Source organism: Salvia miltiorrhiza, chromosome 7 (genome assembly GCF_028751815.1).
Source record: "Salvia miltiorrhiza cultivar Shanhuang (shh) chromosome 7, IMPLAD_Smil_shh, whole genome shotgun sequence".
In the NCBI taxonomy this organism is placed as follows: Eukaryota; Viridiplantae; Streptophyta; class Magnoliopsida; order Lamiales; family Lamiaceae; genus Salvia; species Salvia miltiorrhiza.
In genome coordinates, this window is record NC_080393.1 from 43,131,603 (window position 1) to 43,203,691 (window position 72,089).

General features: G+C 37.4%; 4 protein-coding genes across 6 annotated transcripts; 1 reads left to right on the forward strand and 3 right to left on the reverse strand.

Moving 5' to 3' along the window:
• Positions 1-22,444: 22,444 nt before the first annotated feature.
• Positions 22,445-24,809, reverse strand: LOC130995674 (uncharacterized). Its single transcript, XM_057921047.1, has 3 exons — positions 24,659-24,809; positions 23,714-24,069; positions 22,445-23,129 (listed from the first exon to the last, which is right to left on the reverse strand). The coding sequence occupies exons 1-3, from the start codon at positions 24,675-24,677 to the stop codon at positions 22,554-22,556; spliced, it is 951 nt and encodes a 316-aa protein (XP_057777030.1). The 5' UTR covers positions 24,678-24,809; the 3' UTR covers positions 22,445-22,553.
• Positions 24,810-28,987: 4,178 nt separating this feature from the next.
• Positions 28,988-32,592, reverse strand: LOC130995672 (probable methyltransferase PMT17). Of its 3 annotated transcripts, XM_057921045.1 has the most exons (7): positions 32,439-32,592; positions 32,124-32,232; positions 31,120-31,848; positions 30,833-31,043; positions 30,235-30,511; positions 29,718-30,161; positions 28,988-29,396 (listed from the first exon to the last, which is right to left on the reverse strand). In XM_057921045.1, the coding sequence occupies exons 3-7, from the start codon at positions 31,801-31,803 to the stop codon at positions 29,168-29,170; spliced, it is 1,845 nt and encodes a 614-aa protein (XP_057777028.1). In that variant the 5' UTR covers positions 31,804-31,848; positions 32,124-32,232; positions 32,439-32,592; the 3' UTR covers positions 28,988-29,167. The 3 variants fall into 3 exon arrangements, with proteins under 3 accessions (XP_057777028.1, XP_057777029.1, XP_057777027.1); XM_057921046.1 differs by lacking the exon at positions 32,124-32,232 and having other exon boundaries at positions 32,439-32,585; XM_057921044.1 differs by lacking the exon at positions 32,439-32,592 and having other exon boundaries at positions 32,124-32,409.
• A 3,726-nt stretch (positions 32,593-36,318) lies between these two features.
• Positions 36,319-39,111, forward strand: LOC130993100 (uncharacterized). Its single transcript, XM_057917827.1, has 2 exons — positions 36,319-36,681; positions 38,657-39,111. Exons 1-2 carry the CDS (start codon positions 36,481-36,483, stop codon positions 38,888-38,890), a joined length of 435 nt encoding a protein of 144 aa, XP_057773810.1. The 5' UTR covers positions 36,319-36,480; the 3' UTR covers positions 38,891-39,111.
• A 15,273-nt stretch (positions 39,112-54,384) lies between these two features.
• LOC130993101 (uncharacterized) lies at positions 54,385-58,118 on the reverse strand. Its single transcript, XM_057917828.1, has 2 exons — positions 57,596-58,118; positions 54,385-55,127 (listed from the first exon to the last, which is right to left on the reverse strand). The coding sequence occupies exons 1-2, from the start codon at positions 57,724-57,726 to the stop codon at positions 54,689-54,691; spliced, it is 570 nt and encodes a 189-aa protein (XP_057773811.1). The 5' UTR covers positions 57,727-58,118; the 3' UTR covers positions 54,385-54,688.
• Positions 58,119-72,089: the final 13,971 nt, after the last annotated feature.

Below are 72,089 nucleotides of genomic sequence, written 5' to 3' on the forward strand. Positions count from 1 at the left end.
ATATTCTGATTTTTTAAATCGTGTATTTTTATATATTTTATATATTAAAACTTTGTTAATAGAACATTATGTAATTATGCTAAAACATTAAATTTTAAAGAGCAATTAGCACAAAAATAATTAATTATGTATTTTATATAAAGAAGCGAAACAAAATAAAAATTAGAATGTTATAAGGGCATGCAAGAATCATATACTCCATCCGTCCCACTCCAATAGGCCCACTTTCCTTTTGGAAGGTCCCACTCTAATAGGCTCATTTTATATTTTGAGTAAAAAAAGTGTACTTAATTGGTGTGGACCCCACCACTTTATTACCATTTTCCACTAAAAAGTAAATTTTCTTAATCTCCGTGCCCAAAATAAGTGAGCCTATTGAACTCCAATAATTGGAGTGGGACGGAGGGAGTAGTATTTTTTAAAATTATATATTTGTATTTATTTTGTATGTTGAAAAATTATTGATAGGACATTGTGTAATTATTATAAAATGATAGCATATTACATTTTATAATTTATTTTATGAAACATTAACACAGTATTTTCATCTAACTAATTAATTGATTAATAAAAGTTCTTAATATAAAAATGGTATTTGCATGTATTTCTCACTACTCTCATCCAAATAGCTAAATCTTACTATAAAAGAGAAAAGTGAATAATTCCTTTTTAAAATATAGATAATATAATAAAATTATAATCAAGTAACACATAATATCTTATAAAATCTAAAGTCAAATATTTTCTAATATCAGCAGATGTATTTTTACAAAAAACGTCTATAAAATTTTGATTATTATTTTTTATTCTTTATACAAAGTACATATTTACTATTTTTGAGCGAATGATTATGGAACATTTAGTGTTCCAAAAAAATTTACTTTTTCTACCATTTAATGTTTTAGCCTAATTAAAAAAATATTTATTTTTTACCTTCTTTGTGGTTGTAGGAGAATTATTCATTTACTATTTTGGTGGATAAATAAATCGAACAAAGAAATATACAAGGTTACGGCACAACCTGCGAATATGACTAAAAAGAGCATTGGAGAAAATTATTTATTTGCCTATGATTGTTGATCTTGGTCTTTTCGGTTTTTTTTTTCTTCTCCATTTTTTTCTTTCGAATTCTTTTTTGTTTATATATATATGGAATGGTTTCAATGAGATCCCTCATATATGGTGAGATCTTAGAATAATTTGTAGGTATTGATTTAATGTATCTTATGGCTAATATTTATCTGAAGTGAACGAAATTTTACTTGAGTTTGAATTCTAGAAAAAGCGAAAATTTTACCAATTTTTTGAATATTATTATTCAACACTATATATATTGGTTTATTCATTATTCTCACGTCTCCCTATATAAGTGATACAATATCTATATGTACATATGTTATATTCTTGTATAAATTATATTGATTATATGAAAATATTAGATTAATTTGCAAATAAAAAATTTGATATTAAATTTTAATTTTATTAATTTACATTAATAATTATAAAAATAGTATGTACAACCTACACGAATCATAATCGCCGCGCATCGCGCGGGAGATGCACTAGTATATATAAAAAGCAAAGTAAATGTCAATAAATTTAATTTGAAGGGTAATTTTGGAATTGCAAAAAAATAGATAACTGAAAATTAAATTCAATATGTTGACTAGATATCGAATTTTTTTGTGCAAGAAAGAAAAACTGCCGTTAACAATCCAAACCACGCACCAAATTTTGTGCAATACATTAATTAAATCTTTTATTTCTTTCTTTCTTTTTTTCAAAAGTAATCGAATTGTATATATATTTTTTTATATCAAAATATTATGAATAGGACATTATGTAATTATCATAAAATGGCACTTTAATTTATTTGTATAGTTATAGCAACTCCACATATAGATAATATTATATCTATATAGATATATCATATATGTTATAGTTTTGGATAAATTACATTGATCACTTTGCAAATAATAAATTTGGTATCACATTTTAATTTTATTAGTTTATACTATTACTTATTCTGTCCGAATTCAATAAACCATGGGGCTTGGGAACTAATTTATGAAACGAATAATTTGTAATAAAATAAGAAAGAGATTTTTATGGCATTTGTCAAAAAAGTAGAAGAAATCATTATTAGTTTTTAAGTCAAAAGATAGATAATTATTTATGGACCACAATGACATTTAATGTAAATAATAAGTTGAGTGATGATGTTTGTTTTGTATTAATTTTTCATTTTATAGGAAGTGACATATTGAATTGTAACGTATAAATAAGAAAATTATGTATATCAAATTGAAATAGAGGAGTATTAATTAAAAAGTATATACATAATTTACGTAAGTTTAAAATCACAATCACCGCGCGATGCGCGGGAGATACACTAGTGGTACTAAAAGATCCAATCTTTATTGATTATTTGATTTTAAAAATTATCCAATTTTAATTGGAAAAATAGAGATACAAGCATCACTTCTTTTTGAGAAAAAAGATGTCCAGAAGGCTTTTAAAATTTGGTTTTTCCAATAATAACTAAATACAACTAGTTGCCTTAGTTGTGAATTCAACTTTCAAAACTAGAATTCACAATCTCGAGTATAGATTGACTGTGAATTCGAATTCGAGTATAAATTGGTTGTGAACTTGAGTATAAATTGTGAAATTCGATTGTTCAAGCTCGAATTCATAATTAGTTGTTTTGGTTATGAATTTGAATTTTAAAATTACAATTCACAACTAAAATAATCCTGGTTGTAAATTCTTGAATTAATTCATTATTTATAGAAAAATTAAAATACATGGTTCGAGTCGACATTAAATTAAGGCCCAGTTTGGTAGGGTCTGTAAGCTTAGACTGTTAATTAGTCTTGCTCTATTTCGATGTTTGCTAGCGTTAGACATTTAGGCCCTGTTTGCTAAGTTTGCAAGATTACACTAGATTATTTTTTTCTGGAAGGCCCATTATTATGAATGCTTGATTATTAATCTGAAAATATGTTTGCTAGCTAGTTGATTAGGTTCACTCCAACGAAAAATAGGTTTGATATCCCCTGCAGCAATATAGAAATAAAACACAGAATTACTTTTGTTGGGAACCTTGTGGAATATCCTGATCCTTGTTTTGATGATACCAAAATTCATAGGTCTTAATTGTAATAGACTAGAACTTCTTTGAACTCAAGGGTTAGAGTTCGTTTCTAGTTTAGCTTGCGGTTTCGAAGACTGAAGACTGAAGACTGAAGAACGAAGGACTGAAGACTGAAGACTGAAGATACCAACTGAAGTATCAGTTGAAGAATCAGTTAGGAACTGATTACTTAATGCGTGCCACGTGGACTCAGCGGACTGATACTAAAGTCAAGTATCAGTTGAACATTCTTCCTCGGACTGATCTTCCAACGTTCAAAGGAAGCCACGTACTCACAAAAGTACAACCGCATTAAATGTAGAGATCTCAGGATCTTATCTCTGCAGAGGTCATTCCTATTTGGTGGCTACTTTATCAGAGACGTCACATCTCCTGTCCTTCAAGAGAGCCGTTTCCACCAGACAAGCAACCTCGAAGATTGAAGCCTCAGCCCAAATTCGAATTGCTCTCCAACGGAAGAAATCTTGAGGACGTTCTACACCAACAGATCTATTCAAGAGTTCTCCTACAAATAGCCCTCGAGGATCAACTACAATCTTCACCGATTCAACAACATAAGCTGAAGCTCAGCCAAAATCGCTACTCAGCCTAAAGCTTAACCTCTCCAAAGCTTGAATCGAAGAAGAGAATTCCAAAGCCAAAATCAGTCACTGCTGATTACATACATTCTCTTAGACCTTAGGCAAACCTCTGTTCACCCAGAAGCAAGGTCAAACTTGCTACAAAGAACTTGTTCTTTGCAGTATAGTTGGCACCCGTTCAAACCTCCCCCCAAAAGAGTGTTTGAGTGATTCGGAGTTCAGGAAGATACTCTGACTCTGAGAGTCTTAGCGCAGGTTGTGCTAAGCAAGAGAAATCCGACGCGAATGAAGCGTGGGTACTGAAGAAGGGTTTTCTTTAGTGGTACGGTTGTGTGCACCCGGCAAGCACACGGTTTGGTTTGCAGTGTACCTGTTAAGCACTTGCAGAGTGGATTGTTGGTCTGATCAACCGACCGTGGATGTAGGAAAGGATTTTTCCGAACCACGTAAAAGTCTTTGTGTTGTTTACAGCTTTCAATTTTACATTCATACTTGTGTTGTTTCTTTTGATAAACTGAACACTGAATAACTGCAAAGAGAAACCTAAGACTAACAACGTGCTCAACCGAGGCTATTGCGAAACTAAGTTTAATTTCCGCTGCGTATGATATCAGTCTGACTGATCTATCTTTTGATAGTCAGGAAGAATGTTATCATCTCTGTTTTAGCAAACTCGACTGAAGCCCATAAGTGCATCAGTTAAGTTCCAGTAACTTAACTGATAACTCTTTACTGAAGAGCTTTCAGTATCAGTCGTCAACCCTGTTTAGTCAAAACTGTTTTCAGTTAACAGGCGTCACTATTTGCGTTTAAAGTTTCGTTTAGATCTCTATCTGGAGATCCATCTGCTTTAGAGGAATTTGTGAAAATAGCCCATAGGTGTATTCTTCCCCCCCCCATACACCTATTCGAGACCCTCAGGACCTAACAATTGGTATCAGAGCAGGTTGTTCGCAAGAACACTCTGTATCTGATTTGGTTCTAACTGAACTAGATCCTAATGAGGGTATTCTGTTTTTGATCAAAATCTTTTCTCAAGATTCCTCTAGAGATTGCTTGCTCTGTGCTCTCTTCCTGCTTCCTGTGTGTTTCTCCTTGTTTTCCCTTCAATGAACAGGAGCAAGAAAGACTCCTCCAGCGACTATGTCCACACATACTTTCGAGGAGTCAACGGACTAGAGATTGGGACGTTGGATTCTGACCAAGACGAAAGACTCATCTTTCCAGAAGAAAATCAGAGTCCAACCCACTCACAATCAGAAGGAACGAGCAGATATGATCAAACTCGACTAGAGTATCAACACCTAAGAATGAGATTTAAAAATCTCCTTAGGGAGCACAGACAGATCATCAGAGAGATCGATCATGTGCAAGATGCTCGAAGGATCGTCATGCGCCACTTCATTTCAGATGAAGACGAAGCTGACAGAAGGAATGTTCAAGAGCGCAGACTGATCAACAGACTGAAACTGCTTCAGTCTCAGAAACAAGAACTTCTACTACGTCTCGAGGAAACAGAGACAGAATTCAAAAGGACGTCAGAAGTCTTTGAAGAAGTGATTCATGAAGAAACACTTCAGTTCAGAAGAATGATGAAACGAGAAAGAAACGTGCAACAACAATCGACAGATTAGAAATTGAAGGAGAACTAGTCATATATTCCAGGGGGAACTTGCACTTCAGTCAACGACTAATCTAGTGGTAATCACTGTGTTAGTATATCTCAACAAACTCACTTGTACTTATGACTGATTTTCTTTATCCTTCTCGACTGAAATATGTTTATTCTGACGTGTCATTGTATTTACATTCTCATTCATGTTTTTGACACGTGTAAACTTCGTTCAAAAATGGGTGACACACGATCACACGATCCCGCCCTTTTTACTAACAAGCGGATTGATCCACGTGCCACGTCTCCATTTGCACGGATTTCAAAAGTTTATTGAAACCGCCATGTGCACGATCTTTCACATACTCTTCTAAAAATGTTTCATCTTCGGAAAAAGATTTACTCAATCTCAGAGAAATCATTTGTACAAAATTCTTTAAGTGTGCTATCTCTACAAGGCTAACAGTGAAAATCCACAGTTCAATCTCTGTGAGAACCAATTTACAGATTTTTGCAGAAATCATCTTCACTTAAAATTCCACATGGGAAAATCAGCATCTCAACAGGTTGTATGTTACGAATCCCTTGTAACATTTGAGGCACTCCAGAATCTTGCTGAATTCAACAAGATTAATGAAATCTTGGAACACCATGGATGGATGAAATTCCTTCAATGTTCACCGGAGTTTCTTCTTGACAAGTCGACCATCAGAGAATTCTACGACAACATCAAGACTGATGAGTCAACCGGTGATCTCAGAACATAAATCTCTGTTTTCACAAATAGAAATTTCTCAGACTCCACAAAGATCTCCATCAACATCTCTCGAGTAGCAAGAGAAGTGTTCAATCTCCCAACAGAAGGACCAGCCCCATTCTTCGCCGATGACGAAGCCAAGAATCTCATGAGAGATACGCTGATGAGTGATGCACCTACCGACCACAACATCACAGATGTTTTGAGCATATCAAGACTACATCCTCATCTCAGACCAATCACCAAAATGATCAAGAAATGCCGGTTTGGCACTCTTGGATCTCTTTGTCATCTCTCGAGACCACATAAACTGGTGCTGATTGCCCTGATCCAGAAAGGCTCATTCAACTGGGAGAAGGCCTATCTTCAAATCCTTGCTGAAGAAAAGAAGGAATCTCATTCCACCAAGCATCTTCGTCAAGGAACCAGAGTTTCATCACTGATTCTCTACAGTGTGAAAGAAACTCAATGCTTCTGGAAGAACACCACTCAAGTGTCTTCCACCATTCGTATGTTCGAGGAACAGAAAAGCTTAACCAAAGGGAATGTCAATCTGTCAACTGAAACCCCTTTCTCCACTACAGAGCCACGCTACAAAACTCGAGGCTCAATCAAAAGAAGCCATGACTGCTTGTCATCTCCAGTCAAGATCTCACTTGACACTCCTCAAAAGACTCCCATAGAGGATCCTGAAGAAGCTGCACAGAAAGCTTCAGAAGAAGTGCTAATTCCAAGCATTGAAACATCTCGATAACGGTCTCCCACTGCTCCTCCACAAAATGAAGGAAATCAACAACCAAAGGAGACACAAGCTGCTGACAACAGAAGATCGGATACAGAAGAGCATGCATCTCTTCCTCTCAGAGGATTCTTCCACTTCTGTCTGGAAGGGTTTGACAAGAAGGCGAAGTTTGATGAGCCTGCTGACATTGATGCCGCATCCTCATCCTCATCCTCTGTCAATCAAACTGCCTCTCTCAAAAACTTTGTGACACAACTGGCCCAACACTGTGTCACAACCACCTTTCCCTCAATCATTGCAACCCTGAATCCTGAAGAGTTTCGGGATCTTGTCAACTACTTCTTCTTCATCTTTGTTAAAACCCTGCCCAAATCTCAATACAAGGAGATTGATGAAGTTCTCTCAGAAGAAGAATTGGAAGCCATAGAGAACAGTATCTTTGAAAAATTCAAAGTCACTAATCTCTGGGATGCTATCCATGACTGGGCACCAAACTTCAAACTGTACCTGATTTCCAGAGGTCTTCTCAAAGAAGATGATGCTGAGGACACTGAAGTCCACCGTGAGTCTCCACCGCGTCAAACTGCTCCTTCCGACACAAGAAATGAAGATTCAGCTGGTGAAGATCTGAAAGCAGCAAAGCCTCTCAACCATGAGGAAACTCAAATGCTTTACGAACGACTGATCATTCAAGAGGAATCAACCTATGAGCTGAAAGTCAAAATGGCTATTCTTGAATCAACAGTCATCCATCTTCAACAGCAACTGGAAATACAGAACAAGTACAGCGGTGTTCCTGAGTCCGATGACAAAGACAAACGAGAAGAAGACAAGAAGGGAAAAGGGAAAATGATTGAAGAACCAAAAGGAAGTCCTCCAAGGAAACCAAGCAAGCAGCTCCGCATCAACTGAGGACAAAGGAAGGTCAAGGAATGTCATCTGATCAGAAACTTCTCATCTTGTAAATGACGTTCTTAGATTGTCCTTGTTCATTCTTTCTTGCTTTGTTCTTCTGCGCTTTCATGCAACTTTGTCTTTAATTGAATTCCAAACTGATTTACTTTGTTACTTTTGCTCAATTGTTATTTCCTGTGCCTTATTGCATAAGTTGATAATGGATTATCCAATTTAGGGGGAACTCTGCTTGAGTATTATCAGTTTTTGACTGTTTTCTTAACTGATTGTTGGGAACTTGCTTTTATCAGCCTTAATATTTGACTGATAAAGAAAATAGGGTTTGTATGTCATGATGATTAACTGGAGACTTTGCGTTAAGTATTGAACTTTTAATTTCTGAACACCTCTTTTTGGGCATATCTTTTCAAATCATTGCATGCACTGTACGCCGCCTATTTTCAGCAAAGAGATCATGTCTAATATTCCATATCAGTTTAAATCTCTTATTTTAAGGTATTCCTCTGACGGGCATTAATTACGGACGTCAAAATTCATTAAACCTGACTTGGCGCGCAGATTGCAAACCGCCCACGTCAAGAAGAAGCCTGATCGAGAAAGAAGTCAGATACGAGCAGTCCGTGCACAAGGACACTTTCGAGAAGAAGCCTGAATACGCAAAAGTTTCGACAATTCTCAACCGGCACGGATGGACCAAATTCATCACCAGTGAAGCGAAATATCTACTCGATGATGCAGTCAGAGAATTCTATAAGAATCTCAATTTCAACGACTCCGAAGAGCTTATCTCCAAAATTAGTGTCTACACCTCGGCAGGTTGTGTTGAAGAGACTCTCAACGTCTCTAAGATTGTCAGAAAACTGTTCGAACTCCCGAACAGTGGAACTTCCTTCTCCAGTCTGGCTGATGACGAAGCTAACAAGACTCTTAAGTCTGCTTTGAAGGATGAATCTGAATCGACGGAAAGCCAAGTCACACTTTCCCACCTTCATCCTGAGTATGCCATGCTGGGCAAGATTATCCAGAAATGCTGGATAGGTGCAACCGGAACCCCCGACAAGGCTTCTCAACCCCAGAAAAATGTAATGGCAGCTCTTCTGAAGAATAAATCCTTCAACTGGGAAGAAGCTTATCTGAAGCTTCTCTACAACGAAGCATACAACACAAGGCCTGCGACAATGGTTCGACAAGGGAACAGGGTCTCCCAGATTATCATCCAAGGAACAAAGAAGCATAGCTTTGTGCAATGGCCAAAGATGATTGATTTCACAGACAGTCTTCGTCTCTTTAAACCTGCAAAAAGAGAACCCAAACCTTCTCCGAAGACGAAGGTAATCAATATCTCCTCCCCACAATCATCTGCATCTGACGCCCCTGAATCCCCTCCATCAAATCCTCCTGCTCACACAATTGTGCCCCGCCGATCTCGCTCCACCCTCCCCCAAAAATCATCCAAGAAAATCTCAAAACCAGAACCAACGATGGCCTCCAGAAAGCCCATCTCACCAAAATCCAAAGGCAAAGCTGTCTTGGAGATTACCCCTGAACCAGTCTCTACTGGTCTTTCAGAGAAACATCCAGAAATCGTTGAACTACTATCAGAAGCTCAACGAGATACTACCAATCACCTTCAACGTCTCCTTGGTGACTTCGATATGTCACTAGAAGTCTATCAGAATCTACACAGACTTCTTACGTATACCTTTCTGAAGACAGCACCCTGCCCTCAGATCAACAGTCTTCACAGCAATCAAGCCGAAGACACATTCGAAATGGAAGATGCATCCTTGATCAGCCTCTTTCAAATTGAGAAAGTCTGGGATGTAATTTATGGCCTTGACAGATTCGCCATGAATTATCTGAATTCCTTCAACCAGTCCAGACATCCCACTTCATTCAATGACGATGCTGGCACTTCGACGGCGTCTGAAGAGCCCTTCATCTCTGAACGAGTAGCAGAATTACCCAGCTCGTCGCCGCATCGCCAGGACCTCCAAGAAGCATCTGCTTGCGAGACTGCTCCTCCAGCAGAATCCACAGCCGACGTTGCTTCTGAACAGCTGATGACTGATCCAATTAGTCAGTTGAATTTGGTATCAACTTCTCCAACAATCTCTGCTGAAGATGACCAAGCCGGTGTCATTGAAACAGATGCACCATTACCCGCAGCAGAATTGAAATCAGCCGACAATGCTGATCCCTCATCTCCTGAAGGACGAGTCGAGGATATCACAGAGACTCCTCAACCTTCATCACCGTCCCTCTTTAACACTGATGAGCCTACTCCTCTTGAAGGCATCACCATCAGTCAAGAGCAGACGAGTTCTCAACATCCTGCTGTAGAAAAAGCTGAATGCCCTGCTCCACCGAGCCAAGCCGAGGCATCCACCTCCAAAGCTCCCTCTAACGATCAACAAGCGAAGGCCTCTTCTGTCGATCCAGAAATACCAATAGAACAAGTCGAGCTTCCACGCCCAACGGGACCTGTTCTATTTGATTCAGATGAAGAAACTGACGAGCCTCTTACAATTTGGAAACACAATCGACCGCACAAGAATTAGTTTCTGATTTCTGAAGGTGTAGAAGATCCGATCGTTGTCCTGCTTGAGCACATTTCCAATCAATAGCATGAAATCGAGTCACTCCATCATGAGCTCGAACGTCAAAATATCTATGGAGAAAAGTTTGTGAGGAAACTCCAAGAAGTCCAGAAATAGGCAACTGATGACATGATCCATCATTCCGTGTTGATCAATAAGCTCCAACTTGATTTGACGACTGAGGAAGTTGCTCTTATCAAATACAAGAAAGAAATGCTTGATCCAGACAACGGTCTCCCCAAAATCAAGAAGGATCACAATGACCTGTGTAACCTTTTTCTTGAAACAGAGATCCAGACAAAGACGAAACTTTATGAGCTCAAAGATCGGATCAACCAAATGGAACTTGATTTCTTGAAGACGTTCATGCCTTCAACTGAAGTCAGACTCCTCGTTGCAGAAACAGTGCGCCATGTCCTGATTCGTCTTGCAGCGGTTGAACAGCAACTTCAGCGTCCCCGAGAGTCCCTGGATTATGCTCTTTTTCAGAAAATGCTTGACGATATTCAAGAGCTGAAAAGCAGACTTCCTCCCGATGATGCCAAAAAGGGGGAAGAGGATATGAAGAAGCGCCAGCGAAGGGAAGGGGATTGGATCCCTTCATACTTTACCAGGGCTGAAGATATTATCTCAAAGGTTACTCCTACTACTGCCTCAGTCGATTTCAACAGAAAAAGAGCCAGAGAAAGCTCTTCAAAAGAGCCAGAGCCAAAGGTCAAGAAGACGAAACCTAATTTCGTATCAAGTCTTCTGGAAGGTCAAAGACTCCAGCACTACTTTAGAGAAGGTCTAATGGTATCATACTTGGACAAGGTTGAGTATCAAGACAAATGGATACCATCTGATTTGAATGACTGGTGGGAGAAGACAAATGAATGCTACACCAACTGGATGGTCTTTGCCAACATCCAAGGTGACAGAGATTACAGGAATGATGCCTGGAAATATTTCCTGTTGGAGCAGCCAGAACGAGATTTGGTCTTAAAAATGCAAGATGCTCAAAGACAACTCGGAACGAGCATTCCTGATCCAATGAAAAAGGTAGTGACTCCACCAAGGATCAAGAATGGAGTCAACAGAGACAAAATCAAGGCAGAGTTCAGAGACATCTACAAGATCTGGAATTTGAATCCAGACTCCAGTGCAGCCAGAGACATCAGGGAAGCAGTCTTCAAGTTGTACAATCAGAAACCTTAAGTCTTTTGGTTGTCTTCTACTTTTCAGTGTTGTTCTTTTTTGCTCATAATTGTAATTTAGACTGAAGACTCATCAGTCTTTCTTTAATGAAAAGAACTTCTTTGATCTCAACCTGAAGACAATGACTCTTTGTCCAGGCTCTGATTATGTTTTTCTGTCTTCTCCTTGTTCTGTTTTAGAACTGTTTCGTTCTTAACTCTAAGTACAAGTTTTTAGGTTCTATTGTTAAGCGGGAACTGTTTTCACCCCTGTTTTAGAACTTGTGCTGTGAGTTCAGTCTTTTTGTTGTCTAGAACTGCTGTGTGGTTTTGGCATCATCAAAAAGGGGGAAATTGTTGGGAACCTTGTGGAATATCCTGATCCTTGTTTTGATGATACCAAAATTCATAGGTCTTAATTGTAATAGATTAGAACTGTTTTGAACTCAAGTGTTAAAGTTCGTTTCTAGTTTAGCTTGCAGTTTCGAAGACTAAAGACTGAAGAACGAAGGACTGAAGACTAAAGACTGAAGATACCAACTGAAGTATCAGTTGAAGAATCAGTTAGGAACTGATTACTTAATGCGTGCCACGTGGACTCAGCGGACTGATACTAAAGTCAAGTATCAGTTGAACATTCTTTCTAGGACTGATCTTCCAACGTTCAAAGGAAGCCACGTACTCACAAAAGTACAGCCGCATTAAATGCAGAGTGACTCATCCAAAAACACCTAGCGGATGGACTCGAATTTATACGAGGTCGTCCTAGGGCGGTAAGGTGACTCAAGTCGTCTCTCAAGGAAGGCTTAGCAGGGCTTCGATCGTGCTACTCACAGGAAACAGGAAAGGAAATCTAAACACTCTAATCGGGTAGCTGGGTCTGACACTCTCTCTTTAAATCTAGGCGTAATTAAATAAAGCTTGTAAAATTATCTAATGCAGAATCAATGGAAAGCATACAAATCTATCTAGGCGAAAGATAGGAAGCAGATTAAGAACGCAGGAAAGCCAATATCCTAGGGTTCTAAACTAGCAATCAAGAAAGCAATAATAAATCAACAATCATAAACACTAATTATCTAGGCGAGATAAACGAACAAGCAAATCATCAAATGAAATTGAAGCAACATTAATATATGCAAAGGAAGTAAACTAGGATTCAATCAAGATAGAAAACATAATAGTATTCTTACAGCGAGTATGATCCAAATCTTCAATCTAATGTAATGAAACTATCATCATCTTCAATCCACAAGCCAAGAGGTGTTTGATGATGCTTTAACTACTCTAAAACTAAGGAAAAGCAAGGGAAAATTGCCTGGAGGCTGCTAGGGTCGAGTCTGGTGCAAGAAACCCTAAAAATCAGCTTTTAAAGCCCAAAAACGTAACTGCCGGATTACACAGCGACGGCGGCCGCCGTGGGACAGCGCCGCCGTGAGGGGCCTTCGCAGAAACTCCAAGAAAAAGCACTGCGCGTGGTGTGGAGGCGGCGGCCGGTGTCAGGACGGCGGCCGCTGTGAGACGGCGGCGCCGTGGACGGCGGCCGCTATGACACGGCGGCGCCGTAGGCGGCCTTCGCTGATTTCGCCAGAACTTGCTCCCAACGATGCCAAAACGCTCGGTATCTCCCGATTCCTGCACACGACAGTAGCACACCAAAATAACATCGAGCAAGTGAAGGATAGATCAAAAAGACACGAAGCATGCTCGAATGCACAACAAAAAGACCCGTAAAATCATCACAAAATAGGGCTAAACACAGAGATCTCAAGATCTTATCTCTGCAGAGGTCATTCCTATTTGGTGGCTACTTTATCAGAGACGTCACATCTCATGTCCTTCAAGAGAGCCGTTTCCACCAGACAAGGAACCTCGAAGATTGAAGCCTCAGCCCAAATTCGAATTGCTCTCCAACGGAAGAAATCTTGAGGACGTTCTACGCCAACGGATCTATTCAAGAGTACTCCTACAAATAGCGCTCGAGGATCAACTTCAATCTTCACCGATTCAACAACATAAGCTGAAGCTCTGCCAAAATCGCTACTCAGCCAAAAGCTTAACCTCTCCAAAGCTTAAATCGAAGAAGAGAATTCCAAAGCCAAAATCAGTCACTACTGATTACATACATTCTCTTAGGCCTTAGGCAAACCTCTGTTCACCCAGAAGCCAAGGTCAAACTTGCTACAAAGAACTTGTTCTTTGCAGTATAGTTGGCACCCGTTCAAACCTCCCCCCCAAAAGAGTGTTTGAGTGATTCGGAGTTTAGGAAGGTACTCTGACTCTGAGAGTCTTAGCGCGGGTTGTGCTAAGCAAGAGAAATCCGACGCGAGTGAAGCGTGGGTACTGTAGAAGGATTTTCTTCAGTGGTACGGTTGTGTGCACCCGGGAAGCACACGGTTTGGTTTGCAGTGCACCTGTTAAGCACTTGCGGAGTGGATTGTTGGTCTGATCAACCGACCGTGGATGTAGGAAATAGTTTTTCCAAACCACGTAAAAGTCTTTGTGTTGTTTACAGCTTTCAGTTTTACATTCATACTTGTGTTGTTTCTTTTGATAAACTGAACATTGAATAACTGCAAAGAGAAACCAAAGACTAACAACGTGCTCAACCGAGGCTATTGCGAAACTAAGTTTAATTTCCGCTGCGTATGATATCAGTCTGACTGATCTATCTTTTGATAGTCAGGAAGAGTGTTATCATCTCTGTTTTAGCAAACTCGACTGAAGCCCATAAGTGCATCAGTTAAGTTCCAGTAACCTAACTGATAACTCTTTACTGAAGAGCTTTCAGTATCAGTCGTCAACCCTGTTTAGTCAAAACTGTTTTCAGTTAACAGGCGTCACTGTTTGCGTGTAAAGTTTTGTTTAGATCTCTATCTGGAGATCCCTCTGCTTTAGAGGAATTTGTGAAAATAGCCTATAGGTGTATTCCCCCCCACATACACCTATTCGAGACCCTCAGGACCTAACAACTTTCATACCCCCTATTAAATTCAGAAAACCCACTCCCTACCCTTCTAATAAACCCTGCTTGAAGTCCACGAAATCAGATTTTGAAAACCCACCATCTCTGATTTTTTGGGAGCCATTTTTTCACACTAAAAACTCGAAACATTTGGCGACTTTGAAAGAGAAACGTCTCTGCCATCTGCGTCATCCGTTGTCGATCACCGGCAGCTACCGATCGGAGTTTGTGATTCACCGTGGTTGCTTTCCAAATGGCTCCGAATATCCAAGGTAAAATACTTGGCGATTGCTTCAAAATTTCATCTATCTGAACTTGCTCATACACTTTCGATTTTGTTGTGAGATTATGTAGAAAAGGAATAACATTCGTTCGTTCTTGCTGGTATAACAATAGTTGTTGTTTTTCTTGTTGCAATTTCACAAATGCGATGCAAAAACCACATAAAAAACAAAAGATACGAACTTGATTCGGACATTCAAAATTGAAAATTGGAAGAATATTATGCTGTTGTTAAACTGTTCGATAAAATTCCTAAGAGAAATGACTAAATTACGCATTCATTTCTTAAGCTCAATAAGTCCAATATGGGTTTACAATTTTAATTCAAAAACCCACTGCCCTGCGTGCTTTTGCTTTTGCTTTTGGTTGGACGATTACTTGAAGAATTGTGAGTAGGGTTTATAAAAATCCTGATATAATTTCAATTTTACTGTGATATTGTGTAAGGTGTATTCTTCAATTTTGCTGGACGATTTTGCTGTGATATTGTGATGTAAATTCTATGAACTTGAAGGTTATATTTGATTGGTTGTGGACGATTTTGCATTTATAGGCACCATTTTGAACAAGAATTTTGTTGTATTTGGTTAGGACTTGAGTCAGGTACCAGCGATACGAGTCGGCAAATAAAACCCAACAGACTCGCCGATCATGGTCTACGAAGGAAGAGCTTGTGTTGTTGTCTGCTTTGAAGGAATTAGTAGCACAAGGATGGAAGTCGGACAATGGGTTCCGGGCTGGGTTTCTCGGTAAACTTGAGGATGCCTTAAAGAAGGAGTTTCCGGGCACCGATCTTAAAGCTACACCACATATCAATTCAAAGATTGGATCTTGGAAAAAATTCTACAATTCGTTGGTTTCCATGTTGGACAAAAGTGGGATAGGCAATTTAAATGGGGATTATATGATCGATTGTAGCAACGATCAGTGGGATCATATCGTTAATGTAAGTGCTGCGATTAAACTCATTTGAAATATCTAAGCTTGTTGGGGTGATTATGTAATTCGCAGGTTTTCTTATGGGTCTCAAAGAGAAGCATTTAGTTGTTGAGCTGATTGTTACCATTGGTATTAGGCTGATCTAAGCCGTTGAATGAGTCTTTTAGCTCAAGTCAGTTTTGGTTAGCAAAAACAACATTAACAAAATAGAGAGCAGTTACATTGATTCATCACTAGCGATTTCTTCCAATTTTGTGAAGCAATTTTGTTTTCAAGTGGAAAGAGAATGAGAGACTAGAAAGTGTTCTTGATTGAGGGGTGTTCTTGATCTTGTAGAGTGTTGTAATCTTACTTGATTCATAGTAATAATATCTTCGACTCACTTCCCGTGGATGTAGGATAAGCAATTATCGAACCATGTAACCTTGCTGTGTGTTGTACTTTGAGTTCTTACTCTTCATTCTTGCTGCTGCGTTTTCATATTCTGATCTTCATTGTGTTGGTGGATTGAAATCGGTTGTGTAAATCGATTTTGGATCTTCAAAGTTGTTGTGTGTATGTAAATAACCACTGTTTGAATTGTTTTGTAGTGCGATCCGAGGGCGCGCGGGATGCATAAGAAGAGCTGGCCTCTCTTTGAGGATTGGAAAGAGACATTTGGCAAAGATCGCACGAATGGAAAAACGGCACAGGACTTGATGGACGCCATCAACGACATGACATCTCGTGACAATCTTGCACGAGATGCAATTTCTAAAGAGAACGGACAAAATGTACAAGTCGAAGATGAGATTGACATTGATGTTGCCGAGAATAGTGTATGTCAAAGTGAAAATGTTAGTGAAAGGCCACGGTCATCGCGTAAGAAGCGCAAACAAGATGAATCTATAGACAGATTGTTAGATGTGCTCGTTCAGCTTGGGCGAAATACGGACAAGCGGCTTGAACACATCGGTACTAGGACTGGATACGAGTTTGATCTTAGCAAGGCCCGTACCGAAGTCTATGAAACATTAAGCGCGATCCCTGGACTTTCAAAGAGGGATAAATTCGAAGTATGCGAGACATTGACTGAGAAAGTGGAGAGACTCGAGCTGTTTATGGGTCTCCCAAAAGAAGCTAGAATGAACTATTTGCTTTATGTTCTCGACACTCGCGGGCACTAGAATCTGACTGCCGAAAGATTATTTCATCGTTTTTTTCTTATTTAGGATTTGGAATGCATCTAGGTATTATGTCAATTATCTAGTTTTTTTAGACACTCATGAGCTTTTAATTATTTGTTGAACTGTTGCATATTTCCATTTTTCTTTGTTGGCTATTTTGCTAAGTACTATTCCACATGGAAGACAATTTATTTGAAAGGATTGGCTCCCATAAGTTCTAGTTTTATTTGAAAGGTTTGGCTCTCATTTTTTACCCATGATGAATTGTGTTATTCTAAGTATGGTCGTTGGATGTTAATCACTGATATTGTTGCCACTGAAATATATAAAAATATGTTTGAAGTCAGTTAAGTAGTTTTCTGGTTGTTGCATTTGCATGTTGAAGAGTTTGGGATTTCTTTTTATTGCAATTTTGGATCTTGATCCCAACTATCATTTTTTGCTTTTGTAAATTCTCTTTGCCCTTAAAATTGAGATTATGGACTGATTTGATGCATAAGTTTTTTGTTGTGTGTTGATTGACATGCATATAGTTGATCATCTTAATCATGCTAGAGTTGATCTCAATCCTGTTTCGTGAAAAATCATGCAGTACATATATCTTTTTAATTTATTTATTTTTATTTGTTGGAGCAGATGGAATAGCTGGAACTTTTTTGCCTGTTAATGAAATTGTTATCAAGGAAACAGGTACTGCTTTCTCTTGCTGCAGTTTTGTGTGATGCTCTGTTGAGAATATTGGTGGTAAGTGTAATGTTTGTTCTATGACAATTTATCTGAAGCTAGTTTCTGTGAGAAGAAAAAGTATCACAACTCGTTTTAAAGTTCAGTAGCCAAAAGATATCTTTTATTCGAGGGAACATAGGGTTTTTTCATACTGCGAGTTCAGATCTCATTTGGATATAGTTTGGCCAATTTATCAAGTATAACTTGTCAGAACCGTGAATATAGCTATAGATGGAAAAGAATAGAGCTGTTGGAAAATATTTTCACGCCACTACCCAGTTATAATATTATCCAACATTGGAAAAAAAATGAGTGAAAAGGAGCTGCCCGAGAAAATATGAAAATTTTCTATCATAGTAAACATGTGAAAATGGTGGAAAATGGTGAAAAAATATCTTTTCTCTTCTTTCCCATCAAAGTAAATTTTCTATCATAGTAAAATGGTGGAAAATGGAAAATGGTGAAAAAATATTTTCTCAGATTAGAACAGTGTCCGTAGTGAAGAAGCTTTTAAAAAAAATATTAAGTACATCTCCTTATGCTATTAATTAGTTTCTTGAGGAGGTTTAAGGTGTCACGAAAAAGTTGTAAGGTTTAAGATGTGTTTAGTTTCTATTATTCTACCATTAGAACATTAATGAGGTCATTAATGTTTTAATGCTCATATGTTGATTTCAACTCACATGTTGCAGAACTCCTATGTGAAATAAATTATTTTAATTATCACAATTATTATTACTATGTGAAATAAATTATTTTAATGTATTTCATAATGGAGCACATGTGAGAGCCTTAATTCATTTATAACAAATGACTTTAGTGTTTGCTTAAAAATAAGGGTTTAGTTACAAATTTTTTATACATAAACATAAATTCGTTGTATAGTTAATTCATTTATTGAAGTTGTTTTTTTATTTTATTTTATTAAAATGTAAGTTTTTATTTTTTAATATTTTGCTCTATGTAAACACAAAAGACAAGTTGGTGGAGTGTATATTTTTTTTTTTAGAAATTAGAATAAATTTGCATGACATCAAATATGTTAGTCAAACAAAAACAAATCCATTTTCTCTCTTTAAATGTTCCGTTGAAACAACCTTGCAAAGTTTATCATGAAGTTTATTAAAACAAACATAGAGATTTATGGGAACTACACCATAAATCTCTTCCGTCCAGATTTATAGCTACTTTAGATTCTATTTGTAGCTATAAATATAGTGGTACAAAGGCATCATGTTATGCATTTCACACAACTATTCCATTATCATTTCTTTTCTTCTATACTACTCCAAATGACATTCAACATTCCACCACAATCCGATTTTTTTTATAAAGAAAAATGGAATGCGACAATGGATACCTTATTTTTAAGTTTCATCATAAAGCAATTCAACACGGGCAACACATCTGCAACGACGATTCCAGCACATGCAATTAATTTGGCGAGAGAGTCAATCAATGATGCTTTCTCGTGCAACCTAAGTTGGAATGAAGTTTACGAGCGATTTATTCATATGGAGAATCATTTTCGTACCTTCAACGAGGTTGTTGCCACTCCGGGGACCCAGTGGGATACTCGTGAGAACTGCATCATTGCAGTTGATGCAGTATGGGAGCGAATATTTGAGGTAATTTGAACAACTATATATTGCTATAATTTTATTTGTCTTTTGATCATTTAATTATGAGAGTATGTTTTGTTTTTTATCATCATTATGTAACAAATGCAGAAAAATGAACTAGCAAAAGCATATTTTTATGTTACGGAGCCGGAATTTAACAATCTGGCGCAGTTGTTTGGTCCGAAGGATATAAAAGTTGAGCACTCGAATACACTTATTATTATTTCTGATTCAGATGAAGAGGACAACACATCTCGGCTTCCAAATACAAGAGGAACGACACATCGTACATGTTATCACGATGATGAGCATGCTATAGATATGGAGTCAACAAATAACAAAGGGCCATTACGAAATGCATCCGTAAAAAAGAATAAGTATCCTCATAAAGCTGCTGACGCCTTCGAAAGGTGGCTATTCTTGTGCATCATCAAGCCCAATTAAATGGTTGAAGAACTCATTCTCTTAAAGCAACACAATGCACGTAGCACCTTTTCAAATCAAAACTAAGAGAATGAGTTCTTCAACCATTTAATTGGGCTTGATTATGCACAAGAAGAACCACCTTTCGAAGGCGTCATGAGGATACTTATTCTTTTTTACGGATGCATTTCGTAATGGCCCTTTGTTATTTGTTGACTCCATATCTATAGCATGCTCATCATCGTGATAACATGTACGATGTGTCGTTCCTCTTGTATTTGGAAGCCGAGATGTGTTGTCCTCTTCATCTGAATCAGAAATAATAATAAGTGTATTCGAGTGCTCAACTTTTATATCCTCCGGACCAAACAATTGCGCCAGATTGTTAAATTCCGGCTCCGTAACATAAAAATATGCTTTTGCTAGTTCATTTTTCTGCATTTGTTACATAATGATGATAAAAAACAAAACATACTCTCATAATTAAATGATCAAAAGACAAATAAAATTATAGCAATATATAGTTGTTCAAATTACCTCAAATATTCGCTCCCATACTGCATCAACTGCAATGATGCAGTTCTCACGAGTATCCCACTGGGTCCCCGGAGTGGCAACAACCTCGTTGAAGGTACGAAAACGATTCTCCATATGAATAAATCGCTCGTAAACTTCATTCCAACTTAGGTTGCACGAGAAAGCATCATTGATTGACTCTCTCACCAAATTAATTGCATGTGCTGGAATCGTCGTTGCAGATGTGTTGCCCGTGTTGAATTGCTTTATGATGAAACTTAAAAAAAAGGTATCCATTGTCGCATTCCATTTTTCTTTATAAAAAAAATCGGATTGTGGTGGAATGTTGAATGTCATTTGGAGTAGTATAGAAGAAAAGAAATGATAATGGAATAGTTGTGTGAAATGCATAACATGATGCCTTTGTACCACTATATTTATAGCTACAAATAGAATCTAAAGTAGCTATAAATCTGGACGGAAGAGATTTATGGTGTAGTTCCCATAAATCTCTATGTTTGTTTTAACAAACTTCATGATAAACTTTGCAAGGTTGTTTCAACGGAACATTTAAAGAGAGAAAATGGATTTGTTTTTGTTTGACTAACATATTTGATGTCATGCAAATTCATTCTAATTTCTAAAAAAAAAAAATATACACTCCACCAACTTGTCTTTTGTGTTTACATAGAGCAAAATATTAAAAAATAAAAACTTACATTTTAATAAAATAAAATAAAAAAACAACTTCAATAAATGAATTAACTATACAACGAATTTATGTTTATGTATAAAAAATTTGTAACTAAACCCTTATTTTTAAGCAAACACTAAAGTCATTTGTTATAAATGAATTAAGGCTCTCACATGTGCTCCATTATGAAATACATTAAAATAATTTATTTCACATAGTAATAATAATTGTGATAATTAAAATAATTTATTTCACATAGGAGTTATGCAACATGTGAGTTGAAATCAACATATGAGCATTAAAACATTAATGACCTCATTAATGTTCTAATGGTAGAATAATAGAAACTAAACACATCTTAAACCTTACAACTTTTTCGTGACACCTTAAACCTCCTCAAGAAACTAATTAATAGCATAAGGAGATGTACTTAATATTTTTTTTAAAAGCTTCTTCACTTCGGACACTGTTCTAATCTGAGAAAATATTTTTTCACCATTTTCCATTTTCCACCATTTTACTATGATAGAAAATTTACTTTGATGGGAAAGAAGAGAAAAGATATTTTTTCACCATTTTCCACCATTTTCACATGTTTACTATGATAGAAAATTTTCATATTTTCTCGGGCAGCTTATTTTCACTCATTTTTTCTCCAATGTTGGATAATATTATAATTGGGTAGTGGTGTGAAAATATTTTCCAACAGCTCTATTTTTTTTCATCTACTCATTTCTTTTTCATCTATAGCTATATTCACGGTTCTGACAAGTTATACTTGATAAATTTGCCAAACTATATCCAAATGAGATCTGAACTCGCAGTATGAAAAAACCCTATGTTCCCTCGAATAAAAGATATCTTTTGGCTACTGAACTTTAAAACGAGTTGTGATACTTATTCTTCTCACAGAAACTAGCTTCAGATAAATTGTCATAGAACAAACATTACACTACCACCAATATTCTCAACATAGCATTACACAAAACTGCAGCAAGAGAAAGTAGTACCTGTTTCCTTGATAACAATTTCATTAACAGGCAAAAAAGTTCCAGCTATTCCATCTGCTCCAACAAATAAAAATAAATAAATTAAAAAGATATATGTACTGCATGATTTTTCACGAAACGGGATTGAGATCAACTCTAGCATGATTAAGATGATCAACTATATGCATGTCAATCAACACGCAACAAAAAAACTTATGCATCAAATCAGTCCATAATCTCAATTTTAAGGGCAAAGAGAATTTACAAAAGCAAAAAATGATAGTTGGGATCAAGATCCAAAATTGCAATAAAAAGAAATCCCAAACTCTTCAACATGCAAATGCAACAACCAGAAAACTACTTAACTGACTTCAAACATATTTTTATATATTTCAGTGGCAACAATATCAGTGATTAACATCCAACGACCATACTTAGAATAACACAATTCATCATGGGTAAAAAATGAGAGCCAAACCTTTCAAATAAAACTAGAACTTATGGGAGCCAATCCTTTCAAATAAATTGTCTTCCATGTGGAATAGTACTTAGCAAAATAGCCAACAAAGAAAATTGGAAATATGCAACAGTTCAACAAATAATTAAAAGCTCATGAATTGGCATAATGCCTAGATGCATTCCAAATCCTAAATAAGAAAAAAGCGATGAAATAATCTTCCGGCAGTCAGATTCTAGTGCCCGCGAGTGTCGAGAACATAAAGCAAATAGTCCATTCTAGCTTCTTTTGGGAGACCCATAAACAGCTCGAGTCTCTCCACTTTCTCAGTCAATGTCTCGCATACTTCGAATTTATCCCTCTTTGAAAGTCCAGGGATCGCGCTTAATGTTTCATAGACTTCGGTACGGGCCTTGCTAAGATCAAACTCGTATCCAGTCCTAGTACCGATGTGTTCAAGCCGCTTGTCCGTGTTTCGCCCAAGCTGAACGAGCGCATCTAACAATCTTTCTATAGATTCATCTTGTTTGCGCTTCTTACGCGATGATCGTGGCCTTTCACTAACATTTTCACTTTGACATACACTATTCTCGGCAACATCAATGTCAATCTCATCTTCGACTTGTACATTTTGTCCGTTCTCTTTAGAAATTACATCTCGTGCAAGATTGTCACGAGATGTCATGTCGTTGATGGCGTCCATCAAGTCCTGTGCCGTTTTTCCATTCGCGCGATGTTTGCCAAATATCTCTTTCCAATCCTCAAAGAGAGGCCAACTCTTCTTACGCATCCCGCGCGCCCCCGGATCGCACTACAAAACAATTCAAACAGTGGTTATTTACATACACACAACAACTTTGAAGATCCAAAATCGATTTACACAACCGATTTCAATCCACCAACACAATGAAGATCAGAATATGAAAACGCAGCAGCAAGAATGAAGAGTAAGAACTCAAAGTACAACACACAGCAAGGTTACATGGTTCGATAATTGCTTATCGTACATCCACGGGAAGTGAGTCGAAGATATTATTACTATGAATCAAGGAAGATTACAACACTCTACAAGATCAAGAACACCCCTCAATCAAGAACACTTTCTAGCCTCTCCTTCTTTTTCCACTTGAAAACAAAATTGCTTCACAAAATTGGAAGAAATCGCTAGTGATGAATCAATGTAACTGCTCTCTATTTTGTTACTGTTGTTTTTGCTAACCAAAACTGACTTGAGCTAAAAGACTCATTCAATGGCTTAGATCAGCCCTAATACCAACGGTAACAATCAGCTCAACAACCAAATGCTTCTCTTTGAGACCCATAAGAAAACTTGCGAATTACATAATCACCCCAACAAGCTTAGATATTTCAAATGAGTTTAATCGCAGCACTTACATTAACGATATGCTCCCACTGATCGTTGCTACAATCGATCATATAATCCCCATTTAAATTGCCTATCCCACTTTTGTCCAACATGGAAACCAACGAATTGTAGAATTTTTTCCAAGATCCAATCTTGATATGTGGTGTAGCTTTCAGATCGGTGCCCGGAAACTCCTTCTTCAAGGCATCCTCAAGTTTACCGAGAAACCCAGCCCGGAACCCATTGTCCGACTTCCATCCTTGTGCTACTAATTCCTTCAAAGCAAACAACAACACAAGCTCTTCCTTCGTAGACCATGATCGGCGAGTCTGTTGGGTTTTATTTGCCTGGGAGCGACTCGTATCGCTGGTACCTGACTCAAGTCCTAACCAAATACAACAAAATGCTTGTTCAAAATGGTGCCTATAAATGCAAAATCGTCCACAGCCAATCAAATATAACCTTCAAGTTCATAGAATTTACATCACAATATCACAGCAAAATCGTCCAGCAAAATTGAAGAATACACCTTACACAATATCACAGCAAAATTAAAATTATATCAGGATTTTTATAAACCCTACTCACAATTCTTCAAGTAATCGTCTAGCCAAAAGCATGCAGGGCAGTGGGTTTTTGAATTAAAATTGTAAACCCATATTGGACTTATTGAGCTTAAGAAATGAATGCGTAATTTAGTCATTTCTCTTAGGAATTTTATCGAACAGTTTAACAACAGCATAATATTCTTCCAATTTTCAATTTTGAATGTCCGAATCAAGTTCGTATCTTTTGTTTTTTACGTGGTTTTTGCATCGCATTTGTGAAATTGCAACAAGAAAAACAACAACTATTGTTATACCAGCAAGAACGAACGAATGTTATTCCTTTTCTACATAATCTCACAACAAAATCGAAAGTGTATGAGCAAGTTCCGATAGACGAAATTTTGAAGCAATCGCCAAGTATTTTACCTTGGATATTCGAAGACATTTGGAAAGCAACCACGGTGAATCACAAACTCCGATCGGTAGCTGCCGGTGATCGACAACGGACGACGTAGATGGCAGAGACGTTTTTCTTTCAAAGTCGCCAAATGTTTCCAGTTTTTAGTGCGAAAAAATGGCTCCCAAAAAATCAGAGATGGTGGTTTTTTAAAATCTGATTTCGTGGACTTCAAGCAGGGTTTATTAGAAGGGTAGGGAGTGTGTTTTCTGAATTTAATAGAGGGTATGAAAGTAATTCTGTGTTTTATTTCTATATTGTTGCAGGGGATATCAAACCTATTTTTCGTTGGAGTGAACCTAATCAACTAGCTAGCAAACATATTTTCAGATTAATAATCAAGCATTAATAATAATGGGCCTTCCAGAAAAAAATAATCTCGTGTAATCTTGCAAACTTAGCAAACAGTGCCTAAATTGGCTACCGCGTAGTATATGTAACCAGCCGAAAAAGTAGGTAGTTGGCTATGACTACCCATGGGCTTTGGTTCTTTTAGTTTTTTTTTTTTTTTTTTTTTTTTTTTCAGCTTCTTTTGGTGTTTACCGGGTGCTCAACTATTGAGTTAATCGCATATGTTCCTTGGTGTTGTTGTTTACTCCCACCTGTTAGCTTAAGGTGGAGTCGTTATTGAAGCTAGCGTTTTCAGTTTAAGGGGGAACACTGTCTATTGAAATGCCTTAGCATATTTCTTCGCAAACCTTGGTTAATGACGATATGCGATTGTTTTGTCTACATAAGTGACAAAGGGAAAGATTGTAAGTGCATGTGTTTTTACATTTGAATTGTCATTTAGGTTGCGTTCTCTTTGTGAGAAAATGATGGAAAACAAATAATTTCCCTCATTTTCCATCATTTTCATGTGTTCTCTTTGTTAGCAAATTTTCTCCGGGCAGGAGGGAAAATTTTCCCGGGCAGCCCCTTTTCTCATATTTTCATCCCAAATTATGATAATATTATCATGACCTGCAGGTGTGATAAAATTTTCCCATGATATATATTTTTTTTGATCTTTCAATTTTGCCCTTAACACTAAAAATGTCAGTAAGTGAGTCTTATTCGGATCGAAACCATTAATTTTTTTTTTTAATTTTAATCCCCACCCCATCCAACCCCCCACCCCACGCCCCTACCCACCCCCCCCAACCCAAAAAAAAATTAAATTTTTCTCGCCACCTCCACCCACCCTCCCCTACCCCAACGCCCCCCACCCATCCCCTCCCCAAGCCCCCCCCCCCCCCCCCCAATTTTTTTTTTAAGTTTTTCTCGCCACCTCCACTCACCCTCCCCTACCCCACGCCCCCACCCACCCCCTCCACACCACCCCCCACCCCCCAATTTTTTTTTTTTAATTTTTCTCGCCAACTCCACCCACCCCCTACCCCACCCACCACCCCCCCAACCCCAAAAAAAAATTATCGCCACCTCCACCCACCCTGCCCTACCCCATGCCCCACCCACCCCCCTACCATACCCCCCCCCCAACCCCCAAAAATTTTTTTTTTTTAATTTTTCTCGCCACCTCCACCCACCCTCCCGTACCCCACGCCCCCACCCACCCCCTCCCCACCATCCCCCCCACCCCCCAAAAATAAAATTTAATTTTTCTCACCACCTCCACCCCACCCGGCCACCCCACTACCCCACGCCCCCACCCACCCCCTCCCCACCACCCCCAACTCCCCAAATTTTTTTTTTTAAAAAATTTCTCATCATCTCCACCCACCCTCGCCCCCCTACCTCACGCCCCCACCCACCCTCCCCCCCGACCAGCCAAATTTTTTTTTTTAAATTTTTTTCGCCACCTCCACTCACCCCTCCCTACCCCACGCCCCCCCCCCCCCCCCCCCCCCCCCCCCCCCCCAAAAAAAAATTAAAATTTTCTCGCCACCTCCACCCATCCTCCCTACCCCACGCCCCCCACCCCTTCCCCTTTTTTCCATTTTTTTTTTAATTTTTCTCGCCACCTGCACCCCGCCCTTACTCACCCTCCCCCCCACCCCCCAAAAAAAGTTGGATTGGAGTAGGAGTGGCGAGAAAAATTAAAAAAAAATTGGGGTTAGGAGGGTGGGCGGGGGGTGGGGGCGTCAGGGTAGGGGGTGGCGAGAAAAAAAAAATTGGTGAGGGTGGGGGGTGGGGGGAGGGTGGGTGGGGGCGTGGGGTAAAGGGGTGGGGTGGAGGTGGCGAGAAAAATTAAACAAACATTTTTTTTAGGGGAGAGGGTGTGGGTGGGGGTGTCGGGTAGGGGGGGAGGGTGGGTGGGTGGAGGTGGCGAGAAAAATTAAAAAACAAAAAAAATTGGGGGTGGGGGGTGGGGGGAGGGGGTGGGTGGGGGCATGGGGTAGGGGGGATCGGTGGAGGTGGCGAGAAAAATTAAATTTTTTTTTGGGGGTGTGGGTGGGGGCGTGGGGTAGGAAGGGGTGGGTGGAAGTGGCGAGAAAATTTTTTTTAAAAAAAAATGGTTGGTGGGTGGGTGGGGAGGGGCGTGGGGTAGGGGAAGGTGGGTGGAGATGGCGAGAAAAATAAAAAAAAAAAATTGGGGGTTGGGGGAGGGGGGTGGTAGGGAGGGGGTGGGTGGAGGTGGCGAGAAAAAATAAAAAAAAAATTGGGGGATGGGGGGTGGTGGGGAGGGGGTGGGTGGGGGCGTGGGGTAGTGGGGTGGGGTGGAGGTGGCGAGAAAAAAAAATATTGGGGGGGGGGTGGGGGTGGAGGTGGCGAGAAAAAAAAAATGAAGTATGGCATAAAATAAAATTGAAAATATGGCACAAAATAAGTAAGTCAATAATAAGGGTATTATTGTCATTTAACAATTTATCCATCATTTTCCCACAAAGAAAACATGTGTATAGGATAAATGAAGTATATGATAAAAAAAATTTCCATCAAAGAGAACGTGAGATAACAAGAGTGGAAATGATAAAATTTTCCGACCTTTTCATTTCCATCATTTTCTCATGATAATTTTACAACCAAAGAGAACGCACCCTTAGTGGACAACTCTCGGTAGGTTATCTCAGTATCTAGAGTGACAATACGAGTATTTCGGTGTTTCATGTTTCTTCAGTTGAAAACTTTTCTTGTGTGTAGTCGCGTTTATGGTAAAGATCTAGGTCTAAGATCCATGCAAGATCTTTGGCATGTGGGTGCTTGTTTATCAGATACTTTTTCCTTTATTTAAAATGTTCGTTTGGAATATTTCCAACCTTGAAAATATTCCGCCTGTGCTTTACAGAAATATATCTAGGGTTTGTCCAAACAACCGTAAGTATATATTGTGTTGAAGACTCAAGATGTTGTTGCGGGTTTTTGAGTATTGTTTTCGTGGTTGTGTCATTTGCATTCTTCGTGCTTGTGGAAGATAGGTTTTCTATTATGTTCCTAGTTGAATTGTATTTTGTTTTAGTTTGAAACTTTTAAGAGTTTCTATGTTTTATTTTTGGGGTTGGGTGATGAGTATCGGTCTTCACATTTAAGCAAGTGCATGGTGCATGCATTGCTAGCTTTCACTGTTGGTAGAGATTTAGGAAGTTTCTTTGGCATAAGAGTTGGTTTTTGTGTAAGTCATTTGTAGCTTATTTTGAGGTAGTGAAAAGTTTCACTTGGGTGTGGCCCCCAAATGTAGGTTTTTTTACACCGAACTAGGTAGCCAAGTTGTTTGTGTATTTACCGCTTTTTTTATTACTCCATCAGTCCACGAAAAGATGTCCTAAGAGAGTTTTAAAAAAATTTGTGTTATGTATTTAGTAAGTGGATAAAGAGGCCAACAAATTAAGAAAAGTGGAAAAAGTTAATTAAGTTAGTGAGTGAAGAAAGAGTCCCACAAGTTATTGCTAAAAATAGATTAGGACATGCCAAAATGACAAATTAGGATATTTTTTCGTGGACGGAGGAAGTACTATCTACATATATTCGTGCTTGTGCAAGGAGTATCATTACAAGTGCTTGGTCATTGATTACTCATATTTTACCTAGATGTGAATTAAGTGTATTATGAGTGGATAAAAGGTCCCACAAGTGTAGCATCAATAGATTGAATACTATTAGATCTAAGACTATCTTGGGTTTGCCTATGAATCGAAGCAACGAGTTCTGTCCAAAGAGTCCCAACCCCAGGGAAAGTTTTTTGTCAGGGGCGAAAACCGGAGCTTTGCTGTCTTGACTAAACACCGGAAATCGGTAAAACTCAGCAAGAACAGCAAGTACAGAAAATGGCTCGTTATGTGATAGCTTTTTTAAAACAAATACGTTACTTCTTTTCTAAAGACTGCTTCGTATATGATTGGTAAGTTGCAAACGAGAAGTAAAACAGCAAGAAAATCTTTAGTCCAAAAATATAGCTAACTGCCAAAACTTCTCACTACAGGAATTATTGAATTCAAGAAATCAAGCACAACTTCATAACCACCGCCTCAACTTCTATGGCATTTCCACTACAGAAAAAGAAAAAAGAAAAAAAGATTTTCTTTTTTCCTTCTCTCAAATCATAGCCCCTTTTGTTTGGAATCAGCAGTCCAATAAGTCTTTGTGGCAACAAGAATTTTCTCTGTATTAAAGGGTCCGGTTTCATGATCCACAATCTTGCTGTGCCATCTCATTCCATCGGCGATGCTCTTCACCTTCACCAACACCTCCACCACGTCTCTGAAGATCACCGTGCCTTCTGGCCGCAGGATCCGATCCATCTCCAGCAGAATGTTGCTTATATCGCACCTTCAATATTTCAAGTAGAATTAGTGCTCGTTTGGTTCAAGTTGAGGAATGAAAATGAAATAGAATTAAATAAAGTAGTGGAATTGTAACATTAATTATTACTATTATGAGCGTTTGGTTTAACCATGGAAATGAAAATGAATCAGTAGTAAGAGATTCTCTTTCTTTTGTTTCGCCTCCATTTTGAGGAGTAATGGTTAACTCATTTGCCAAATCAAACAATAAGTAATTGATTCAATTAATTGAATCCCTTTCCAACCATAAAAAACATCCAACCAAACATGGACTTAAAATAAAAAAAAGAAAGAGAGAGGAAGTTACCTGTCCTGATAGGCGCTAAAGACGCCCCCGGCATGGATGAGATCATAAGTCCTGGGATAAGTGGAGAACGCCTCGCACCAGTCCTGGTACGTGCCGATGAACCCCCGCTCGTAGATAACGCCCAGCGTGTCGGGCTCTGAGATGGTGGGGACCACGTTCATGACCCACACCGGGTACTTCATCACGGCCGCCGCGAACCCACCGAGGTTGGCATTCATGTCCATCACGTTCCGGTACAATCCCTGCGACAGCTGGCTCACGAGGCGCTTGTAGTAGGCCACGCGCTCCTTCCACAGCTTGTTGTCCTCCTCCAACGCCTTGGCTGTCACGCCCGCCACCGACCCGCTGCTGATCCTCGGCGGCACGGAGAATGCGCGCTCGGGCCACTTCTTCAGCGGGACTTCCTCCGGCAGCGGCGTCACGCAAGCTTCCATGTCCTTGTACCTTATTCATACACCATCAAATCATTTTACAAATATGTAGCAAAATTGTGATCAGGCATAGATTGAGCATTTACCAAGCTGCGTCGGGGCTGGCGGAGCTGCAAATGTTGCGATCACGACACTTATTGTGGTTGAACGGTTTCTGCCAAATAGCAAGATCGCCCTTCTCCACTACTTTCTTCCAGCAGAGCTGCGTGGCCACGTCTTCAATGGAGTCTTGCTCTTGCTTCAAATCTTCTTGAGTTCTCTCCCAACCTCTCCAGTATTTCTTCCAGTTGATGGGAGGCCCGGAGAGGATCCAGTAGCCGCCGGGCCTCAGGACCCTATCGACTTCCATCAGATATAATCCATCTACACCCCAACAGGGCACGATGAGATCAAATGAGAATGGACAAATATGGTGAGAATGGAGAATGATTGCATAAGCCAGTACATATGTTGTATAAAATGCTTATAATTTGCATAAGCTGCTTATAATGATTGCATAACGAAATTTAATTAATTAAATAAAATTTTCGCTTCCTCCAAGATTCGAATTCATGTAAAAAATTTATGCAGTATTATACTGCAGCTTACACAACACTATATACTGGTTTATGCAATTATTCAAACACAGCATTCTCAGTATAACTCATCTATATATATACTTGAAAGTTTCATACTCATTTTTACCATATTTGAACCACGGGATCAAGCAGCGGGAACAGTGAGCCATGTCGAAAGCTCTGGCCGGATACGGAAGCCTCTGCGAGCCAAGAACGCCAATCATTGCCGGGACGCCTCGTTCCAGTGCAAACCACACCTGCGCCTCGTGCGTGTCTCTGGGAGCAAAAGACATGGCGATTATATCCCTCTTGAGCAGGTAGGCACCCCAACTAGCAACCTGAAACGCGAATCCTAAAATCAAAGAAAATGAGATATCGATGATGATGTTGTTGGAATAAGGCGAGTTTGGTTACCCCGCAGCCCGTATCAAGGGCGGTTCTGATGGACCCGTCCTTGAGGGGGATGAGGGCGGCAATGTCGTCAATGTAGGCATCAGCTCCCCGGGGGAACATGGTGCCTCCCCCGGGGAACCTGAAGCGATCCCCCTCCACTTGGATCCAGTTCTGGTTCGCCTTCTCGATGCTCAGCTCCTTGTGAGGGATGTTGGCGATCCAAGCGTAGTCCCTGCTCTGAGGCCACTTGAAAGGCACCTTGTAGTGGGGCGGGGCCGGGATGAGGCAGCGGAGGAGCTCCTCCTTAGTGGGGCAATGCCTCTCCCTGTACTTGAGCATGTCCCGGTCGAACTGCCGCCCCCTCTGCCGGTCATTGCAGGGGGTGTACTCCATGTACTTGGCCTCGCAGGCGGGGAAGGCCTCCGCCTGCGAGGACGAGATGTTCATCACCAGCTGGTGGTGGCTCTCGAAATCAAGACTGTCCGAGACCATCGGGGATTCTGACGACGGGCCCTTGTCGCTCGGGCTGTCGTCGCACCCGACCCTCGACGACATCTGCCCCGATGGGGCTACGCTTCGGCCTTGCCAAGCTCCTAGAGCATAAGAGATCACACACAGACAACTCACACCAATGATGTAAGTCACACGTTTCCTCCTCATGTTGAGCTGATGAGGCTTTGGGGATCCATTATACTCCTTCCCCATCTCTAACCAATGCTTCAATGTTTATGTTTTACTGCACCTATCCAACTGCAAACACAAATTAACCTTTTTAATTTTACTTTAGGGAACGGAAATCAACTCATGAGACCATAATATTCATGCATATAAACATTTGTAAAATTGAGGAGTGTCGAAAATACTATCCTCGCCTCACATCATCTGCATCTAAGGAAAAGAGACATATTCTTCTTGTTCAACAAAGAGGCTCTAATATATATAGTTTAAATAACATTCTAATAAATGAAACACATAAGACATGGTTTTCTTTCCTCCAACCTTAAATGGATCTGAAATAGACATACCGTTTCCTCACTTTCAGAAAAGATTCTGGAACACGAGCAAAAAAAGATATACTAACAGCTTAAATTCACAGCATTTTCCTCTGCTAAAAAAACATAACCTCCCATGCCTCTGTATCAGAATAATAAAGAAAGAAAAACAAAAAAAAATAAGGAAAAGGAGATTTCCCAGAAAGAGAAAGAAAAAGAGAAAGTAGAAGCAAGAAGTGACAGTGTGTGTGTGTGTGCCTGGCCTGTGAGGAGATATTAATATCCATCGCTCTCACAGTGTGCGTGTGTGTGTGTTTTCCAACTACTAAGAAAATAAATAAGACATACCCAGTAAGCAAAAGGGGGTCTCCCAGCCGCAAACCAACATCATCCATCAACAAAACAAGCAGAAAAATTAAAAAAGAAAAGAAAACAAGTAATGAATGAGAGGATTAATGGTTAAGTTTAGAGGTAATGTGGGACATTGTTTCCCGACACAAATTCCTAAATCATCTCCCTACCCTATGTTGTTTTCTAGTCAAACTGTTTAACCCCTTTGATTCCGGGTCTCCCACTTCCATCTCAAAAACATTTTTCAATGTTTCTCTTTTTTTCTTTTTAACACGATTTTTTTTTAGATTGGATCTTATTTATTCTGTTAGGAGATGCATGGACTAACCTATGGGTTTAATTAAATTTTCCAACGCATTACTCCCTTTCCTACTAAATATGTAGCCTACTATCTAATATTATTGATTTACATTTCATAGTCAATTTATAAATAAATGTGTCTTTAGACTAAATTAATAAAATAGCCACTTTAAGATATGACAGATAAAAAGTAGCCACTAACATAAGAAAACAAAAGGCTAATTTCCATAAATATACGAAATATATTTAAATTTTGATTTTTAACGAACACTATTTTTATGATAAAAAAAATATACATAAACTTATTTATTTTTTGGAATGCGGCCCGTATTAGAGTTTCGGCCAGACTTAATCCTACATGAAAATCGAAAACTAATTATGTGTGACTAAAAATTTAATTGGGATTGAATTTTAAAATTTTAAAAATTCATGTGTCTTTTTACCCAATAAATTTTGTTGATTAAAAATTGAAATTGGGTATGCTTCGTGTATTTATATGCAATTAACACTATTTTAAAAAATATCTTCTTCAATTTAATTTGGCTAAATAAAATATTTTTAAATAAATAGTGAGGTTTGAATTTTTATTGAGACATGTAACAAATATTGTAATAATCTATATCTATTAATTCTATATTTTAGTACACATTGGAAGCACCGTATTGAACTTTGTGTTAGGATTTGTATACTACAATGCATCTTTTAGAGCTGCTTGTATACTGAAATACCTTATTTTTCTGTGTTTGAAAAACTATTAATTTGTCACATGGTTTGCTATTTAATATTTGTTACTACAAATAGTCAAGTAATCTATGTTATAGACCATGTGGTGGTTGGCGACCACAGAATATCATATGGATAATCTTGAGTAGAATAAAACAAGGTTCATACTCTTAATATATTTGGGATTTGAGCAATATGTTTGTAAGGATCAGAGTATCTAAGTTGTGAATTTAGTTTGTCTTATCTAATTCTAGATACTTGTGATTGAATTTAGAATGAGATCTAAAAAATTATTACTCCCTCCATCCGCCAAAAGTGGGGCACTTTAGTTGGGCACGAGATTTAATAAAATTGGTAATGATTTTGAATTTTTGATGTAGTGGAGAAAGAGTCCCACCACTTTATGAGATGTGTGGTTGAGATTGAATTTGGGGTGGATTTTTTTGTAAATAAAAAGTGTTTGTAAGGTTAAAAGATTAAAGTGGATGGTGGGACCATTTCATTAAAAGAAAAGTGGTACACTCTTTGCGGACACCCGATATCGTAATTGTGCCTCACTTTTGGCGGATGGAGGGAGTATTTTTTAACTTATTTTAATAATATTATGCATGCAAGATTTTATTATGCAATGCTTTGATTTATCATGGGTGAAGATTTTTCGTAATTCAATATTTTCGATATTTTGGACAGTGGTAATTTAATCTCGAAAAGTGTTGATATATTATTATATAAAATTGTATCTTGATGCATCTGAGTTCATGATGTTCCCTTGAGGTGCTAATAAGATTTATTGTACTAAAAACTTTCACTTGAAATTTATTCCAAGTGCAATAATTATGCTAGAGCAATTACACTTTTAGATAATAAGTTAATTAATTAAGTTTTTAGCAAACTTAAATTAATTCATGGACATGCGATATTTTAAACACGGAAAATATTTAAATGAAAAGGAGTCATGTTCGTAATATGGATCAAGACGAGTAATTCAATAATAATTATTTAATGGAATGAATTACTCCTTCCGTCCCTCGAATCTTGAGTCAATTCTTTTTGACACGAGAATTAAGAAAATACTAGTATTTAGTGTTTTAAGTGTGGTAGGTGAAAAAGTGAAAAGGTGAATAAAAGAGAATTTTTTTGTCATATAAAGAAATGACTCAAGATTCGTGAGACAAAGAAAGTAATATTAATGGACTTAATTAAGTTGTGCATGACCAGGCCAAACATGTCATAAGTACGTCCCTGCAGAGATTATGATAAGCAATACTTGGAAATATTAAGGACATGACATTGCTGTTTCCCTAAAAGTCAAGACACTTTTCTATTTGACCCGGAACTCCATTAAACCCTTCCCCCTCTAGTGATATATGGACTATTGACACAAATATATCATTTGAGAGACCCAATAAATATATTATAGTGTTGAAAACTTGTAAAAGTATCAAATAAGAAAGTTTAATTCGTATTTTCAATCCCAGCACATATACAGAAGTTGTGCAGCTTCCAAGATAACATTATAATTTCATAATGTAAATAAAGATCACGTGAATCATAATTTTTCCAAATGACGAGATATAACTTTTCCCGATCATGCTATTTCCTATTGATAAAGTTCAGCGAAGTATCTGAATCATCCTTGATTAATGGTTACCCTTTTTACATTACGTTGTGTACCATATTGGTTCAAATCTTTTCCAAATCTACTTACCCTGTGCTACAAGAACTCTTAAGCACAAATATTAGAAAAAATATAAGAGCCATTTGAGACAGGGCTGAACCCATTAGTAAGAAAGGTATATCCCTTATTGCACTAGTAGGGAACAATTAGGTTATATTTTAGGTTTATATAGCAGGGTTAATTACATTTTTAATTGCTCCCTAATTATACATAAAAAAAAAGAAACAAACCAAGTTACATGTGACATCTCAAAATGAAAAAAGAGCTAAGAATAATGGAACGAATGAAATATATCGTGCATCGCAAGGATACGATACCAAGGACAACTTAAAAATAAAGATCAAACAAATAAAAATTTAAGAGCCCGAGTGGAGGCTCTCCCACCGTAAAGAAGGTGCTCTTAAATAGCGAGGACCTACTTATAATAATGATGGCAAAAACTCGTATAGTATGAAAAAACGGGAAAAATGGGCCCACATAATTGAAATGCCGAATGGGTAGAGATGTCAATCGGGTCAACCCATCGGGTTTCGGGCCAGCCCTATCGGGTTTCGGGTTAATCGGGTGCGAGCTAATCGGGTTGAGAATTTTTTCGGGTTATAAATCTTCAACCCTAACCCTAAACGTTCGGGTTTCGGGCTTGCCCATCGGGCTAATCGGCTTAAAGGCGTAAAAATAAAATAATCATTTGTATTTTGTTATTTTTACTGATCTAATGTATAATGTATAAAATATACATAGAAATCAAAGATATAAATTATATAGCAAGCATTAAATGCAAAAATATGAGATATTGTAAAAAATATCAAGATTACATAACGTATAAAATAAGTTGGTAACAATAAAATGTTCAATTTTATTAAAGAAAGAATAATAAAATATCTAACAATAGTTTGAACTCATAGAACCAAAACATCTCAAAAATACAGAAAAGTGAAATGATGAGACTTTATAATATTTTATTATTTTTTATTTTTATATCTAAATATTTTATGTTAAGTACTCGGGTTTTGGGTTAGTCCATCGGATTAATCGGGTCGACTCTATCAGGTGTTGGGCTATTCGGTTACGGGCTAATCAGGTTGTAACTTTTCTCGGGTTAAAAATATTCAACCCTAACTCTCTTTGATGGCGGGTTAATCGAGTCAGCCAACGAGTTTCGGGCTAGATTGACATCCCTACAAATGGCTTAAACTTGAACATTGTTGCAAATTAAATACTCCCACACAACGTTTCCACTCAAGATTTAAGCAGGGTTTTTAATTTCATTGTAGAGGGAGAGAGAGATAGAGTAGCATCAGCAATTCAGCAGTTGTTGATTTGGAAGACTGATTAAGGATGTGGAACGGCAACGGAAATTCGGTGATGAAGACTGCGATGAGGTATTTCTCCACGAGCTCGCGGAAGCGCGCCCCCAATTTGAGGAAGATAAACCCTAGAGTTCCATTTCCGGAGGCCGCCTACATTGCCGAAGGTCTCTACGACGTCATCAAGGCCAATGGCCCTCTCACCATCGGAAACGCGTGGAATCACGTCAAGGTCTGCTGTTTTTTTCCTGCTTTTCAATTTGATTGCATCCTGATTAATGGAAATTTTTTATAAATCGTTAATTTGTTGATCGCTGTAGCATTATAGAGTATGGAGCTAGGATGAAGATCGAAATCTAGCTTCTATTTGCCGCCCAAAATAAAAATGGTTCTGGATCGATATCCTAATAATTGTGGATTTTTGCAGATTGAAATAATTGAATATAGACCCAATGTCCTATTATTTCCTCAAACCAGTGATGCAACTCCGGAGTCTTAACCACATTTGCCGCTGATCTTGCTTTTGGGTAATGAATGAAACATTTCACAAGGATTCTCTATTTTCCATAGAAACTTTAGGGTTCTGCATATCAGATGATTTTACGTCCCCACCCTGCAGGCTTTTAGTTTGACCTTCTGCTTCAACTATCACTGAATGAAGTAAAAGATTCAGCTGAATTGGAATAAGTTTTTTTCGTTAAGTTGCATTTCTGGAAGAAAGCCTAAGTTCTAGTTTCTCTTGAGCCTGTTTAATCCATTTTGTGTTGTTAAACGAAATTTCTAGATTCTAAAGCTTAAATCAGTCAAGAAATTTCTACTCTTCCATTATTTTGCCCTCTCTCATGGTGAGTCCTGTATCGTAGGTAATGATGGGATGCTATAAAATAAGGGTGCTGATAACTTGTTGCGTAGAATTCTCCTCAATTACTAATTGAGGCTATTTTCATTATTTCTTCCGTTAACGCATACATTTTTTAGACTTTTAGTATGATGTTTGACTTAGCTGTTTACAGTATGAGCTCCTTCCCATATGAAAAATTGTTTTTACAGCATTTGGCAGTCCTGGTTTTCTAATTAAGAGTTGACCATGTTATAGCAAAATCTCTCATCTAAAGTTTTTTCTCCCATCTTTTGAAATTTTCTAGAACTATGATGAAGTCAATCTAAATATGCCTTAACCAGAGGCTCTTTGTCATCAAGTACATGAGATTGCAGTAAAGACGTTATTTTCATAATTTTGTCAACCTAAAGTAACTGGATGGTTTAAATTAATGCGCTCCAGATCATTGTCATCATCATCAAAGATCACTTTCTATGGTCACTCACTTAAATATTCTCCTAGTAAATCGCCATGATTATCATTGAAGACCACTGGCAGCCCAATTCTTACAGTGATGTATATGCGCTAAATTGAATTAGTAGCCATTAGGTGTAGCTTGTCGAGCAATAGTCTTGTGCTGCTTTCCTTTCAAATAACATAGTACACTCTTAACAAATAAAATACTTTTCCTCTTTACATCTCAGTAATTATTGGTAAAGAAAGTAATTTCGAAAGGTCATACCTAAAGATGTCTCGAGGTACCTGTCTTGACATTGATATTGGTTAAGTTGCTGTTCTCAACTTCATTATTGTTCCATGCACAAGTAATTATGCTACTGTTTCCTATCATCTATATTTGCAACTTTTAAATGAGTTGGAATCGTTGAAAGTCAGTGCTTGTACTAAAATAACCAATGGCTCACTCTTACATAAGCTGTTGATCTGTAACTGGAGTACCATCCTTTTTTGGCTTTGCTAGCATGTAAAGTATATATTTTTGCAGTTGTATATCTCTATTGGTAGATGTGTTTTTTCTCAACTCATTAACTGATTTTGAGATAATCAATTGATTACTAATGTTTAAATTAAAATGTCTGTGTACATTTGGCTATTGATCTATCCTCTCTTTCCCTGACCCACCTCCCAGAAATCGTAGGAAAAAGGTGTTGTCCACATAACAAAACTAGAGCAAATTATGCCAGGTCGACATGAAATACTTTGATGTCTTTTGCCTGATATAGATACAACATTGCATACTTTGGCTGCTATGAATCATGCATGAAATGCCTTCTGCTTTGAATCATGCCTTATTTATTAATAACATTTACTTATATAAAAATAAAGTGGCATATAATTTGCATATAAGTCATCTTAATGGATTATGCAGGAAGCTGGTATCAGTGGACTAAACAGCAAAACACACATGAAGATTATGCTAAAGTGGATGAGGGGTAGGAGTATGCTCAAACAAATCTGTAACCAAGTTGGATCTAACAAGAAATTTCTGGTCACCACATATCTAGATGCATCTCAGACGGACCAGGTGATCGACTCCCCAGAACCAGAAGTGAAGCCAAAAACTCAGAAACCTGCAAAGTCTGATAGAAAACGAGCACGATAATGGGTGCGTGTGCCGCGCGATTTTTGTTATTTTCCTCTCCTCTTTTTGGGCCTTTAGTGAAAATGTCAGTGTAGTTGAGCTCAAACAATTTCCCATTCAAGGTATGGATGTGTTGTAGTTCCATGTGACATGCTCTTTGATTTGTTTGGAACATAAATTTGCTACTATTTTGTTCTATAAGCAAAGACAATATACTACCGCCCTTCTCCCCCAAAAGAAAAGAAGAATGTTTTGTAAGGAGGTTTTTGTTTTGATCGATAGTATATAGGATTGAGTTTGAAAACTTACATGATAGAACAAGTTCAAAAATTTTAAGTCTATGAAAGCTTCTGTTGATTAGCTTATACTAATATTTTGGGGCAAAATGATATCTATTTAAGAGTAACTTCTCTTTAAATGTATAAAGAATTAAAGATCACCTCTACAATGGTAAGTGATAATTTTAGTGCTTGTGATATCAAGACTTACGATAACAATAACTAATCATTGGTTTTTTTAAAAAAACAATAACTAATCATTGATATGACTTCTAGATATTTTTGTCATTTTAAATCTTTCTTTCTTCGCGACTGCAATTATTTACATTAAGCTGTTCAAGTGCAATAAATGATTTAGATCTTCAACTTGAGTTTGAAATAGTTTGTCGCGTTCGACAAAATATTTAACATGCAATACCTAGGCAAGATTTTGAGGCGCACTTCGTACATTCGGATACATCCCTCCTAAAGTCCTAATTAAATAGGACTCGAAAAATAAACTAATTAAATTATTCGAATATTGACTTAAAAAAGCTTATTCGAAAGTCCATTGTTGAAAACGACCCGAGCTCGACAAATTTTTCAATTCGAATTGGAGCCTGACAGTGCTCGACTCAAGAGGCTCATGAACATTTTCAAGCTCGCGCCTAAACGAGCGTGTTCGCGAGAGTCGAAAAACTAAATTTCAAATTTGTATTCCAATACTTAAATTATTGTAGTTTACCAACATTGATTATCTTAAATCACTTTCAAATGTGAATATACATATAAATACACACATTCATAGTAGGTTATTGACGTATAAATACACTAACTTGGGATTAATTTTAGTTTTTAACACGAACTTTAAAAATTGTAAAAATAAATACATCAATTTATTTAACATGAATTCAATTTTCATCCAAATTGAAACTGATGTGGACAAATCGTACGTTTACAAAAACAACATAGTGGACACATCATCTTAACGTCATCGTTTTTTCAAAGATAAATATTTACCAGTTCAAATTGGGCAGAATCATGAGACATGACCGTTGATTAAAAAATTAGGGTTCATAGATATTAAATATCTTTTTCTACAAACACATCAAATTGAAAGAGAGTCGTGAACAGGGGCAGGGGCAGATCGAGGGGGGGGGGGGGGGGGCTGAAGCCCCCTAAATTTTGAGTTTTTTTTATTTATTTATAATTTTAATATATATATATATATATATATATATATATATGTATCTATTCCTAATTATAAAAGAGTCTTGTTTTACAAAAAATTGATTTTCTTGTTATATTCTCTCATATAGATTTAATTTAAGGTTAATTGCGTTATTTAAAATAATACTTCATAATTTATGAAAATGTTGTTCATTATTATTATTATTGTGCTTGTCTTTTAATAAAAAATGTCTAAAATGTACGGAAATGTCCCCCCCCCCCCCAAATTTGTAATGTATTGAAACTAGTTTGGAATGTATTGAAATTATATAATCCATGAAAATGTTGTTCGTTATTATTATTATTATTATTATTATTATTATTATTATTATTATTATTATTATTATTATTATTATTATGCTTGTCTTTTAATAAAAAAATGACTAAAATGTACAAAATGCCCCCAAAAAATTTGTAATGTATTGAAATTATATAATCTATAAAAATATTGTTCTTTATTATTACTCTTATACTTGTATTTTGATATAAAAAAATGTCTAAAATATACAAAATGCCTAAAAGAAAATCCGGGGGCGGTCGAAAAAAAAAAAAAACAGAGGCTACCGCTCCGAACCCGGTAAAAGTTCAGCCCCAAACAAAATTCTTGGCTCCACCACTGAACGTGAAGAACAACTAAAAGTGCAAAATATGATGGAGGATGTGTGCTAGATGTAAAATTTAGTTGAAAATTGATGAATGTGAATCACCCAAAACGAGATATTTTCTTGGTCTTCGAGAGGTGTTTCTCTCTTTTATCCATGTAGATTCCACGTGAATTCATTTATGTCACTGAATCGCTAATTCGGTTTTAATTTGACGGAAAATAAAATTCATTTTAAAATACTCCGATCAATAAATTAATGTATTTTTTTTGATATTTTTTTAAGTTTGTGCTAAAAATAAAATTGGTTCAAAATTGATGTAGCTATACGTCAATAATACTTCATAACAAAATAAATTAATAATATAGGTTGCAATTTAAATGAACTCGATAATTCGAATAATTGTTTTAAGAGCGTGAGTAACATCTTATCAATTTTTTACAAAGCACACCTTTAAAGAAGTCAAACGCAATGTAGTCAATTAATTGACGAGTCCAGACTGGTTGAGTATATTCTACACTGAGTTTAATCATAGGTTAAGATGAGGACATGTAGACACTCTCAATCCCCATATTCATGAAATATCAAATTGACCCCTTATAATATTGATAAACACAAAAAACCCCACACAAATTTCAATTTAGACAGAAAAATCCTTTTCCATTTTCTATAATTATAAAATCATGCAATTAATATAATATGGCCCAACATGCTTCCGTAACAATTCAAAATTAATCTAAACATAAACCAACATTATACCTTTCGTCAAATGGTCTTTTTCAGGATTTAGTACTCGTTGCTTTTTACGGACCGTCTGCCCCCAAGGCTCCGTCCAACCACGCGCTCGCAAGGGATGGTTGCAACCCTCCTCCTTCACTAAGTTTCGACGTATAATATTTTGTTGGAGAATAAAAAAAAATTCTACTAAACCGGAAAGTTTGAGCAAAACAAAGCGTTTAAAGATGAATTATAAAATATTTAATTTATTTCATAATATCTCCCTAAGGGAGGAGACAAACTTGTCTAGCTACTCATTGGTAGCTGATACTGTATACATAAAATAAAAAGAAACTTAAAACTAGAACTAAAAAACTTTGAAAATAGAAATTTAAAATTACAAAGATAAATTTTAGAGAGTGGATGTGGTGTGTGAAAGTGTTGTGTATTTTCCCAATGATCTCTTCCTCCCCCCAAGCTTGGTTTATATAGAGGTTTGATCCCCTCTATAATGGCTTAGTAGTTGGCCTCAGATTCTTTTCCTTGTGGCCAGCTAACTTGGATGGTGACTGCCACCTTCTTTTGTCGGTAATAATTGCCAACACCAGCTGTGCTTTCACTTGTATCCGTGGTCCCTTACTCCATTATTTAACTGATAATGCGGTGAAAGGGGCCTTGCTTCTTCTATCCTCCACTCACCTCTGTCGTCTACTTTGGTGAGTTGTCCTCCTGTATGATGACCTACTCACTTTTGTCGTTTTCTTTTTGGTGAGTGGGATTCTTGTTGTGAGTCACATGACTCCCTTTTCTCTGTCGGGCATCTTACTTTTTTTGTGCCCGAGGTGCTCATCCACGTGGAGTTTTGTGCTCCTTATGTTCATCAGACTGGAATCTCCTTCGGTCAGGTTTCGGGAGGAAACCCTTTCCGAACTCCGGTTCCTTCTGCGTTGGACATTCCGCGCCGATATGCTCGCTCCAATGACTCAAGTGAGCCATATTACAGAACTTGCGACGAGTCTCCTTGCTCCCCGCGATCTTATTTTGCCAAAGTGTTAGCCTTTTTTCTTCAAAGGCCTTTTCGGCAAATTCGGTGGTGGTTCATGTCATGGTATTCAACAAGAACGATCCAAGTCCTGAATTATGAGAGAACTTGAACCTATACTTGACTTTGTCCATCTCCGTGAGACAGACCCATAATCCCCATGCACGCCTTGTGGAGATTTGATCCTCCGGGAAAGTGGCGACAATAGAGACTTGATGATCTGGTACCTTAATCCGGTTTAAGGCCACTGTATCGGGTCTCCGAAGCTTAATGAAATAAAAAGCTTCATGGTTACCCTTTCCTGCTGGTTCTGGTGCTGCACTGAGAAAATACAGTTCCAAAACGTCTTCCCTATTAAGGGACAGGTTGTTCGACCAAGCATCATAAACGGTCTCTTGGATCCACCTTGGTAGACCCTTGATTTCGCCGAAGGCTGGCGATATAGTATAAACTGAGGCTAGTGCCCCAAATTCATACCACTCCTTGACCTCCTGAGGATTGGCTCCGGTGGTCATCCAGACACGAGGATATTTTCCTCCAACATCAACCCGGCTATGTCCTGGATTAATGTTCTGATATTGAGTTTCTCCCATCTAGACTGGTACATATGCCAAGTAGGAGATATTTCAATAGTGTTAGTATCAATCTTAGATTTGCCCGTCAGTGGCTTAAGATCAATCTCTCCCTCTTTTACCCCAGAGGTGGAGGGTTGACATATTGGTTCGGGCGGTGAAGCCTTAGTAATATCTTTTTCTTGAGGTTCCGGTTTTGACACCTTAGCCCCAAAACTTGTGTTAGGGGTACTTGAATCCGCTGCTACCGGTAATCTGGCTGGTACGAAAATGCCTGCTTCGATCAGGGGAGCCCTGATCCCGCGCAAGAGCGGCTTGTGGATTTCCTCATGAAGATTTATCACCTTCTTAAGACACTCTTGTATGCGGTCAGACACTTTGGCTTCATCAGCCAACTGTATCCTTCCAGCTTGTTTGGCATGGAGTACACACTCTTACCATTCTTGTTGTAGCATCTCCATGTTATCCTGGAGTTGCCTCTGGTTTAAAATGATGGCGTCAACCTCAGTTGGCTCAATATCTTGTTAGGAAATCTGCAAGAATATTATCATCAGATTTCAGAATGACAATCTCAAAATCATAATATTGACATTCAGCTTGTCATCTAAGTAATCTAGCCTTTTCAGGTTTAGATTCAATTTTCTTAGTTAAGAAAGCCTTAACGTTAGTGTTATCGACTTCCAAAATGAATTTCTCTGCAAGTAAAAATAGCGGCCATTTTTTGAACGCCTTTCTGACTGCATAGAACTCCTTCTCGTTGATGTGCCATTGCACAGCCTCACTATCGGAGAAGAGACCACTACAGTATCTGCATGGTTCCTCTCCATAAGGGGTAATTTTTGTGAGCACTGCTGCCCACCAAAAATCACTTGCGTCGGTGTATAGGACTGCTGCCCACCAAAAATCACTTGCGTCGGTGTATAGGACTAGTTCGTCCTCGTCTTGTGGTATTGAAAGCTTTGGGAGATTTTTGCAAATCTCTTTTAGCTTTTCCATACCCGCACGATGCTCCTCCTTCCATATGAATGGAACATCTTTCTTCAGTAGTGGACTGAAGATTTTCCTATGCTCTGCAAGGTTTTTGATGAACATCCCTGCAAAGTTAACAACTCCAAGAAAGCTTTGGAGCTGCTTCTTTTCCTTGAGATCCTCTGGAAATTTCTGGACCTTTTCCACAATATGATCTTGTAGAATTATTCCAGACTCATCGATCTCGATTCCCAGAAACTCTATCTTCTGGGTTGCCACGACTGCCTTCTTTTCAGACAGCACCAATCCTTCTTGTTGACAAACATCCGCAAAGATCTCCAGATGCCTAACATGTTCATGAGTGTTCTTTGATGCAATTAGAATGTCATCAATATAAACAAACATGAATGAAGAATAATCTTTAAAAAGATTATCCATCTTTCTTTGGAATATCTGAGGCGCATTGGCTAACCCCATTGGCATGACATTCCAGACATAGTGTCCCTGTGGAGTTGAGAAGGCTGTGAACTTCTTGCTTCCCTCATCCATACGAATCTAGTAAAACCCAGATTTGCAGTCAAACTTTGAGAATACCTTTGCACTTCTGATGCAGTTGATAAGGTGTTCTCTGCTCGGGATAAAATATCCATCAAACTCAAGAATATCATTAATTCATTTGTAATTAATGACCAATCTCGGTTTTCCTCTTTTGATCTCCCTATGATTTCTCACCGGGAATCCAGGGCTGCTGTAAGGCGAATTCCCTGGTTCGATCAGTTTTAAATCAAGGTGTTCTTTGATTATACTCCTCATATCCTGCTGATCTTGAGTATTCATCAGGATAGGTCTGAACCTCATGAACTCATGCTTCTTTCCAGTTTTTGTTGGATTTGTATACTGAAAGCAAGAACGTTTTATGCTTGTATACAATGTTTCCTGTGTTCACTGTTTTATCTTCTATCTGATTGTGTTCATGATTGCATATGTATGTTCTTTATCTCTATATAAGTAGATTATATGGTGTGTTGTAGATCACAGAAGACCGTATAATTGGAATAACCTTAAGAGATATAATATAATCACAGCCGAAATAACTCTAGGACAAGTTATTGGTTTAGGCTGCGGTATAGATGGAAGTAGTTTGTCTTGACTACTTATCTATACTGGTACGTCATAACGTATTGATAGGACCACAGTGAGATGTATTCTTCTATCTGACTTAAGTGAAGAATCAAGATCTCGGTGACTTATAAGATCTTAATACTAATAAGGTTTCAGGTATATATGTTGATTCGTTTATCACTTTGATTGGTGAGAGTTATATAGTAACTTGAGTACTCTGTATCTTGGGTGATAGCGGTTTAATATATGATATCTGATTATCTGTATTAGTACTCGTATCCGGTATAGGATAATGACATCCCCTTAAGGAGCTCAATAATGTTTATTGCGCTAAACCCTGCAGGTTGATTAAGTTCAGGCGCAATAATAAGGTTTGAGTGGTACTGCTTAAGGATTACAAAGAGATTAATTAATTTAAGCTGTCAGAGCTCTAATTAATTAATGGATGTCAGATATTTTAAATACGAGGATTTAATAAGTCTAAATACAAGCCCCGACTCAAATGCCGGCAATAAAGGGGTAAGTCAATATCGGTTCTCTAGTGGAATGAACTGATATTTATAAATTAATTATGGTCTGGGCTGACCATAGATAAATTAATTTATTTGAGGCCCATCTTTATTCCTTGTATCTGGTCCCTGGACTGGCCTACTGCCTCCTAGCCCAAGTAGGGCTAGAAATCGCCCTCTACCTATAACTGGCGCCCCCTCCCTATTTTCTGTATTTTATAAATACAGCTGTCAGCTCTCAGGAAATACACACTGATAATTATTAGGGTTTTTGAGAGCTGAGGGGGCGCAGAAAAACGTGTAGAGATTTCTAGCTTGGGAACTTTCACAGCTCGTTGTCCATCCAACGGTGAAAGATGAGCGGGATACAGTCAAGAAGATCAGAACTGGAGTCTTTCGACACGATCATCAACGACCTCTGCATCCGATTTACAAGTAAGTAATTCCTAACACCTGTGTGCAACTGTTAAATTCATAGGAGCATGTTAGGATTAATCGTTGTATGATAAATTAATAATAACCAAGAAACGATCATCGGGCAAACGAAACGTTAATTCAATTTAATATTCCATCAGTTTTAACTTTTAAGGTAGCTTTGAGCTGGTTCTTGTCCCACCATGCCAAAGGATCCTCGTGATAACACTTCTGGATTCTCCTCTTGACGTCGGCTATGGACACCTGTTCTTCTTCCTTAATATCTTTATGTGATATCAAGGAAACTTTGAGGATTTGAGTTTCTTCCTCGGAGAGATCTGAAAATCCCTCGGTTCTGCATTTAAGCAAAACATCTCTGAATCTCCGTTGATCCTTCATTTGTGGTCTCCGGAGTCTACCATCATCACCACGCTTGCTGCGAATGGACTCGTCATTTGATCAGCAACCTCTTCTCACCGATTGTGATCTTCAGTCCACTTGCTTTCCTTAACCATGGTTGATAATTGTCAAGGAAATTTTGTCCTAAGATTAGGACGTCAGCTTCTTGTCCGGCTTTGCCTTCGATCTGAATCTCAAAGCCCCCAATCTCCAGAATTCCAATGTATCGATTGCTTTCTGGATTTGTCAGATAATACAACGTGTTGCAAGGAAATTGATTTTTTCTTTCTGTTGTATCAAACTTTGTGGAAACACTTCTCCATCCTTCGGGGCATTTGAGTTTTACTCTTATGCCTTGAACTGGTGCTTCCTGGATTGCTTTTCTCTCGTAGGAATGAGAAAAACTTCTTTCCAAAGGCCTTGATGTAAGCCTTTCTCCTTGGAATGACAACCTTGGCGCTTTCAATCTGAGACTTTGATCATATTTCAGCACCTGCTTGTCTCCAATTTGGATGTCAATTTCCCTTATTATGCATCCTTCTTTCAATTTAATTTCATGACTCGGTAATCCTGAACACATGATTGTGTTGAGATATTCAACCGAGAATACCTGCTCATCAAGGTCCACTTGTCCATCTTCTTTGCAAATACTGTCTGAACTTAGTTAAATCCTTTCCTTGCTAGACATCAGAGACATGACGTAATCATTGATTGTATCAACCATCTCATTGGTGGGGGCCAAGATAGCTCTACTCTTAAATATTTCTGGATCAAATGCATTATTCATGATGTCATTGTATGTGTTTTCCACTATAGCTGCAATAGGATTTGTTGCATCGCGTATAAGGATATCTTCTGATAATGCCACAACAGATTCTCCATCACCAAGACTATGTCCGGTTGTACCGTCACCTATTTTAAGTATCCACTCTGCAAATTCTTTGGTTTCTTCTGCATGCGAACCAGAAGCATTTGCCTGAAACAAAATTGTGTACCAATATGTCTTATTCGAATTATCACTAAATCAAACAAAAATATCTATTGTTTTTATCAGCCTTATTGCCTTCCCTATACGTTGTATTATAGTATTTTCATGAAAATATCCTAACTATACATAATTACATTTAAATGTTCACAAAATCAATCAAGATAAGCCATTTAACCTTACTGTGTCGTCTTGTAAGCTATTACTACATTAGTTTTAATTAGCCTAATATAATTGACAAATGCCGTCGTATTCTATCAAGGTATTTGGATTTAGAATAAATTAATAAATTTTTGTTATTATCGCTGAACTTAATTTACTATAGTCGCCTTTATATATATAACATCTACTAAGGAATGAGGACTAATTCCAACAATGCAAGATAAAATTATTAAGATAAATACATAGATACAAACATTTAGTAATTTTTATATTTTAATATTTTTTATTTGAATTAAAATAATATTAATAAATTATCATGGTAATATAATTTTTTAAAAATATATATTTAGATTAAGATTAAAATACATAAGAAATTAATTTATCTAAGAATTTGAGATTTATTTAAGAATTTGAGTCTATCTATAATAAAGATGATAGGTTGAAGTAAAAAAAAATAAGAGCTCAAACGTGGCTGCATGAGGCCGAAATTAGATATATATGATTGGGATATAATTAATGCATAAGAAATTAGATATAGAAATTTGTTGATGATAGGTTCGAAATTAGATATAAAGAAATTTGTTGATTAAAAATTTAGAAAAGATAAGAATGAATGAGAATTGAGGAAAATTAGAATAGAGTGATTCTATTACGCCACGTAGGATAGAGCTTATTTTACTTTTATATATACTAGTGTATCACCCGCGCTATGCGCGGTTATTATGATTTTAAACTCACGTAAATTATGCATAAGCTTTATAATTATTATTCCTCTCGTTTCAATTTGATATACCATAATTTTTTATTTGGATGTTCTATTCAATATGTGACTTCCTAAAATGAAAAATAAATACATAATGAGTCGATGAATGTGTTGTTTATGTATTGAGTTTTCAATATGTGGCTTCTTAAATTGAAAAATCAATACATAACTAACACATTAACTGTCCCTAAAGGAACACCAAGCGGTGCGAACTTCTATCTGTGAACAGTGAGATCTAGGGTTTACACCCAACCGCTCCCCCATCCCCCAAGTCAAAAAAAAAAAAAAAAAACTAACACATTCACTCAACTCATTATTTACATCAAATGTCATTGTAACCCACATATAATTATCTATTTTTCATTTAAAAAATAATACTCCCTCCGTCCATGAAAGAACTTCATAGGAGGGAGTGGCACGAGTTTTAAGAAAAAATATTATTGAGTATATTGAGAGTGAATAAAAGATAGTTGAGTGTATTGGGAATGGTGAAAAAGTGTTACTAATATTGAGAGTTGTGAAAAGTGAAAAGTAAGAGGATTATAAGTGGTGGGGTATAGTCCAAAAATAGGTAGGAAGTTCTTTTGTGGACGTCCCAAAAAGGAAAGATAGGAAGTTCTTTCGTGGACGGAGGGAGTATCTTCTTTATCTCTTCTACTTTTTTGACAAATATAGTCTATTTTTTTTCTTTCTTATTTCATTCTAAACAATTCATTTATTAAAATTCGTGTCCAATTCTCGTGGCTTATTGAATTGGGACGGAATAAGTAATATAAACTAATAAAATTAAAATTTGATACCAAATATATTAATTTAAACTAATAAAAATAAAATTTGATATCAAATTTATTATTTGCAAAATGATGTAATTTTTTAATATAGCTAATGTAATTTATACAATAATATAAAATAAATTGACTAAGAATTCACATGTAACATATAAATTTATTGTGAAAGATGATGAATTACGAAAAAAATAATATAGTAAATTTTTGCAGCCTATGACATTTGAATCCTTGACCAAGAATTAATTCAGCAAAGCCATGAATTTACCCATTTGATCACAGACCATAGCTCACACATATTTTGAAATTTTAATAAACACATAATAATAATTGAACTTACTTTAATACTTTAATACCTTTCAAAGATAATTGTATGGATAAAAACACATTAATAGAAAATAAAAGAGTTGTCATATTTAGAAATCAACAATAATTTTGAACAAATTCAATTATGCATTATTTTCTTTATCTCTTCTAACTTTTTATTCAATAAAAATGGATTATTTAATATTGAATTGAATTTTCATTCAATTAATGATGAAATAAATATTTAAAATTAAAATTAATAAAATAATAATATCTAATAAGCCTTTATTGAAAAATTAAGAAAGATCCAATACTTATTTTAAATTGTTTAAAAGTGCGATCGAATTCACAAATGGATACAAATTCGTGATTTAATATTTGTAATTTTCATTTTTAGAACAATTGATTATAATCACTTTCTAGAAAAGAACATTGATTCTAATTTTAATTCTTAAAACTTTGTATCGTAACTTATGCATAGCCTTCTTTATTGGACTTTTAATTTCATTAATTTTTAACATATTTAGAAAATTTAACTACATAATAATTAATCTCAAATTTTATCTAGTTTTGTTAATTAATCAGAAATGCATAATAAAACAAATCAAAATGTCATAAATCAAAAGGAAAAAATAAAAGAGAAAATAAGAAAAAAAACTTAAAGAAAAATTTAAACATGTCCGATCTTTAGAAAAAATATAAAATATATAAATTAACTATTTATTCAGTTAATATAATTATAAATTATTTATATATTTCAAAATCATAAATCCATCATAGATATTCACTATGAAATGACTGAAATAGTTTTTATTTTATATACAATATAGACCTGGACTCATTTGAACTAAGCTTTATATATAAATCAACACTGTTTTTGCATAATTAATACTCCTTCCATCTCCCATATATATATATATATATATATATATATATATATATATATCATATTCTTAAAAATATATATATATATATATATATATATATATATATATATCATATTCTTAAAAATTATTATACTAAAATTAGCAACAAAATATATATTTAAATAAAATATTCAATTTTAATTTTATTATTATTAAATGTAATGTAAAACTAAAAAAATGTTGAGAATAAGGTACACATTTTATTATTAATTTTAATAAATATTATTGAATGAATATAATTTTAAAACTTTTTACACCGTATCTAGATCTTCTCTATCAGTATTTTGAAAAATGCAGACCATCTCTCCCCCTTCGCTAACCCTAGCCGCCCCTAATTCCTAATTCCTACCGTTCATTTCCGCCGGCGGATGGCCTCCAGTTCGCCGATCATCGGTCGAGACAAGGGGGGTCTTAACCTTCCCCCGGTTTCTTCCAACTTTGATGTTCGAACTAAACCTGATTTCTCCCATGGTATGCGTCTGCCTCCCAGGGGGTCGGGTACTGATTCCGGCGCGGTTGCCGTCGGACTGCGATCTACTGGTAATTCCTCAAGTCTGACAGGTAAGCAACCTACCCAGATTCTCACTAATTCCGACATCGTTAGCATCTCCCCTAAGCATGACGATAGAGTTTCTTATGCGGAGGCTACTGGCAAGAGGCCGGTGAAAAGACCGGATTTGGCTGCTCACATTTTTCATGATCTGCGGCCTACTAAGGAGGGCGATCAGTTCTCCCTCAAAATACCGAAGGATCGATATCTTAAGGAGATTAAGGCCTTTGAATTTGCTTTGACAGGACATTTGTTTCTTCAGAAAGGAGACAAACCGAGATCAACTATGGAACTAAAGTGGGAACTTCAGAGATTATGGAGTTTAGCCTCTGATTGGCAACTAATTCCTTTGGGAAAAGGTTTTTTCACTCTCCGATTTACTACGGTTGAAGATAAGGCTACAGCAAAGGGAAAGGCAGTTTGGGAGCTCTCAAAAGGGCTCCTCCGACTCCGTGAATGGACTCGAAATTGTGATCCTTTCAAAGAGAATTCCCCTTTGGCGGACGTTTGGGTTCGCATACACTATCTGCCGATAGAATACTGGAACCCACAGGTTATTTATGGAATTGGCAGATATTTGGGTCACCCCTTAAAGATCGATGGAGCTTCGGCAGGACGTGACTTCGGACAATTCGCTAGAATCCTTGTGGAAATCGATATGTCGCAAAATCTACCTTCTACTCTTTTAATTGATGGTGAGGATACATCATTCCATGTTGAATTTGTCTTTGAAAATTTGCCTCTTTACTGTGGTCGTTGCAAAATAACTGGGCATTCTCAAGAAACATGTCGAAAAAAGCGACGTGTGGAGCCGGTAGCTATTCAGGAAAATCTGACGGCTGCTCCTAACCATCAGTCTGGTGTGGTGAATCATAAACAATGGCACATTGTGGAGCAGGGCAAGAAGGTTGTTGTCCCAATGGTGCAAACCACGGGGGCACAGCAGAACTCTTCTAGTTTTGGCCATTTGGCGACGGGGGTGCAGCAGCATGATTTCCAGAATGAAGGCCATGAGATGGCTGGCAGTAGCCCAATTCTGGATTCCCAGAGGGTTGACGATCATGGCTCTGAGGAGAGAGCGTTATACGAGCCGGAGGCAGCGGTGTTGGTTTTGGTTGATCAGGATATTGATAAGCCGACTGGTAGTGAGGACGAGGTGGACGAGGATATTGAGATGGAGACGCCGGCTGGGGATCCGACTGAGATTGTTACGGCTGCTGCTGATTTGGATGAAGCTCGAAATTCTGAGCAAGCTGGAGAGTTGGTTGGTCAGCAGGCTAAAAAACTGGATGGTGATTTGGGTGGGCAAAGCAAAGACTCGCACACTCCTGCTCCAGAAGATATTGATAGTCGTATCAGTCGGTTAGAGGCGCAGGTTAGCCAAGGAATGCAAATGCTTGTTGAGCAAGCACCGCCTAAGCGACGGGGACGTCCTCCAAAGGGTATGGAGCGTCCGCGTGTTCCACAGACTCAGGAAGATAGCATAAAAAGTCGCCTCAGAAATGCGGAGGAAATGGGTCAGAAGCCGAGGGACTTCGTCATTGATCATAGCAGAAGTGCTAGTTTGCGTGTTATGAATAATATCGCCAAAGGCCGTTGGTCGGAGGAAATGGAGATGGACGATTTTATTTATTATTAGGTGTTGTTTGAATGGTTTTTAGAGCGCTTTTTGCTTTGTTTCCTGTTTGACGAGCTCCTTTTCGAGTCTTGGGCCTCTAGTCTGCATTCTTGTGCTTTCAAAGGCTTTTTTCTTTTTCTTTTTATAATAAACCTCAATTTAATAAAAAAAATCTAGATCTTCTCTATTTACTTTTAAATTTCACATTCTATCAATATGTTGCTATAAGTTAATTGTAATTAATAACTGGCTATTTTTTTTATTACGAAAAGCTAACTTCTAGTAAATATTATTCGTTTTAAGATTATCTTATAATTATTAAATACTCTAGTTTAAATGGATAGTTAATCACTTAAAAAATACTATTATTATTTTGAAAAGCATCGTCAAACATCTGTTTAGAATGCGACACCTTATAATTTTTTCTTAAAATAAATTAACAAAATAAGCCATTTTATCTTTTTTATATTAGTTACAGTGAGCCGTGTTAATGGAATTTTAATATAACATAAATATAGATACATAAGTTGATTTTGTTAGATGCATAATTTGAAAATTAAAATATTAAAATTAAGGAAAAAAGGGAAAAAAAAGAGGACAATTTTGAAAAAAAATTAAAGAAACGTTTATGAAATCTCGACTCTTAAGAGAAAAAAACAATAAAAATCATTTAATATTTTATTTTTTTAAAAAATATCTAAAACATTTAAATGATCATAATTTGTTTAATTTATATGCACTTTTTATGTACGACCTATTGAATTAAAAGTATTTTCACGATCTTTTATTTAAGATCCATATTCCATAGTTTATGAAGGATAAATTTACATCAAAATGAGAAAAAATGTGTTTTTCTTTTTTTTCAAAGAAAGAGTGAAAAGGGAAAAAAGAGAGATAAAAAATTAAATATTAACCCACCACCTCTCAATTTTTTCCACAACAATATCAATAACTGTACTTGCACGTCTTTAAAATTTATTGTAGCATGAGTACGATTTTCTTTTAAAATAATAGGCATTACATTAATAAGTAAAATTACAAAATTAGCCTATTTTTTTCTAATTCCAATTATATCCTTGAAATTGAATGAAATTACATTTACTTTGCTTTTTATATATATAAAGATATAGATATAATTCCTCAATAAAAACCCGCTCTGATACCATTTGTGGCGAAGCGCGAGTATGCAATAGATTTATAAATTATAGAAAATTTTACAGAGTTAAAATAGGATTTTCTATGCCCTTTTTTGCAAAGTAGGGGGTTTTTTATGTAAATAAAGATTTTTGAAAGGGTCAAAATTTGGATTATTTGGAATTGAATAAAAGTTGGTGTCCACATGTCATCATCTTAATATGGGAGTGTAAAAAACTGAGTGTAGGATAGACTTTACCGTCGAGACTGGAGCACGTGCCCAAAAAAGAAAGGTCAAATTAAGCCTGTCTTAAGCTCTGAATATGCCAATTTTGTATACTAAAAAGTGGGATAGAGGATCCCGAATGCCAAATTAAAGACTAGAATAAGCATGAGATCCACACACACATACAAACATGCATAGGAGTTGCGTACTTCACAGCCAGGGCTAGATTTCTGCACAAGAAACTAATTTCATCATAACATTCCTTTTTTCACCATTAAAATGGCAAGTTCGTTCAAGAAATACAACGGCCAAGCATGTTCAAACAAGTGGCATGACGTAGAGGCACAACAAGGTTGCCAATGAAAGGCAGTAATTCAAACAAGATTGTGTAAGAAATGCAAACTAGATCACCAAGAAGAACAAACAATTCCAGCTAGAGCAGAGCAAAATCCTGGGCTTTCGACTCCTTAACTTCCTGCTATTTACATGTTTCCCATTTTCAAAATTTCTTCAATCGCAAGTCTTATAGGATTAGTGATACATACACCAGTGCCTTATGTCATTCCTAAGCACTTCCCTAGGGCCAAATCTCGCGTGGTTCACAGTGAAAAACTCCGAATCACCAGTAACGTATTGCCTATAATGGACATTGTGTCCGATAGGCCTTGTTGGCTCCATCATCGTCGCAATGGTACGGGTTCTAGGTAAGATGGATCGACAAGCCGTGAATAGATCTCTGTCTGATTTTTTATCTGTAGATTTTGGGAGTCCTCCCTGATTACTCAACTGCTTTGGCATGTTGCTGTTTGTTTTAGGGGTTGGTGGAGATTGTCCTTTTATCTGAGCTGCAGGCTTCATTCTATCAAGCCACCTGAGAATCCGGTTGCCAAGGTTCCGACCAACATCAATATCCCTCTCTTGTATCTTGCGATGAGCAGTAAGTGCTAAATCAAACACATTCCGAGTTCGCCTGTAATCCAAGTCAACACAGGAAAAATCTTCAGTCCATAAACCAGATAACAGGTTGAAATGCTCACATCATCTTTGCATAATACAAGTGCTGCCAGTTCCATAATTTCATAAGCACGAGTAATTTTAATATTTGTCCTGCCATTGGATTTCATATTACTACTTCGGTAGAACCAAACTGGAAAGGCTTTTACTTATTTACTGTAATAGTACACATGAAATAGTGTAGGGGTAAAGAAAGACAGGATGTTTCTAAGATATAGTTATGTGAGACATCAATCACAGAAAACTAACATTAAAATGTGACTTAGAAACATCATCTACAATACTTCTTCATTCCTTAATCTATATGCAGTTATCAGTTTGTTTCATTGCTGATTCTTTATTTCCTTATCTCCGGCTCCAATATTGATCAAGAGGAGCCTCTGCCATTTACATTTTAATAATTGCCTAATATCTGTGATCTGAAGAAGGGGCACAACAACCAAAATGCAGAAGTCACAGTTCACATTGGCTTTACCATTTGGTTTGGGAGCAGGATGCATATATGATGCTCTGGTTAGTGAAGAAATACAACAGAGGGTATAGTATGATCTAGCTATATTTTCCTAAGAAGCAAGATTTAAATTTAAAAGTGATATTCCAGGAATGATTAACTTCAAACAAAAATTTAGTGGAGCTACAATTATCTAATATAATTGGCATTTTTTTGTACTACGAACAAGTGATAAGCATTTCAGAATCCAGCGGTAAAGCAGAATGATGTTAATTAAAACTAGTAATACAATAGCTGCGTACAAACTACAAAGACTGGAATGTTTTCCTTTCCTGGGAGCCATGATTTCAATTACCCACAATATATCAACTTATTTACCTATTTTACGACATAGTGGACCCCTTTCTCCACTCACATACAATAAATTAATCATTATTAACAATACCTCTAAGGTACGACCCTTTCTCCACTCACAATATACTCAGCCACTCGTATTAAAACTCGTGCCGTCTCCTTCTTGAACTATTTTTTTCGGAAGGAGGGAGTATAATATATAGCTATACAATTTAATGCAATCGAAAGCTACACAATTTAATAATATAATCGAATGATAGTTTTTGTAGTCTATATATAAAAGAAATAGTCGATATATAAAACCAACTATGTTGAGACGTGTACAAACTACAAAGTTTATTTTGTTGTGTTTAAGGTTTACTGTAGAGACTGAGATGAGAACAATGTTTGGTGAACTTGTGATAGTTTAATCATTTGGGCTTTATTATATTTGTTAGATGTTGTTTATTAGATAAATAAGTTTAAAATAAGTTATCGATAATACCGTACTGGCATACCATAATTTTGGTATACCGGTTACTTCAATATACCATGAAAGTGTGGTATACCGAAACGAAGGTGCAGTAAAGGTATTGTATATTCTCCATACTGAACAAATCTAATACCAAAGTAAAGGTAAGGTAATAGTATGAAATTTCTCTATACCAAAGATAAAACCAAGATATAAGGTATGACGAATTTAATAAAATATATCTTACTGTCCCACCCCTAGGACTGATCATGATGGCAAGCACCTTCGTAAGCAATCAGAAGCAAATCAACAATAATGTGAGGATGTAAGTTAAGCATAATTTTATTTCTTGTGACATATGAGCATTTATTAGGCAAAACTATTAATTAAAGTTCCAGAGTAAAAAGAAACACGAGATGGTCGGAATTTCACCTAAATGAAGCATTTCTTTTATTCATGAGAATAGTGTTGTAAATCTGTTCATTCTTAATGCAAGTTTTACATAAGTCAACCATCTACAAGTATGGAAATGCATACATTGCCCTCTAATCCTCAAATTCTCATAAAAGAATCATAGGAGGTCCTTTCCAAGGCGACCTAAATTTGTATGGTAAAGTTAAGAGGATTCATAAGTCATACAACTAAATGTGGAGAATGCAACAATGCTGTTGTATCTATCACTTCTGGAGCCAATCTAAAAGCTATCCATGCCTCGACAAGTGAAGCAATTATCAAACGACCAACAAGAACAGAAAGAATGAAACATCAAAACAATGTAATACACTTGGCTTGAAGATTAATTCAAATTTTTCCTCTTCCATTAATTTTTGCAGACAACCATTTCTTTCGGCTTGCAAACATTCCCCCAGCACTTTTATATGATTACTTCCAGCATTAAAAATTCTTCACCTATCCACATTCTCTACAATAAGAGTAAATGCCATCGAACTTCACTATCCACAACATACAGGTTACATATACATCATTTTATGGGAACAGCATCATGACAAGAAAAACAACAAATGCACAATAATTGGAGAAAATTACACACGAGATCTAACCCAAATTTTTCTAAAATGATAAAACAAATACGTAAACCAAATCGCTGATTAATTAAGATGGGGAAAAAATAACACTAATCAATTAAATTCATAAATAAAAACATTACCTATGAACAAATTGTTGGACCCTAGGGTGCTTAGGGCTGATGAGCTTCCGTTGGATTTTCATAGCAAGCCTGTAGGTTCGTTTAAGACCCAAAAAGTAAGCCGTTGCCAAAGTGATTTCCCATAGCACCATTTTGCCTCACCACTCCCTCTCCCTCGATTCAAAGCAATAAGCGAAGAAATTATATATTTGAAAATGTTTTTTGAAGCGATCTTTCTCTCCTTCTATCGATTTAGGAATAAGCTAACAAATTATATAATTGAAAATGTTTCGTTTTGCGCAAGAAATTTGAAGGCTTCTCCTTCTCTCTGTCGATTGATAACAATAGGCGAGGAATATTAATCATTGAAAAATATTTCGTTTCGGACTCTAAAAAGAATAAAAATACAAATACAAATAAGTGTTTCGTTTAGCGCAAGTAATTTGAAGATGCTGCGAGAAATTTCGGTACAAAGGAATCTATTTTGCGTTTGGCTTCGCCACTGCGACTGTTGCGGGTAAGTTAATAAGGAAGATCATACCCCGCCTATGTGCTTAAAGATTAGGGATTATAGCCAAAAAAATACATGAACTTTGATAAAAGTTGTAATTTTCATCTGAACTTTTAAATTAGCCAAAATATATCTGAACTTATATTTTTTGTTGTAAATTTCACCTGAACTTGCAATGATTTGAACTCCGTCGAAGTGAAATTTACAACAAAAAATATAAGTTCAGGTATATTTTGGTCAATTTGAAAGTTCAGGTGAAAATTGCAACTTTCATCAAAGTTCGTGTATTTTTTGGCTATAATCCCTAAAGATTAACACAAATATTTATGTGCAACCGGTTGTACCATGCAATTAGTTTCTAAAATGATAATATTTTATTTAGAAAATAACACTTGAATAATTATGAATGAAATTGAGGTTTATGATAAAAAAAAAAAAAAAAGGATTCCTTGAAAGCACGTTAACGTAAACTAAGGGTACGAAACTCGAAATGAGATCGTAAGTTAAAGAAACCTAATCAAAAGAAATCAAAATAAGCCACGCATATCAGGATAATCGTCCATTTCATCTGACCAACGTCTATGAACAATATTATTCATTGCATGCATACTAGCATTATTGCTAAGATCAACCACAAACTCCCTCAGCTTGTAACTCATTTCCACAACATTTCTAAGGCGATCTTTAATGCTATCTTCTGGAGCAGCTTGCACCGGCTCCCTTCCCATGCCCTTTTCAATACCCTTAGGACGGCCATGCCCGCGCTTGGCCATGATCTTTTAATACTAACAAGAATAATTATATTTTCTAATAAATAAATAATCGACAATTTATCTGGTGGAAATCATCAAAAAATTTAGCAGCAATTTTTTAATCAAACCTATGTACATATACATGTCTTTTATTAATGGGTGTTGGATATCATTTTAAGATTGTTACTAACTCTATTAATCTATTACATGGTAAAGTATCAGAGTTTAATATTATAAAGTTATTTTTAATACTTCCTTATACTATGGTGTACTATTTCTTAAACTATTTTCATACTTTCAATTACATTCTAAACTATCGAAAATGATTTTTCAACCTAAAATTGTCGATTTTATATCAATTGTAATTTATTTCCATGTAACCTATGAACACAATAATATCATAATTACATAAGTTTTGAAAAATAATATTGTATTAATCTCATACTATAATATATAAGTTAATAATAGTCCATTATATTAATATTTAGCTTCATACTTAAACAAATATAACTTAATAATGATCTATAATACTAAGTCATTATGCGTTCGACCTAAACTATAATATTAAAACTATAAATTATAATTATAGTTGGTAATGTATAAATAACCGCTTGTTAATAAGGTTGGAAATACCAATAATTTGAGGAGCAATTTCTGTTGGGTCCGGAGGGTCTCAAATAGGTGTATGGGGGGATACATTTATAGGCTATTTTTGTTGAAAATAACTTTTACACAAACTAACACAACCTTTTAGATTAAAAGACTTTGTTAAGGCAGAGGTTGTTGACTGATACCGAAAACTCTTCAGTGAGGAGTAATCAATTAAGTCTTGAAACTTTAACTGATACACGAAAAGCTTCAGTCAAGTTTGTATGAATAGAGTGATGTTATCAGTCTAGCTGACTATCCTAAGATTTATCAGTCAGACCAATAGCATATGCAGCGAAAAACTTTTCTTTGAGAAATAGCCTGTGTGATTAATCACGTTTGTCAAAGTTAATGTTTCTCTTTGCAGTTAATCAAATTTCAATTTACAAAGGATTGAGCAAGTAAGAAGGTAAATACTGAAAGCAATAAACAACACAAAGATTTTTACGTGGTTCGGAAAACACTTCCTACATCCACGGTCAGTTGATCAGACTGAGAAACTTCACTGGGCATGTGCTTATGGGTGCACAGCAAACCAAAACAACTAAAGAGCCTATCTTCAGTACAAACACACTGGGTTGGATTTCTCACTCCTAGCGCACACTGGGCACTAAGATCTCACGGAGACAGAACACTGGTCTGAACTCCTTTTCGACACAAACTCTCAATTCGGTCCGTTGAAAGGAGGTTTGAACACTTGCCAACTAAACCGCAAAGAACAAGTTCTCTACAGTCAGTTTTTCCTAGGCGTTGGATATACAATATCTGCCTAAGTTCTAAGAGAATATATGTAATCAGCAGTGACTGATTTTTGGCTTTGTGATTCTCTTCTTCGATTCAAGCTTTGGGGAGGCTTGGTTTGCTGAGTAACGAATTCGGTAGTGTTTCAGCTTATGTTGTTGAATCAGTGAAGATTGAAGTGATCATCGAATGCAATTTATAGGAGACGTCTTGAATAGATCCGTTGGCGGAGATGGTCTTCAAGATTTCTTCCGTTAGAGAGTAATTTGAACTTAGGCTGAGGCTTCAATCTTCGAGGTTCCTTGTTTGGTGAGAACGGCTCTCTGAAGAACAGGAGATAGGACATCTCTGAAAAGTTAATTACCAAAAAGGAAGGGCCTCTGCAGAGAAAGGACGAGCCTGAGATCTCTGCATTTAATGCGGCTGTACTTTCTGGAGTGCGTGGCTTCCTTTGACCTTTAGCATTTCAGTCCGAGGAAGAATGTCTAACTGATATTTTAACTTTTAGTATCAGTCGCTGAATCCACGTGGCGCGCATTAAGTAATCAGTCGAAACTGATTCTTCGACTGATAAGTCAAATATCAGTATTTGACTTCTCCAGCAGTCGATGTCTTCACTCATCAGTCTTCAAGTACTTCGTTCTTTAGTCTTCAGTCTTCAGAACAACATCTAAACTAGAGAAAGATTTGATGTGCATCGCACGGAGGGAAAATCTAGTACACTATTAAATTAACTACGATATTAAATTTAATCAAAAGTAATTAAAATTAAATTAAATATATATGAAATTAATTGGAATATCATATATATATATATATATATTTAACTTAATTTTAATGATATTTTTTTAGTTTTAATCTACTACTTACGAAAATAATAAAAATTAAGTATAGATTAAAATTTTCATTAATAATTAAAAAAAAGCATACGTACAAATATATAATAGTTATATATATATATATATATAATTTATTTTTTTAAAATTTAAATGATTATAACTTATTTCATTTTAAATATTTTTTCATATATAATATATAAAATTAAAGGAAAGAAAAAAAAATTAACTACCAATATGTTTAACTAATATTAAATGATGAAATTAACTCCTAAGAAAATTGACATAAAAAATAATGCAAAATTTATTTTAAATTGAAGTTGCCTTTTCAAGACTCGTTTGTTTGACAATATGAGATAAAACATGATATGTTGCAACTGCGAGTTAAGAAGGAGACGAGAAGTCCAATCCAGTGCACTGAAACTTTGTTTCAGTCGAAAGTTTGTTGTGCACCCGTAAACACAAGCCCATAGAGATTGTCAGTGTGTTTAGCTGATCGTAGACGTAGGAACTTATTTCGAACCACGTAAAAATTCCCTTGTTATTTATCGTTTTCAGTTTTACTATTCTTATTTGTGCACAAACTCTTTACTGAACTGAAACTGATAAAGTGCAAAGTGAAACCTTAATTTGACAACGCGTTAATCACAAAGGCTATTTCCTAAGTTTATTTTCCGCTACTAGTGTTATTAGTCTACCTGATAAATTTTCGGATAATCAGTAAGATTTCATAACACTCATCTGTTTACAAAATTCTAGACTGAACCCTTACGTGGATTATCATTTAAAGCTTTGCGCTTAACTGAAATCAAAATACTGAAGTTATTTCAGTACCAATCTATAACCTCTATTCAACTGAAGATTTCATTAACTGTTAACTTCAGTCAAACTCTTTCAGTATCAGTCGATACTCCTTCAGTCATCCACAGAAGAATTTTAAAAAATAGCCTACAGCTGTATTCCCCTCCCCCCATACACCTGTTCAGTGACCCTCCGGGACCCAACAATTTGAGTATGATATCTTAGAGTTGGGTTCCGGTAGAACCCTTTGTTGGGTCCCGGAGGGGTACTGAACTGGTGTATGGGGGGGGGAGGGAGAATACACCAGTAGGCTATTTTCCAAATGAAAACTGAAATAAGTTTCTAAACTGAAACTGAAGTGATCAGTGCATGTAAGATCAGTTTGAGAAGGCGGTTAAGACCGATATTGATAATGAGTCAATATGTTAACTTCAATTTGAAGAACTAGTCAACCAACTGAAGTTCAGAAAGGGTTTTAGTCTTATCAGTTTTTGAAATCAGAGTAGTGTTAGAAATCCTACTGATTGTCCTTAGACTGATCAGTTGGACTGATAACACTGAAGCGGAAGCGATTTAAGAAATATCTAGTAAATCAGATTATCAGTTTTAGAGTTTATCCTTAAGTTATCAGTTTTTAGTGTAAGTCAAGGCAGTGCGCAGATATAAACTTAAATACTGAAAGCGATAAAGAACATAAGGATTTTTACATGGTTTGGAATAACGATTCCTACATACACGGTCAGTTGATCACACTGATAATAGACTAATGGTCGTGTTTGTGGGTGCACACCAAACCTTACAACTGAAACACTCGTTTCAGTGCCAACAACTATTGGACTTCCCTTCCTTAGCTTGCTGGTGCTAAGTAAATTACACGTCTAGCTTGCGGGGTGCTAAACAACCTAATGTTTAGACAACTGTCTCGAACACTTCTCTCAAACTTTCTTTTCTCTCTCTTTGAAAAGGATTTGTATTCCAACAAGGATTACTGAGAACAGGTTCACAATAATCAGTTTCTAGGCTTAGGGTAATAAAGGTATTTGCCTAGAAAACCTAAGAGAATGTGTGTTATCAGTAAAGACTGATAGTTTACAACAGTAGGAATTCTCTTCTTTGATTCAAACTTGAATGTAGTGAATTAGCTTGACTCTTTAGTTCGACAGAGTTTTGGCTTTGTGCGTTGAATTGGTGAAGAGTGAGGTTGATCCTTGAGCTCTATTTTATAGCCAGTGTGTTGAGGAAGATCTGTTGGAGGAGGTCAGTTTTCAAATATTCTACCGTTGTGACTTAGATTTGAATCTGGGCTAAGGTCCTCAGTCTTCGTGCTCTCCATCAGGAATAAGGTATAGTCCTTTCTGATGTGGAAGATGGTGCTGCAGGGTAAGGCAGTGCGTAAAAGGAAACTTCGTATCTTGAAGGTTGATACTGCAGATCTATGCATTACATGTTTTCATCCTTGTTGACTTTTCACGTGGCTTCATTTAAAATGAGTGAGACAACCTTAAACTGAAGAATAAGTTTGGGACATATAATCAGTCTGAGGTTTCCATCTGATACTTTACTTAAGTATCAGTCCGCTTTATCCGACGTGGCATGTATCAGTGTTTCCCTAACACTTATATTTCAGCATATGCGTCCTTCAGTGCGAGTCAAGCAGTCTTGAATTTCTTGGTCTTCAGTCTTCAGAACTTCAGAACTTCAGTCAGCTAGTGTTCTGTTTTGTCACATGCATAGTTCTTGCAAGAAACGTAAAAATGATTTTTTTGCCCCTTTGTGTGTGTGTGTGTGTGTTTTTTTTTTTTTTAGTTTCAGCGCCACATGTCATTCATCTGTGCAGTCCGCCCTTTTCAATTAATGGTCTATATTTGGATCTATATACTACCTAAGAGAATTAATGAGTTCAGTATGACTCATTCCATGATTATTATTAAATTGAAGTTTTATTAAAAAGATAAAGGAAAAAACCAGTGAAAGCACAAGTACGCAAACAAGGGCCCCGAGGCTCGAGAAGGAGCTCGTCAAAAGAAAGAAAAAAACCAAAATAGGAAACGCAGAAAGCCTAAAACTTCAGCGTACAGAAACTCAATCTCAACAATGATCCATATTGTTGCAGAAGTCGTCCATCTCCATTTCATCCGACCAACGTCCTTTGGAGATATTATTCATAACACAGATACTATCACTTCTGCTTTTATTGAAAACAAACTCCCTCGGCTTATAACCCATTTCCTCCGCATGACGGAGTCGATTCTTTATGCTATCTTCCAAAGGTTGTGGGACGCGCGGGCGTTCCATACCCTTTGGAGGACGTCCCCGTCGTTTAGTCGGTGCTTGATCAACAAGTAATTGTATTCCCTGGCTAACCTGCTCCTCTAACCGATTAATACGACTTGCAAAATCTGGAGTAGGAGAGTCCTTAACATTCTTCCCAGACGGGGTCTCCATCTCAAGATCCTCGTTCCACCTCCTCGTCACTATTAGCTGGCTGAATAATCTGCTTCAAAACATCCGTATCCGGCCCGTAAACTGTATGGTCAGCCATCTCGCTTGATTGCTCTGCCGTCACCAAAGGGGCAAAGGAATTCCCAGACTTCTGCTCTACCGTGGTCTGCTCCACTTGAGCACGCTCCGTCAGAGCAGACTTCACCTCAACAGCTTTAACAGATGTAACTTTTAAATGATCCGAGGAGTCATTATTATCTACCGCTTCCAAAGCCTCAGTGTTATGCAACACCGAATCTTGTACCACCGCCTTCCCGATAGCGTGCCATTCCGGTCCGTTGTTCCTCTTTTCCACCTCATCTGTTGTCTTTCCCTGTGATTTGTCACTCTTGCGACATTTCTCCATCGAATGGCCCGTAATCTTGCATCGATGACAAAAAATAGGTATATATTCATAACTGAACTCCACCGAAAACTCGTAGTCCCCTCCATCAATATTAAGCGTCATCGGCAAAGTCTGTGCCAAATCAATTTCAACCAACATACGCACAAAGTGTCCTACATCTTCAGTCATAGAATTTCCATCAATTTTCAACGGCTGTCCAAGCCAACTTCCAATACCCGAAATAATTTCAGGATGCCAAAACTCCACAGGCAAATGATAAATCCGAACCCACATCTGAGCGAGAGAAGAAGATTCCTTGTAGGGATTAAAGTAACGAACCCAATCACGTAACCGAAGCGATCCAACAGATAAATTCCATAAAAGATTAGCTTTTGCAGTGGCTTTATCCTCTTTCGACTGAAATCTAAGAGTATAGTAACCCTTACCCATCGGCATCAAGTGCCAGGGAGAAGAAATTTTCCAAAGCGATTGAAGTTCCGCCTTTAACTCACGAGATTGCCTCGGCTTATCGCCTTTATTTAACAAAAGTCTGCCTATAAGAGCATGCTTAAACTTCTTCAATTGAGAATCCTGAATATCACGTGGTATAACAAGAGTACCTTGATCACCATGCCTAACCGGACGGAGGGCACGAAAATTATGAGCTGGTAAATCCGGCTGTCGAAACGTTTGAGGGGCAGTAATCCGAGCGTATGAAACGTTCTGTTGTTCAGTCGAATTCACAGAAACAGGTGCAGCAGGGACATCCACCGTGCTCCTGAGATTAACTTGAAAGTTTTGCTTAGAAACCCCATTCGAGGGTTTCAAATGATGTTCAAAATTTGCAGAAATCGAAGGGAGATTGAGGGCCCCTCTGTCTGATGTCGGAGGGGAAGCAATCGGCGCAGCAACGGCGCTTGAGTCTTCAGCCTCACGCAGAGCAGAAGGGTGAGGGAACTTCTGGGGAGAAAGAACAGTCGGGGGGCGCTGCTGGGGAGACGCGCCCGATGTTCGTGGAGAAACATTGCCGGAGACCTCTGCCGTCGAAACCATCGGAAACTGATGGGGAGAGGCACCCGACGTTCATGGAGAGTTGCCGGAGATCTCCGCTATCAAAACCATCGGAAGATGGTTGAGCAAGCCGGCGAGGACGGCGGCACGGAGAGGCCGGAAAGCGGCGCTGCCAAGAGTGATAAAACCGATCTCAATCCATCGAGCTGCTGACTGTCAACCTCAGGCAGCAGCTGTGGCGGCAGGTGGCGTTTCAGGGTGGTCGCGGCTGCCGGACTTCCAGCTGGTGACGGCGGCGGCGGCTCCGAGCGAGACGGACTGCTGGAGGTCAGATCCGTCGACCTCAGCGAAGCAGCAACAGTTCCAGACGGTGGCGGCTACTTTGTTGGGCAACTGCCGGCGGAGCAGTTGGTGGCGCGACGCCGGCAACGAGAATCCGAGGCTGGATGGAGGAGATCTGAGGAGCAGATCTCTTCTTCAGCGACAGCAGCGGCGGAGCTTCTTCAGCGGCTGGCGGCGGGAGCGGACCTTCTCCAGTGGCGGCAGGGAGACGTCGGAGGCGGAGGGGTCGAACGCCGGGTGGCGGTGGGGACGGCCCGTTCGCCGGTTAATGGGAACCGGAGCACGTGAAGGTCAAAGCCCGTGATGACTCATTCCATGATATTGTATAAGATAACAATATTATGTCTACTTAAATGTATTAAATTATCCGTTTTATAAATAAATTATGATAGAAGAGTGAAATTTCGCTAATTTAAAATATTAGTTTATAATAAGAATATAAAATTATGGTGATCTTATTACTAAATTAATAAATAATATAATTAAATTTTTTATATTACGTATTTCATCTAACAAGTCTTATTTTTAAAAATAAATATAATATTAAGATATAGTAAATAGAGTGGATTTTGAAAATAGCCACTTTTATATAGTAAAAATAAGTTTTACCCACTCAAATAAAAACTTAAAAAAATACCCACTTTTTGTGTTGAATGACTAAATTACCCTTCTATATAAATGGACAAACCCTAGCCTCCTCTCATTCTCTCATTTCTCTCTCTACACAGCTCTCTCTTCTCTCTCTCTCTCTATACACGCTGACTCTTTCTCTCGATCTTTCTCTTCCAAGCGGCGCCGCCGCATGCTCCCACGCCCACCAGAAGGATTTTAGCCCTAATAGGATCATTTCTCGGATATCTTAATTCACCATACAACGATTAATCCCTAACATGCTCCTATGAATTTAAGTGCTGCACATTAGAGTTAGAAACACTTACTTGTAAATTGTATGCAAAGGCTGTCGATGACTGAATTGAAAGACTCCAGTTCTGACCTTCTGAACTGTATCCCGCTCAACTCCCACCGTTGGATGGACAACGAGCTGTGAGAATTCCCAAGGAGAAAATCGGCCTTCTCAAGTTGGTGCCCCTCTGTTGCTCTCGAAAAACCCTAATATTGTGTGTGTATAACAGCTATATTTATAGACAAAATACAGTCCTAGGGCACCAATAACTGTGATGGGCGAATTTAACTCCTACTAGGGCATAGGAGACTTTGGGCCAGTCTAGGGACCAGATACAAGGAATAAAGATGGGCCTCTAATGAATTAATTTCTATGATCAGCCCAGATCATAATTAATTCATAAGTATTAATTCATTCCACTAGAGAATCAATACTGACTTACTCCTTTATTGTCGGTGATGAGTCGGGGCTTGTATTTAGACTTATTAAATCTCCGTATTTAAAATATCCGACATCCATTAATTAATTAGAGCTCTGACAGCTTAAATTAATTAATCTCTTTGTAATCCTTAAGCGGTACCACTCAAACCTTATTATTGCGTCTGAACTTAATCAACCTGAAGGGTTTAACGCAATAAACCTTATTGAGCTCCTTAAGAGGATGTCATTATCCTATACCGGATACGGGTACTAATACAGATAATCAAATATCATATATTGACCTGCTATCACCCAAGATACAGAGTACTCAAGTTAATATATAACTCTCACCCATAGTAAGTCAAAGTGATACACGAATCAACATATATATTTGAAATCTTATTAGTATTAAGATTCTATTAAGTCACCGAGATCTTGATTCTTCACTTATGTCAGATAGAAGAATACATCTCACTGTGATCCTATCAATACGTTATGACGTACCAGTATAGACAAGTAGTCAAGACAAACTCCTTCTATCTATACAGCAGCCTAAACCAACAACTTATCCTAGAGTCATCTCGGCTGTGATCGGTTTATATCTCTTAAGGTTATTCCAATTATATGGTCTTCTGTGATCTACAACACACCATATAATCTACTTCTATAGAAACAAATGACATACATATGCTATAATGAACACAATCAGATAGGAGATAAATAGTGAACATAGGAATTATTGTATACAAGCATAAAATGTTCTTATTTTCAGTATACAAATCCAACAATCTCCCACTTATACTAAAGCAAACTTTTAGTATACAATGTGTCTAAATACTAGCTATTACAACACTATCACTTCTCCCACTTATACTGAAAGTTTCTCTAAGGGGGTGGCATCAACCGCGATCCCATCCCTCGAGCATGCTTCTCGTAGGCCTTCTGCGGTAAACTTTTTGTGAAAGGATCAGCTAAGTTCTCCAAGGTATTTGATCTTCTCAACCAACATATTTCCTCTGTGTACGATTTCTCGTATGATGTGGTACTTTCTCTCTATGTGTTTGGTCGCCTTGTGGGTCCTGGGTTCCTTAGAATTTGTCACTGCACCCGAGTTATCACAATAAATTATGATACTCTTAGGCAAATTAGGTACCACTCCTAGATCCAAGAGGTAGTTCCGGAACCATACAGCCTCTTTTGCAGCTTCGGAAGCAGCTACATACTCGGCTTCCATGGTGGAATCTGCAATGCATTTCTGCTTTACACTCCGCCATGATACGGCTCCACCTCCCAAGGTAAACACATAACCAGAGGTAGATCTCTTCTCATCCCGGTCAGCCTGGAAATTCGAATCGGTACAACTCAAAGGAGTTAGACTGTCTGACTGGTAAACTAACCTATAGTCTCGAGTCCTTTTCAGATACTTGAGAATATGCTTTACCGCAGTCCAGTGTCCTGGTCCAGGGTTTGACTGATATCTCGCAACCATGCCAACGACATAGCAAATATCATATCTCATGCAAAGCATCGCATACATGAGGCTACCTACAGCGAAAGCATATGGTACCTTTCTCATTTCCTCAACCTCACTAGGTGTCTTAGGACACATGTCCTTAGACAGAGGAATGCCATGTCTGAAAGGTAGCAACCCTTTCTTGGCAGTTTGCATGCTAAAATGAGCAATCACAGTATCAAGTGTAGGACGCCTGAGATAAGCTCAACATCCTTTTCTGGCGATCACGAACAACCTTGATCCCCAGGATGTACGCTGCATCTCCTAAGTCCTTCATTTGAAACTATTTGGATAACCATTTCTTTATGCCCGATAATAGTGCCACATTGTTGTCAATGAGGAGGATATCATCTACATAAAGTGCAAGGAAAATCACGTCACCATTGGCATCTAAATGGTACACGCAACTTTCGTTCTCACAATGAGTAAATCCATAGGATTTAATGACCTCATCAAAACGTTTGTTCCATGACCTAGAAGCTTGCTTAAGTCCATAAATGGACTTTTTTAGCTTCCATACAAGATGCTCTTCGCCCTTCTTCACAAACCCTTCGGGTTGCTGCATATAGATGTCCCTTCCTTCTTCAAGGAAACCGTTTAAGAAAGCGGTCTTGACATCCATTTGCCAAACCTCAAGGTTCATGTGGGCTGCTATGGCAAGGAGTATTCGGATGGACTTAAGCATGGCAACCGGTGAAAAGGTTTCATCATAATCTATGCCCTATTCCTGGGTATAGCCTTTCGCCACCAGTCTAGCTTTAAAAGCCGAGACTTCGCCATCTGAATCTCTTTTTCTCTTGTATACCCACCTACTACCTATGGCCAAGAAGCCATCTGGTAATTCAGTTTTCTCGTATACATCCATAGCAGTCATGGATTCTATTTCAGAAACCATGGCATCGTACCAAGAATCTGCATTTAAATCTTCCATCGCTTGTCTAAAGTTGTCAGGGTCGATATCCTTTTGTTCATCAACAGGAAGATGATCCGAAGATTCTCCCAAGAACATAAATCGATCTAGTTGGACAATAACCCTCCCACTACGATGAAGCGGTGGTGGTACAACTGTGACAATAGTTTGTGCAGTGTCTTGTGGTGCATTCACTTGCTCACTTGGCTGGGGTGATGGAATCGCCTGTCCATTGCCTTCGATTTCTTGAAGGATAATCTCGGACTTAGACTTGTGTTTATCTATATAATCCTGTTCCAAGAATCGTGCGTTGGTGCTAACAACCACTTTCTGATCCTTAGGATTATAGAAATAACCACATTTTGTTCCCTTAGGATATTCTACAAACAACATTACTTCGCATGTAGGCTCCAGTTTCTTCGCTTCCTTATCTAGCACGTATGCAGGACAACCCCATATCTTTATATGGTTCAAACTGGGCTGACGCCCAAACCATAACTCGACAGGAGTTTTAGGAATCGATTTGGACGGCACTAGATTCAGCGAGTAAACCGCTATTTTTAAGGCATATCCCCAAAACGAAATAGGCAACGATGTATAACTCATCATTGATCGTATCATTTCCAAAAGAGTTCTATTTATTCTCTCCGCTACACCATTCTATTGGGGAGTACCCGGTGCAGTCAATTGGGATGTAATCCCAGAATCTGATAAGTATTGCTTAAACTCATTTCCGAGGTATTCGCCACCGTGATCAGACCTGCAATGACTTGATAGATTTACCCAATCTCTTCTCCACTTCCGCCTTGAATTCTTTGAATTTCTCAAAGTATTCAGACTTGTGTTGAAGTAAGTAAATATACCCATATCTTGAGTAATCGTCAATGAAAGTGACGAAATACTCATACCCTCCACGAGCTTTTGTGGACATCGGTCCACACAAGTCAGAGTGAATCAATTCTAACACATGTGAGGCCCTATTCCCCTTTGCCTTAAAAGGCCTTGCCGTCATCTTTCCTTTTATACAGGATTCGCAGGTTCTAAATGGAACAGTTTGAAAATCGTTCAAAATTCCATTCGACACGAGCCTTTGGATCCTGTTTAGATTGATGTGGCCTAACCTTAGGTGCCAAGCATGTGTATATTGTTCATGAGAAAAGTATTTCCTTTTATTTGGGTTTGGACAAATTTGTGATGTAGATGCAACATGGACAGAATTATTAATTGGACATGTAATAGTATAGAGAGAGTTGTTCAAAATTCCGGAACAAATAATCATGTTATTTTTCATGATAGAAACACCTCTATCAAAAGTAACTGAATATCCATCCAAAAATAACTTTGAAACAGAAATTATGTTCTGCCGAAACTCCGGCACATATAAAATATCTCTCAAAACTAAAATGTCATCACCAAAACATAAAGATAAATTTCCGATTGCAACAACTGCGACCTTCGATGCATTGCCCATGGAGATGGTGATTTCATCACTTCCCAGCTCCCTTGTCGGCTTGAAGCCCTACAAGGTGTAACAAACATGGTTAGTTGCCCCTGTATCCACTACCCAAGAATGAGTAGAAAATGAAGCTAAACATGTCTCAGTTACTAAAACTTGTGACGTACCTTGTCCCTTTGCCTTTAGCACCGGACAATCTTTCTTCCAGTGCCCAGTCTTGCCGCACTTGAAGCACTTTCCCTTTCCCGTTGGCTTCTTCACGCCGCCGGTAGGGCCGCCCACTTTGCTACTCCAACTAGCTTCCTTGCCTCCCTTGCCCTTCGGACCTTTCCACTTCTTTTTTCCGCCTTTCGATGAAGAAGCAGATCCCTTGGCAGCGACAAGTACCTCTTTCCCTTTGCCCAAGACTCCCTCTGCCATAACTAGAGCATTCAATAACTCCTTAAGAATATAATTGGCCTTGCTCATAATGGCATTGAGACGGAAGTTTTCAAAAGTCTTAGGGAGAGTATTTAGGATGATATCGACTTTGACATCCCCTTCAATACCCCCTCCGAGTAACTCGAGCCTATAAAAAAGATTTATCATGTGCACGACATGCTCGTGTACAGAATTGCCCTCGCTCATCTTACATGCTAAGATTTCTCTCATTATGTTAAAGCGAGCAGATCTCTCGGACTCCCCATAAACCTCAGAAAGGTTCAACATGATGTCAGCCGCGTCAATCATGACCTGATGTTGGAGTTGCAAAGTTTGTGACATAGTCGTCATAATATAGCACTTGGCCATATTATTTGACTTGTGCCACCTTTTATGCGCCTCTCGTTCCTCATCAGTCGACTC

Coding starts and splice junctions, on each gene's coding strand:
- LOC130995674 (XM_057921047.1), bottom strand. Junction 23,130..23,713: donor AGTGGGAGCATATCGTTAAT/GTAAGTGCTGCG, acceptor ATTGTTTTGTAG/TGCGATCCGGGGGCGCGCGG.
- LOC130995672 (XM_057921045.1), bottom strand. CDS start 31,803: ATGGGGAAGGAGTATAATGGATCCCCAAAGCCTCATCAGCTCAACATG. Junction 31,044..31,119: donor CCCTTGATACGGGCTGCGGG/GTAACCAAACTC, acceptor TTCGCGTTTCAG/GTTGCTAGTTGGGGTGCCTA. Junction 30,162..30,234: donor GCCAGCCCCGACGCAGCTTG/GTAAATGCTCAA, acceptor TGTATGAATAAG/GTACAAGGACATGGAAGCTT.
- LOC130993100 (XM_057917827.1), top strand. CDS start 36,481: ATGTGGAACGGCAACGGAAATTCGGTGATGAAGACTGCGATGAGGTAT. Junction 36,682..38,656: donor ACGCGTGGAATCACGTCAAG/GTCTGCTGTTTT, acceptor TGGATTATGCAG/GAAGCTGGTATCAGTGGACT.
- LOC130993101 (XM_057917828.1), bottom strand. CDS start 57,726: ATGGTGCTATGGGAAATCACTTTGGCAACGGCTTACTTTTTGGGTCTT. Junction 55,128..57,595: donor GTCCAACAATTTGTTCATAG/GTAATGTTTTTA, acceptor CTTGGATTACAG/GCGAACTCGGAATGTGTTTG.